At 57.0% G+C, this 61686-nt stretch overlaps 2 protein-coding genes and 1 long non-coding RNA gene across 5 annotated transcripts; 2 read left to right on the top strand and 1 right to left on the bottom strand.

Annotated features, from left to right (window-relative positions):
- The first annotated feature begins 12923 nt into the window (after window positions 1-12923).
- Window positions 12924-30051, top strand: LOC102451690 (sodium-dependent lysophosphatidylcholine symporter 1-like). Of its 3 annotated transcripts, XM_075900905.1 has the most exons (15): window positions 13719-14091; window positions 14132-14239; window positions 15080-15199; window positions 16040-16164; window positions 16668-16800; window positions 18130-18208; window positions 18741-18898; window positions 18996-19086; window positions 20139-20260; window positions 21736-21819; window positions 22226-22309; window positions 24440-24552; window positions 25634-25777; window positions 26147-26323; window positions 27266-30051. In XM_075900905.1, exons 2-15 carry the CDS (start codon window positions 14228-14230, stop codon window positions 27306-27308), a joined length of 1485 nt encoding a protein of 494 aa, XP_075757020.1. In that variant the 5' UTR covers window positions 13719-14091; window positions 14132-14227; the 3' UTR covers window positions 27309-30051. The 3 variants fall into 3 exon arrangements, with proteins under 3 accessions (XP_075757021.1, XP_075757019.1, XP_075757020.1); XM_075900904.1 differs by lacking the exons at window positions 13719-14091; window positions 14132-14239 and adding an exon at window positions 12928-13127; XM_075900906.1 differs by lacking the exons at window positions 13719-14091; window positions 14132-14239; window positions 25634-25777 and adding an exon at window positions 12924-13127.
- Window positions 30052-31495: 1444 nt separating this feature from the next.
- Window positions 31496-36458, bottom strand: LOC142818821 (uncharacterized). The gene is made up of 2 exons (XR_012896465.1): window positions 36270-36458; window positions 31496-31803 (listed from the first exon to the last, which is right to left on the bottom strand). It is a non-coding gene; the product is annotated as an uncharacterized LOC142818821 (long non-coding RNA).
- A 42-nt stretch (window positions 36459-36500) lies between these two features.
- Window positions 36501-56875, top strand: FKBP1A (FKBP prolyl isomerase 1A). The gene is made up of 5 exons (XM_075900909.1): window positions 36501-36649; window positions 36738-36785; window positions 52005-52117; window positions 54661-54822; window positions 55788-56875. The coding sequence occupies exons 1-4, from the start codon at window positions 36508-36510 to the stop codon at window positions 54787-54789; spliced, it is 432 nt and encodes a 143-aa protein (XP_075757024.1). The 5' UTR covers window positions 36501-36507; the 3' UTR covers window positions 54790-54822; window positions 55788-56875.
- Window positions 56876-61686: the final 4811 nt, after the last annotated feature.

Here is a 61686-nt window from a genome sequence, read left to right as displayed (position 1 = left end):
TTAAGCCCATTGCTTTCTTGTCCTATCTTCAGATATCAAGGAGAACAATTCCCCCCCCCCTTGTAACACCCTTTTAGATACCTGAAAACAGCTATCATGTCCCCTCTGTCTTCTCCTTTCCAAACTAAACAAGCCCAAATCTTTCAGTCTTCCCTCACAGGTCATGTTCTCTAGACCTTTCATCATTCTTGTTGCTCTTCTCTGGACCCTCTCCAATTTCTCCACATCTTTCTTGAAATGCGGTGCCCAGAACTGGACACAATACTCCAACTGAGGCCTAAGTAGCACAGAGTAGAGCGGAAGAATGACTTCTTGTGTCTTGCTCACAACGCACCTATTAATGCCTCCCAGAATCCTGTTTGCTTTTTTTTTTTGCAAAAATGTCACACTGCTGACTCATATTTAGTTTGTCCAGTTCATTTTGAATTCTGACCCTATCCTCCAAAGCAGTTGCAACCCCTCCCAGCTTGGTATCATCTGCAAACTTAATAAGTGTCCTCTCTATGCCAATATCTAAACCAGTGTTTCCCAATTGGTGCTCCGCAGAACGCTGGGGTTCCGCGGAGCAAAACGAGGGGTTCCGCGAGGAGCCGGCACTCCCCCACCCCCTCTGAAAAAGAGAGAGAGAGAGAGCTGGCTAGCCAGCAGAGGCATGGGCAGCGAGTTGTGTGGGCTTGTGGTACCCATGCTCCCGCAATATCTGGAGCTGGAGCTGGTCCCGACCCCGTGCGCGCGTCCTCCCAGCCCGGCCCCAGAGCGTCTCTCCCCCGGAACCGGACCCGTCCCTGCCATGTGCAACCTTCCCTGAGCTCCCCCTGGCTGGCTGCTGCTGCCCTGCGCAGCGCGCTCAAACCAGCAGGTGGAGAGACCCCCGGGCATGACATAATGTCACTGCCCGGGATTTTAAACTTGCTGGGCGCCGTGATGCACCGCATGGCTGAGTTGCGGCTTCGGAGTCCGGGGACAGAGCACAGACTCTGGCCCCACAAAGTGGAAGGAAGGGAAGGGGCTTGTGCAGAGGGAAAGGGGAAGGGCTGGGAGAGGAAGGTGCTTGTGCGGAGACGGAGGGGAAGGGGAAGGCACCAAAGGGACAGGGGTGGAGGAGAGACAAATGGCAGGGGGCCAAGCGCAGACAATAAGGAAAAGGGCAGGAGGAGAGGTGTCAGTGGGAGGGGGACAGGGTGATGCTGGGAGGGGAGAGGGGAAGGGCATTGGGGGCTAGAGGGGTGAGAGAAGGCTTGAAAGAAGGGGTGGGCATGAGGAAGGCTGGGATGGAGCAAGTCATGTGAGGGCAGAGGGGCATGAGGGGAACAGGGGCAGAGGGTGGTGAGGGGTGGGCATCAGGGAAAAATGGAGCAAAGGGGGCAGGGGAAGTGAGGGAAGGGGGAGGCACCAGGAGGGTGCAGGGGTAAGAGAAGGTGCAGGTGCCAGGGGATTCTGGGCAGACACCTGCCCAGTGGAGGGACCAGCACCAGAGGAGAGAGGCAGGGCAGGGGTGTAGAGGGAGGTGTTAGAAGAGGGATGAGAAGGGATAGCTCACATGATCAGAGTGGGGCTACTGGAGAAGCGGGCACAGGGGGGAGAGAAGGGCTGGTGGAGGGGGGCAGGTCGCAGGAGGGCTGAGGACAGTGAGAAGAGCAGGAGTCAGGACAGCAGAGGAAGGTGAGGAGTCGGGGGGCAGCAGGCACCAGGGAAAAGGTCGAGGTCTAAAAATATTTATTAATATCTTGGGTGGCACATCCAAACAAGCCACATGAACTCAATACTGGTGCACAACACAATTCATTTTGCTCATGTGAAGAAACTCTCAGGCTATGTCTACACTGGTGCTTTCTTGTGCAAGAACACATCCACTCTTCCATGTGCGAGCTGTGCTTTTGCACAAGAGCATCTATGGCAGTGTGGACACTCTCTTGCCCAAGAAAGTGCCGGTGGCCATTTTAGCCATAGGGCTTTCTTGCTCAAGAAATTCATGTTGCCTGTCTACACTGGACTCGTGCGCAAGAATAGTTGCACAAAAGGGCTTATTCCTGAGCGGGAGCATCGTAGTTCTTGTGCAAGAAGCCCTGATTTCATACTTGAGAACGTCAGTTTACTTGCACAAGAACACACGGCCAGTGTAGACAGGCAGCAAGTTTTGGCACAAGAGCGGCCGCTTTGGTGCAAGACCGTGCCAGTGTAGACACAGCCAAGGGGAGGGAGGAAGGCAGGGGCAGGGAATCAGCACTGGCTCAGCATGTCTACATGGTTTGGGGGAAGGTGCAGAGAAATTGAGCTCAGCTGGGTTGCAGAGTGGGGAGGTCTGGGGAGCTGGGCTGGGCGGTGGGGTGGGCTGGGGCTGTGTGTGTGTGTGTGTGTGTGTGTGTGTGTGTGTGTGTGTGTGTGTGTGTGTGTGTGTGTGTGTGTGTGTGTGTGTGTGTAGCAGCTCAGTTTGACTGCAGGAGGAGGGAGGTGCCAGGAACCGGGGCTAGACTCAAGGGGAGGGAGGGACAGGGAATCGGCTCTTAGCTCAGCAGTTTTGTGGGGCTTGGAGGAGGTGCAGGGAAACGGGGCTCAGCTGTGCTGTGGGGGAGGCATGCAGGGAACCAGTGCGGGGCTCAGCTGGGCTGAGGTGGATGGGGGAGGGCATACGGAACAGACGGGCAGCTCAGCTGGGCTGGGAGGGGCTGCAGGGAACTGGTGCTGCACTCCCTTGGATTGTGAGGGATGGTTTTGGGGGAAGTGCAGGGAACCAGCAGGGGTGGGCAGCTTAGTTCGGATGCAGGGGATAGAGGTGCAAAGAAGCCTAGTGGGGAAGGGGGGGGGGGAACCAGGAGCCCTGAAATGACCTTCCCTGGTCCAAAAATTCCTCATCTGGGACCAGTCATGTCTAGAGGGTGCCAGATCAGGGAGGTCCAACTCCTACCCAAGTCCCCTCCTCGCGCCCTCCCTCGTAGCCGGACACCCTACATCCAGCCTGCTTCTGCACCCTACCTACCACCCGGACCTTGTCCCCTTCTGCCCCCCAGCTCCCTCCCAGATCCTGCACCCCATCCCTATCCCGCTCCTTGGCAGCCCTGCCATCCACCCTAGCACTGCCCTGGCCCCAGCACCTTGCCTCACACCCCAGGACTCAGCACCGCCCTGGCCCCGGCCCCAGTCCTAGCACCCTGCCATCCACGCTAGCACCCAGCAGCACCCTTATCCCAGCACCCTGTCACCCACCCCAGTGCCCAGCAGGACCATGTCCCTGACCCCAGCACCCTGCCACCTGCCTGTCCCAGCACCTTGCCCCAGCACCCTGCCACCTGAGCCAGCATCCTTCCACCCAGCAGCACCCTCTCCGCAGCCCCAGCACCCACTAGCACTCTGTCCCCTACCCCCACCAGCATATTTGGGACCACATTAGTGAGGCTTGGGGGTTTTTGGAGGAGCTTTTTTTTGTTTTTTTGCATCTCACTTGTGTGGCCCCAACTGACTTTTCTGTGGGTCAGTGACCTTTGACTCAAAACAGGTTCCTCACCCCTCTCACATATAAAGACAGTGCTAAACCTTTTGTGTTTGACATAGTATTTTATTTCAAAATGAAGCCAGGCCAACAAGCCCCCAGTTGGGACCAAGCCCCCATTTCACTGCAGCATCATAACACTCCTGCACCACCTGACCCCAAATCTGAGCCTGTCATACACTGGAACCCTGTCCTGAGCCTCTTACATCCCCACACTCCTGCATCCCCACATCCTCAGTCTTCTGCCAGAACACTCCTCCACCAGCCACACATCACAAATCTGTGTCCTGAGCCCATCAGACTCACAAACTTCTTGCCCTGAGTCCCTCACATATCCAGCCCAAACTCCTGCACCCTCACATCCACAAGCCCTGGCTTGCTCAGCACCCCAACCTTCCACCTGAGCCCAACACTCCCCAGCCTGGAGCCCCCTCCCTGAGTCAACAGCCCCTTCTCCTGCATCCAAATTCCCTCCCAGAGCTTGTACTTCTCACCCCTTCCCACACCCAAATCCCTCATTCCCACCCCACACCTCACTCTCACTAGGTTGAGACAGGTATAAGGGCTGGGGAGGAGGCGAACAGAGCGGATGAGGCCTCACAGAAAGGAGATGGGGGGGAGTCTTGGGGAAGGAATGTGAATTTCATGAATTGGTGGGTCCCTCTCTCCTCCCCTTTTTTTTCCCTTGACAAACCTAGGGGTTCCTTGAAATTTTGAAAAGCTGAAAAGGGTTCCTCAGCCAAATAAAATTGGGAAACACTGATCTAAACCATTGATGAAGATATTGAACAGAACCAGTCCCAAAACAGACTCCTGCTGAACTCCCTTCCAGCATGGCAGTGAACCATTCATAACTACTCTGAGAACGGTTATCCAGCCAGTTATGTACCTGCCTTACAGTAGCCCCAGCTCGGTTGTAGTTGTACAGTTTATTGATGAGAAGACCATGCGAGACCATATGACATGCCTTACTATCTTGCACTTATTTGCCAGAGCAGAGTAGTGAAAATGTAGTTAGCCTGGATATGTATCTTCTGTAGCTGCTACTGTGACGCAGCAGGGCTGGCTGAATGGCCTGGAGAGCCAGTACGTAGCATGTTCCTGACTGAATCTTGTCTCCTTCAATAGACTGTATTAATAATAGAGAGAGGAGAATTAGCGAGGCTTATTGCTCTGTTGATAGGGAAGTTAAATATACACCAGAGTGGAGGAACGTGAAAGATAAAGCAGAAAGAGCCAGCAAATGCATCATGGTTCTTTCACGTGGGGTGGTGAGTTGCCTTGTTTAACCTACTATATCAGGACTGACTTGCTTCTCTCTGAACTACTCCTTGCAGGGGAGGGAGAGAATTCTCATCTCTGCAGCTGCCTGCTGTTGGGATGTCTGTTAGTTAGCACAGACATCCTTCTGGGGCCAAAAATACCTTTTTCTTGCACTTGGGTCAATTCAGTGGTCTGAGGTTGGGCTTCTCTTTGTGGGACTGCAGTTCGTGTTCTGCCATTTGTCTGTGTTCGTGTTCTGCCATTTGTCTGTGTGGGAGGCTAATCTGTGCCACAGTGATAAAACCAATGAGTCAGCGGCTTCCTTTCCTTTTAAAAACATCTTTCAGACACTCGGTTTGTATTTCTTATTAAAGTAACCACTTTCCTCTCTCCCGGCTCCCAGGCAGAGTGCTGCCTGCATTTCTTGTGCTTTAGACTGCACCCTGCACTTGGCAGAATCTCACTTCTCATGTTGGAATTTATACCTCTCGGTTTCTGCCTAGTTTTTTGTGTGTTTGTGATCGAGACAGCGGGGGCGTATTGGGAGGGAGGGATGGCGCTGCATGTAACTGGGAGGGTTAACCAAAGAGCCTCTTTCCATGTGTCCAGGAAGCTTGTACCTCCCCTCGAAGGTGCCGCTAGGGATATTAGATAGCGTGTCATTGAATAGCTGTGAAACCGCATCCAATCTTGGTGGTTATACAACTATTCGATAGTTCCTGGGCAGCCAGTGTGCTTCCAGCCCCACTCTGATAGCAGCAGCACAGGGCGTTAGGCAGGAGCTGGTCCATGAGGGGAGCCAGTTCAAAACACCAGTACCCCGTGCGGCCCGGATGCCTGGTGCCCTGTGTTCCTCCCTTTGATACACAGGTGGCAGCCGCCCCTGTCCATGGGGGGGGGGTCCAAGCTCCCCGCAGACGGGCTGCTGCCACAGACCAGCCTCTGACTGCAGGGAGCCCAGGCTACTGTGGACAGAGGCTGCTCCACGGCAGCTTCCCCTCCACCCTCCTCCACACTGCTGCCTCTGATAGGGGGAGGTGGCACCGTGGAGCTGGTCTTAGGGGTAACCAGCTCCCCCCAGCACCAACTCCTGCCTGCCCCCCCCCCCCCTCGTTACCTCTGTAGGAGGCAGCAAGGGAGGCAGTCGGGTCTACAGAGCCAGCCTGCATGGGGATCCTGCTTGAAAGCTGGCTCCCCGCGCATCTCGGCTCCAGCCTGTCCCCCTCCGCGCTGCTGCCTCTCTACAGTTACCTTTCAGCAGGGTGTGTTTTCTGTTCTCTTCAGCATGGAACCAGAAGGACTTTTCAAGGGTTTGATGATCAAGTAGCAGCTCGTCTCTTTTGTTCGGCAATAATCAGCCGTGTTTAGCTTAGGCGTGTGAAAATCTCCTGCTCGTTAAGACCCTAGCACAGCACAGCCCCAAGAACTAGACTCTGGCTTTCCTGGGGCTGCCTTCCTTATGTTTCTTATCTCTGTGCAGCATCACAAATGTAAACAGGCCATCAAAGCAATGCCCTTCCCACGATGCAATGGAATCTCTGTGGCTGGTGGCCTTTTGGCTCTTCTAAACTAGAGCTTCTTTATAAGCTTCACCTCCTGGATGCTGAATTCACACCCGCATTGCTCAGTTGCTGTAGAAAACCAGCTGGGGGTGAGTGCACGCATGCAGAGGGCCCGATCCAAAGTCCATTGAGGTCAGTGGAAAGAGTCCTCCTACCTGCCGCAGGTTTTGGATCGGGCCCTTTAAGCAAAAGCAGCATGTTTACACAAGTCGGCAGCCATGTGGATGTTCACAGGCCGGTGTGAAGGAAAACAATGCCCCCCCGCCCCCAACAGATACCCGCTGTTTCTAGTAGACAAGTGAAACCCCTCAAAATTAAGCTCCCAAATTTTAAACCCCTTAAACTACAAGGTAATTTTAAAACAAAGTCATTTCTCCTTCACTCTCTAGCACAGCCCCGAGTTCAGAACTCTGGGTTTCCCTTCTCCCCCTGGGCTCCTGTGCATGGCCTCTCCCCTCGCATCCAGTGATGAGCTGGGGGAAGAAAAGTCCAGGAACAGACTCTTCGTGTGAACATCCTTCCTCCCCCCGGAGGATGTGCAGCACGATCCAGCTGCTTTGCCAGAGGGACCGATTTTGGCTGGCGGCGGGTTACAACTCTCTGCAGCGTTGATTGCAAAGGAAATGAAACATCCCCTTGTCCGAGCAAAAGGCGGCAGAATTGTACCGAACCCGCCCGGATTGCGGGACTCACCCCCTGCTCCCAAAGCAGGGTCGGGGTGTCCGGTCCCAATGTCAGGGAGAGGGTGGGGCCAGGTGTCCTGACATAGCAGTGTGAGTTCACTGATTGGCTCCTGCCCACAGTTTAGGACAGAGCTGATTGGATTCCACTGAGAGCCCTGGTTTTCAGTGATGGCGGGTGTTGAAATCAGACACACATGGGTGCTGTGCCCGAGACCCTGGTGCTGGACAGAAGTGTTCCCACTCCTCGTTCCCGTGCCGGAGTGGAATGAATTTTGGGGTGTGCATCAGTGCGACATGTCACCTTCCTGTTGGCGGGGCGGGAGGGGGGCCAAGAGCCCCCAGCTCTCTGTGCTGTCACCACGCCCCGGGAACCACATGCTGGTGCAGGCTGTGCAGTCGCTTTCGCCGCAACGCTGTCCGGCTAAGCTGCGCGGCCTTCTCGCTAAGCCCCGCACAAGGGCTCAGAGCGGCAGAGATCTCTCCCCAGGCCCTAAAGCTGCCGCAGCCGGCAAAGAGGAAAGTCGCGCCCTTCCCTGCTGACCCCACCACCGAGGCAGAGGGATCCCCCCTCACTAGGGAGCTGCCCAGGTAAGTCCGAGCACCAACCCTACACCCTTCAGGGCCCGCCAGCCCTGAGCAACCTCCCGCCCCCCTCCCTATAAGCACCTCAAAGTACGATGTCACAGCATGGAGATGGTGGCAGCAGAGACGGCCAGCACCAGCCCGGCTGCAATGGGAGCTGCAGCAGGTGAGTTACGGCTTGGTTCCTCACCCCCTTACAAAGGCACCTCTGAACGCTGGCTCTTCGCTGAGCTGGCACGGCTGCCTTGGAGGGAGAGGGCTGTGGCGGCGTTGGCCTGTCACGCTGCAGGGTGAGACACTGAGGCAAAGGACGCCGCCCAGTCCGCGCTGGGGGTGATGGCTCCTAGTGAGAGGCCTCTGAATCGGAGTCTGGGTGTTTCCCCAAATTTAAAACTCGGCTCCTTTTCCTTTTTTGTTCAATTTTCTTTGCTAGACCCAGACTTGGAGCATGCCAGGTGGGAATTAAAGTGTCTTATAGGCGCCAGGGCTGCTGTGTAATTTTCTCGGAGAACTGGGTGGAGCCTCAAGCGGGTTCAGTCTTGTATTGCTCTAGACACCGGTTCCTGGACGTCTGGATGGAGAGCCCAGCAACCGACGCTTTTCAACTCCTCTCCTTTAGCGCCGCTTGGATCGGACTTTCAGCCCGGTGCATGCACAATGTGCTCATTTGTTTTCCGTCTTCCAGGCAGGGGTGCGGCAACCGTGCAAACCCCCCCAGAGTCGTCAATTGGAATTGAGATGCGCAATGGCGATAACTGGGGGCGTAAATCAGACCTGGAGTGGTGCTGGTACAACGGCAAAGAGCTGAGCCTTTCCCTTTACACCTTTCCCAAGCAGCTGGGTATCTTTACGCTGGTTTCTGCCCTTCAGTTTCCCTGAGGAAGGAAAACAAGTCTGAAGTTCTCCGGCGTATGCTAAGGGTTGAGTTCGGAATCAGCTAAGTAATGCATGTGTCAAAGCTTATGCTGGTAAGTCATTGATGTAAAAGACAATTACAGTGACTGAAAAGCATTAAATCGTTCTTGCAGCTGACGGAACGTGCTTTCTGTCATCTACAACGCAAGCTGCCCCTCGCCTGGCAGACACAGCACCTGCACTTGTATTTCCCTCCTCCACTAAGCAACACATTCATCACCCACATTCCATTAAGGATTCTGCTGCAGCTATGGGAAGAAATCGCAGCTTCCTATCTCTGGTGGGGCAAGGAGGAATGCGCCTTCCTGGGGCTGGCAGGTGTAATTTAGCTAAGGCTGCCACTGAGTTCGCTGCCAAGAAATTCGAGTTCCTGGACTCAAGATGTTTCGATTGTCAGGATTCCTCTGCAATAACCAGCCCCTCTACTTCGCTGCAACCTGAGCAAAGCTGCTTAATGAGCTCTCTGGAGCTCCTTCAATAGCGCATTCCTGAAGCATGAGCTGCCTTGAAACCTGTTGGAGAGCTACTTTTCTGTGGTCCCGAAACACTCTGCTTTGAAGGTGACGCATGGCACTTCTGTAGTGGGGGCAGGAAACTTGGTTTCTTTAAGGGTCTGTCGACACTGAGATTAGGTTGAAGTTGTTAAGGTCGATTTTCCAGCACACGAGGTGCATGTTCTCAGTGGGCTCATGAGGCCAACAAAGCATCCCCAGTAGCAGGGCTGCCTTTGACTGAACAGCAATGCACTGTGGGGTAGTTCCTGCTGCCCCTTTGCATTCTGGGGTAGGCTCCCAGTGCCTAAGGGGCCGAAAACATTGCTGCAGGTAGTTCTGGGAACATGTAGCCAACCTCTCGTCTCTCCCGGCTTGAAAGCAACGGCGAGCAATTTTTTCACACCCTCTTTTCCCTGGTTATCCGTCTAGATGCCATAGCAGGACGAACATGGATCCTGCTCTGCTTCAAACTCCTGTGGCAAGTATTGCAAACACCTCCCGCCTTGCCCGAGCAAGGAAGAATGTGGGGAGGCCATGACCACAAAACTGCATGAAACCGTTAAATGGAGCAATTGGCGTAGGCTGGCGACAGTTTGTCCCACTGACACAGTCGAGCGGTGATTCTGGTCCCATGAGACAGGCACAGCTGGGTGGGCCTGCATGCTTTGCAGCTAGGGGTCTATGCCCAATGGCTGCAAAACTTTCACATGCGTAAGGCCACTTTCACTGAGGGTCGTGAATTGTTCTCCCCAGCCTGCTGCACAGCAACACCAGAATGAGACCCGCTCTCATAGCTAAGACGTGAGTGGCAATAGCTTGCAACACCAGACAGCTACGGATAAGTCGGGAATCAATTTGGAGGGGGTAAATCTACGGCGGGGGTTGCTGTGATCCAAGTCGCCAGGGCAATCCACTGCCCTTCTGCTAGGAAGGGTAGTGACTCTGGGAAACATGGGGGGGGCTAGAGGTGGAACGCACGCCCCTATCTTGGCACCAGACTGCCCTTGCAAAGAACATAAACCGCAAGGGAGACTTCTCGCTGGTGTTGCAGGTGCTGGGGGATCACCAAGGCTGCTTCGCTGATACCAGCGTGGGATGGTCGGGAAAGGTGCATGACGTGCACATCTGCAGGAACTCCCTCCTCTTCAGAAAGCTGAGACCTGGACCTTGCTTCCCAGACTGGAAAATTACCAGTGGAGACAGCGAAATGTCAGTAGTGAACCTTGGAGACCCTGCCTACCTTGGCTCCAGTGGCTCGCGAAGCCGTACGCAGGAGGCCTTGACAGCAGTCAGGAGCAGTTTGACTCCAGGCTGAGCATGTGCAGAGTGGTAGGTGGAACGTGCTTTTGGCCGTCTGTTGACTCGGTTAGATCTCAGCAAAAGCAACATTCCTGTTGTTGTGGCTGTTTGCTGTGTGCTCCATAATATCTGTGCAAGTAAGGGGGGGGAGTTTCTGGTGGGGTGGGGGGTTGAGACAGATTACCCAGCTGCCATAGACCCGAGCAATAAGAAGAGCACATCCTAGGGCACTGTGGCTTTGAAACCCTACCCCTCCCCAGTGTCCTAGGGCCAGGAGGAGGGCAGGTGGGTTCAGCACAGGGTGCAGAGGGACTTGGTGCTCCAGATGCTTTTCCTGCACCTCTACCAGGTGCCTCAGCAGCTCTGTTTGCTCCCCTGTGAGAGTCAAGATCTCATTCGTGTTCCCTGCATGCTCCCCTCTCCTCTGCTACTCTGGGTGTGGAATCTGCAATATTGTTCTCCTCCATACATTGAATTGCACCCATCGGTGTATGTGGATTGCATTTGCTCATTAAACATCCCAGCCCGAGTATGGGTTTTTTTCCGTTCTGGTCTCTGATAGCTGAAGAGCTGGAGGACCTGGGTAACAGACTCGCTGTTGCAGCTGCATCGAGGGGGCAAAGGGGCAGATCCAAGATGCACTGTGGCATGCAGAAGCTAATCTCTTACCGTGAATGCAGCTCTGGGCACACAAAGGCAAGTGTTATGTACAAGGGCAAAGATCTCTTGTAAGCAGGTGCAAGATCCACAAGCCCTGCATGGAGCAGCTGCAGTCGATCTCCTGGCAAGCACGATAAGCCTCAGGTTGGGGTTCTTGCTCTTTTGCTTCCACTTTAACAGTGGCTGCAAAGTGCAATCCTTGGTTATGCAACCGGCTGCTTGTGTTTACGAGGGGCCCTCCAAAAGGGTGTGGGACAGCCAGGCGCGTGAGTTCTGCCTGCACAGGTTCCGCTCTCCACACAGCAGTGAGGTCCAGGATCTCCTGCATGCTCCATGCTGGCGCTCATGGGTGACCCTGGCCGTTAAGTCGGGCGTGTTGCTCAGGTGTGCTGCCTGCTCTGAGGTCTGCTGACCAAATGGGAGATGAAAGGCAAGTTTTCCTGGGGCTTCTCCTGTATGCCTCAGAGCAGCAGAGTTCACAGCCCTGCCCAGAGCGGTCATATTGTGGCACAGTACGACACTTCCCCAAGTTCAAAAGCTCGACTTCAACGGTGCTGCATCTGCACTGTCCTCAAGTCGACCGTGAAAGGTGGATTTTAGCGTGACTGCTCCGCGAGGAGGCATTCCGACATTGACTTGAACCATCCTTCAAGTTGTCGGCCTGGGCGTGGTGATATAGATTCATTGTTTATAGAGTTGACCCAAAACATCTAAGTTTGACCTAAACTCATAGTCCAGACAAGGCCTAAGACTGGGCCGGCTTCCGAGAAGCAGAAAGAGAGTCTGGTCTACTCTGAGGGTTTCCACAATGACAATGCGTAACAGCAAGAGTGCAGGTTCCCTTCCCCAAATGTCTCTGTAACAAACAGGCCGAACCCAGGGCAAACGGGTGACGGCTGCAGCAAGTTCTCCCTTGAACTCTTGCCATTCACAGGACACAGCCCCATGTGCAAGGGCTCCCTATACCTCTGAGTGCCAGCTGCTGCTCTGGATGACGAGGTGGATCACTCACCAAGTGCCCTTCTCCGTCCAGTCCCTCTGAGGTGCCTAGCATTGGCCTCGGAGAGATGGACGGCCCCAGTCTGGTTGGTCTTACGTTCGCTGCTTCGGGCAGCTGCCAGGCCTTCGTGCACAGCCTCGTTCAGCGCCCACAGCACCGAGAGCTCCCAGGAGTGGAATGGCAGAAGAAGTGGGTGGGGGTTTCTTAAAATTGCTGCCCCCGACACAGCCTGTCAAAGCAGAGCCTGGGTCTGCGTGACCACAAGCCACCTCTTCCCTACACTTGATGCGCGGTGACGTGACGTGGATGGGGCTACAGCAAAAGGCCCTGAAAGCATCGAAGTGGAGTAACAGCAAAGCTTTCTGCCACGGCGGGGAATCAGCCACGCGGCGATGGACAGAGCTGGGCGGCGGGATACCCGCAACGCAAACTCCCGTTTCCATGTGCGTAGGAACAGGAACCCTGCTCCCCCGAAACCCGAGTCAGATTCTGCTCTGTGCCTCCCCAGCGTGTGCGGGCAGGTCCCCCATGACGCCTTTGGGAAACCTGGTCCCGCCTGGCTGCTTGGGAGTCGCCGTCTGTCCTGCCAGCGCCGATTCTGCACCGAAGGCGCCGCGCTCCAGCATGGGCGGAGACAGAGTTGGCTGCGACTGCTTGGGCTCCGGTACCTGAGCGATGCTGGGTCCCCAGGCGGTCAGGGAAGGGGGGGAGCTGGGTCCCAGCTCCTCTCCCCAGATAGAGAGTGAAGGTGGGTCTGAGCTGCCTGGAGGGAAGAGCCAAGCCCAAGGAGCTGGCATGGCCGGTGAGGGGGGTTAATGCTGGGCAAGACCGAACCGTGGGGCGCAGGCTGTGACACATGAGCCAGCGCCCTGAAGGGCCGAGCCCCACAGCCCTGCCCGGGGGCAGCTCTCCGCGCTGCTGCTGCCCCCACCTGGTCGGCCGCGTCTCCCCAGAGCCCGCCAGGCTCCTCCCCGAGGCTATTTCAGTCGCAGCCTCTGCCCCGTGCGAGCAGCCCCGCGGCTGCCCTGGGGCCGGGACGTGTCGGCGGCGCTGTCCAGCCTGCGGCGCGTTCGGTTCCTGGGCTGGAGGAGCAGCGCGCTGGGCACCATGCGGCCAGCGAGCCAGGCGGACTCGGAGAGCCCCGCGGGGGGCGCCCATGCGGCGGGTTCGGGGCCCGCCCCGGTAAGTGTGGCCGGGCGGACCTGGGCGCGGGGGCCCAATGGCCGGGGGGCGCGGAGCGGGGGGGGGGGAGCATCGTTCAGCGGATCCGCTTGCGGCGCAAGGCACCGTGGACAGGTCTGCGCCCGGGAGATAAGCGGGAGAGGAACCGGTACAAAGCCCGGGACCGAGCGGGGCTCCCAGCGGAGCTGCCCCGGGGCGCACCCCGCTCGGCGGTCCCCTGCCCTGCGAGCCGCCCGCTGTAGCTTGGCTGGGACCCGGGGGGCGAACGTGGCTGTCGCCAAACAAAAGGGAACTTCGTTCCCCTCGGCTGCTCCGACAGCTCGAGTCAAGGGACCTGCGGCTCCTCCCCCGCCGAGTAGCGGCCCCCGCGCGAGTGTATTTAGCACCAGGGGCTCTCCCGGGCGGAACCCGCTTCCCCAGGGCGCTGCGCCCACGAACGCGCGCGGGACAGAGACTTGCGAGCGTCTGTGCGGGCCCCGGGACTTCTGGGGGTTTTAAGTTACAGACTAACCCCCCCCCCCCCACACACACACCTTCCCCTAAACGTCCCCCTCCCCTCCCGCTGTACAAGGCCGCGGGGCTGGATCCGTCCCGGGTCAGTGGGGATCAGGCTGCGCGAATTCGCACTTCGTGTTATCACGGAGCCTCAGCAGGAAAAGGCGGAGCCCGCCTCTTATCAGAGATTCACTGGCGCGTGGGCGAGCCCCCAGAAACGTCAGGACTCCGACGTCTTGGCCAATATGCACCGGGCGAGGGGAGAAAACTCAGCCCGAGGTCTGTCCACTGGAGAGCCCGGCCCCCGAGTGCCGAAGCAGCTGATCTCAGTGGCCAGCAGGGCCCCACCCTGGGAGGGGCAGGAACGGACGTTGCCTCAGCATCTCAGCCTTCCAGCAAAGCTGGGCGCCCCTCCCGGGAAAGTGTCCATAACGCGCCTCTCTCAGGAACGCGCGGAGATAGGGCGCAGGCCATGGATGCCAGCCCGAAGCAGCCGAGATAGGGCGCAGGCCATGGATGCCAGCCCGAAGCAGCCTGCGGCCGGAGCTTGGGCTGGCTGGGGTCACGTTCCCCGGGCTGGAAGGAACTAGGGATGTAGGCGACTAATGGACTATCCGGTAAGCAAAAGCTTATGGGATAGTGACAGGCTAGGGGCTAGTTACATCCCCCCTTGCTCCCTCTATCAGAAAGAGGAAGCAAGGGGGGGGGGGGAGCCGGCTTAAAAGCTGGTTCCCTCCAGCTTCTGGGCGGGGCCAGGGGCCCGGCGGCAGGTTCCACCTTTGAAATGTACAAGATTGAAACACCTCCTGGAGCTCAGCCAGTGGGGAGTCCCCTGCTGACCCTGGCTCCATGCCAGCACTTCCCCTTTGAAATGCACACGCGCCCTGCGGGGACTCTTGTACATTTTAAAGCTGGAACTCACTGCTGCGCCCCTGCCCCCGCCTAGGGGGCTGGAGTTGGGAGGGACCAGTTTATAAGCCAGCTCCCCCCAGCGCCCCTCCTTGTCTCTCCCCCCCCCCCTGCCTTTTTCTGATAGAGGCAAGAAGGGGAGGGGAAAAGCACCCACATGGAGCCCTGGGTCAGCTGGGGGCTCCTCTCTGGCCCCAGGCTCCACACAGCGTTTCAATCTTTGAAATGCACAAGAGCCCCTGCTGGGAAGGGCGAGTCCTTATTGACCAATCAAATAGTGGATGGAAATCCCATCATGGATTCAATGAATGGAAATGTAACAGCCCTAGAAGGAACAGGACCTCACGTCACCCCAGTCCCTGCGGCTGGCATCTGTCTGTGGAGTCCTCAGCCCAGATGCCTGCTGCCATTGCAGAGATCAAGGGTAGGGGAAGCAGAGGCTCTGGATGGGGCTGCGAGGGGTGGGCAGGCAGAAGGCAGGGTTGCTAATCTCTCCAGTGCATGTGTCAATTTGCAGCGCGGGGGGCTCATTAGTCTCTTGATTGCAGATGAAGCCAGCCCTGCCGTTCTACAGAAAGCTCTGTTACGCCATTGGGGGTATTCCCTACCACATGACAGGAAACGTCCTCGGGTTCTTCTTCCAGATCTTCCTCCTGGATGTTGTGCAGGTGAGCGGCCCTTGGTGGATGAACGCAGGGAGACGTGGTACAAGGGTGGGGGGGGCAGTCTGGGTGAATGGGTGTGGTGTAGTGGGGGTGCTGTCTGCTCTGTAACCCGGGGTCCCCCTGCGCTGTGATGCGAGATTCTCACTGACTCTCCCAAATGTGGATTAACCCAGACACCCAGGCTCAGCCTCCCAGGGGGAAAGACAAAGGGAGGAAAGTGGAGACCAGCATCTGGCTGGGGGCAGGGCCGGGGAGGGAGGCGATCGCTGGTTGGGAAGCATGGAGAGAAGAGGCTAAGCTGGGGCCTAAGGGTGATGGGCCCCCACCCTAGGGTCTGAGGCATCCTGGCCCTGGCCCCTGTAGCCACATCACATCTGTGCTGTGCTGGACCCTGGAGAAGCAATAAACTCCCTCTATTCTACTGGCTGGTGGGGTCGGTTCATGTTGCTATGGGGCTGCAGGAACGGGGAACCCCACCTGCATTGTCACAATGGGTCTTGTAGGTTGTTCTTGCAAAGATCTTGATGGTGCCCAAACCCCTATAGAAAACACCCTCCTCCCCCTCTCTCCTCCCCCCGCCCCCCCAAGTGCTACAATTGCATTGCAAGCCATGAACCCAAAGAGCTGCAGGAGGAGGGTGTGTCTCTGTCAACACGCTGGAGTCATCACGTTTCCACTGGCACACCCAGATCGGCCCGGCTCCATGTCTTTCCATTTCCGGAGCCCAGGCTAATAGCCAGGGGATACAGCCTGGAAATGTGCCCAGAGCTGTCAGCACCAAGCCTGTTAGTCTCAGCCGCTGGTGAGGAGCCTGCTCACTGTCCCGTGGTTTGTCTCTCCCAGCTGGATCCGTTCTACTCCTCCCTGATCCTTTTCCTCGGACGCGCCTGGGACGCAGTCACGGACCCTGCTGTTGGCTTCCTGGTCAGCAGGAGCCCCAGGAGGAAGCTTGGGAAGCTGATCCCATGGTGAGCGCCGGGGGCTGAGGCAGCAAGAGCGTTGGTTTGGCATCGGAGATTGGGCTCAGCATCCTTGAGGCCTGGGACCTAAAGCATCTGGCTGCACACTTAACATGGGCAGTTTGGAAAGGGGGGACCCACCTTGTAACTAGTGCAGATTCACTAGTCACGGTGGCCGGGGCTTTGACTCCCGGTGGGTCTCTCCGGTGTCACCTGGAGCCTTCCCATCGGCTAAGCTGGGGGAGGGTGGCAGCTCTCCCACCAAGTGGACAGCACAGTAAATACCTAGAGGATTACTGCCCTACCGCTTAACCTCCATATGGCTGGACCCCACCCCACGGATCCCACCGCTGGGTCAAGGCCTTGAAAGTTAGAGCAGGGGCTGGAATAAGCCTCCCCCCCCCGCCCTGGATGAGCGCTGGCCTGGCGAGCAGGGGAGCTTCTGCTACAGTGAGCCCGACTCTCGCTTTGCTCCAGTGCTTGTGTCGAATCAGCTGCACTTGCCCCTGCAGGATTGTCGCCTCCATGCCGTTTGGGGTGGTCTCCTACTGCCTGGTCTGGACCACGCCCTTCAACGCCGCCCCCGACTCCCTCAAGTTCCTTTGGTACCTGGCCACGTACTGCCTCTTCCAGACCAGCATGAGTGTAAGGACCGGCACCTGCAGCCGAGCCTTTCTAAACGGCTTGTCCCCTGCCTGGAGCGGAAACAAAGCCGGACATTTGCGCGCGCGTGTGTGTGTGTGTGTGTGAGAGAGAGAGAGAGAGAGAGAGAGAGAGAGCGAGCGCAGTCATGCCACAGGGTGGAATGGCACATTCTTCAAAATGGCACCTTGTGCAGGGTGGGTGACCCAGCAATGCGGGGGGGAGGCTGCCCCTGCCTGCAAGGACCAGAAACTCCAGTAGGCAGGGGGGGTGCCTGTGTGGCGTCCCAGAAGGAACCCACCCTCTAGGGCAGTGTTTCTCAACCAGTGGGATAAGGACCCTCAGGGGTACCTGAGAGAAGTCTGGGGGGTACGTCAACACAACTGAAATTTGGTGAAAAGTGAATTTTTGTTCTAAGTTTTACAGCGCTTGATTATTTTTGGACTTTTTACACCCAAAAATTTCATTGCCTGCCCAGCTACAATTAAGTTGTTTGAACAAATGTGTTGCAATGGTAGAAAAAATTGTGTGTGTCTGAAAACTGTAGGTCCTGGGGGTACAAATAAATATTTTTTCAAAGGGGGGTACTTATTTTTTTAAAAGGGTACTTTATAAAAAAGGTTGAGAAACACTGCTCATGGGGAGCTCACAGCTACTCCAGTGCCAGTCTCCCCCAGCAGGGGGTGCTGTAGGGAATGCTACCCCAGCGCTGGCAGTAGGCCGGGGTGGGCAATAAAATGGCAGAATTCCCCAGGGTTAGCTCCTAATGGTTCACTGCTGCTATATCTACTGGCATCTCCGCAGGCACAGGTGATTGCGGTTCCCATTGGTCACAAATTGCTGTTTCTGGCCAATGGGAGCTGCGGGAAATGGTGAGGACCAATGGGAGCTGCAATCGCCTGTACCTGCAGAGGCACTGGTAAATATAGCAGCAGTGAACCACTAGGGGGTCTGCTGTAGGCAGAGCTCACAGCACTGACCCCAGACTCTCCCAGCAGGGGGCGCTGCAGGGAAAGCCATAAGAGCGCCCAGCTGCTCTGGCCCCAGTTCTCCCAGCTGAGGGGACTGTAGGGGTAACTGGCGAGCTCACAGTTCTTCCCATCCCCACTGTTCCCAGCAGGGGGCGCTGTAGGGCCTGGTATCTGGTGAGCTGTATATTGAGGTGGGTGAGCCAAGCCAGTAGTTCTAGTTCTTCTGCCTGCTCTCCCTGGAGCTGATGTGTTCCCGAGGGGGGCAGGGCAGTGTCAGCCCCACGGGGGTGGGGCGGGAGAGGCAGGTGATCCCAGGAGCAGCAGCTGAGTGGTTTGGTGTCTGAGCTGTTTTTCTCCCCAGTGCTATCATGTGCCATTTACCTCCCTCACCATGTTCCTGGGAGGGAATCAGCAAGACCGGGACTCGGCCACGGCCTACAGTAAGTGTCTCTGCCCGGACGCAGGGTTCCTTCCATTACAGGCCTGTCAGTCCCCCCATTGCCTTGCTCCAGGACGGAGGGGCATTGTCTCCGAATCTGGGTTTGCCACAGGGTCATGCCAGGCGTGAAGTTGACCTGGAACCCTAGTTTCAGTAAGAACCTCCCTATTTGGGACACACGTTATTTCAGCTACCCAATAACCGGGCTGCAGCAGGGACCCGGAACACTGATGGCTCAGATCTCAGTCGCAGGGCACACGGTGTGGGATGTGGTTCTACTGAACACACACGGGCCTTGGGCCGGTGGCTGTCAAGAGTCTCCGTGTAGAACCCAAGTCCTGCAGTTCCAGAAATATAGGCCGGGCCCCCCGGAGCAAAGGGGGAAATGTTGCAGGAGGCAGGAATAGGAGATTTCTTACTCGCTTTGTGAGCAGCTGCCAGCGGCACATGCTGGCCTCCCATCTCCTAAAGCGGCCGGAGCACAGGCCACGAGGCTGACGGGCCCCTCTCCCGTTTGTCCCGGCCCTTGGCAGGAATGGGGATGGAGGTGTTCAGCACGCTGATCGGCTCCAGTATCCAGGGGCAGATCGTTGGCGGGTACCACGCCAGCATGATGAAAAACTGCAGCCTGCCAAATAGGACCCTGTACAACAGCACTTCCCCCGGGCTCACTGACTCCTTGGCTGAGACGGTAAGCACCTGCCCCTGCCCCCCCCCCCCCCCCCCCCCCGGGGCTCCCCACTGCTAGTGCCTGGGTTTTGACGGCAGCTCTGGTTCCTGTGTTCCAGCGCAGGGCGTACATGTTCACCTCTGTGATCCTGGGCGCTCTCTACTTCATGGCCTGCCTGGTCCTCGTCATCGGCGTGAAGGAGCAGCCCGGTAAGGTCACGCTCGCGATGCCTGGGACGGTGCCCTGTGGCCGTGGCGCTGGGGAGGGGGGTTCAAATCCTGGGGTAGGAGGAACCTGCTGGCTGATTCCCCTCCATTGTAGTGCACAGAACAAAATTCATATGGGGGGGACACGAGGGGTTGGGAGTGTGGGAGGGGGCTCAGGCCTGGAGCAGAGGGTTGGGGTGCAGGTGTGAGAGCGCTCTGGGGTGGAGCCAGTGTGAGGGGCTCAGGGCTGGGGCAGAGGGTTGGGGTGCAGGTGTGAGAGGGCTCTGGGGTGGAGCCAGGGTGAGGGGCTCAGGGCTGGGGCAGAGGGTTAGGGTCCCAGGGTGTGAGGGCTCCAGCTGGGTGTGCAGGCTCTAGGGTGGGGCCAGGGTGAGGAGTTTGGGTGAAGGAGGGAGGTGCAGTAGCTCCCCCATCTCTTCTTGCAGCTGCACTTGGGCTGGGCTGGGGAAGGCACCTCCCCCTGAAGTGGCTGTTCTGGGGCTGGGTTGGAGCCGGGGGAGGGCTGCCCTGGCTGCGGCAGATCTGGGAGCAGTGGCCCAGGGCTTCCCTGGCTGAGTCCCAAGTTCAGGCTGTCCCTCCCCTGGCAGGCTGGAGGCCGGGCTAGATTGGGGGTGGGGGACTTTGCTCCGGCTGCAGAAAGTCCCCTCTTTGGACAGGAGCTAAGCAGGCAGCTGCCCAGCCCTGTGGCCTACGGGGAATTTGGGGGCATGCTTCACGTGCTGCCTGCGACGCAGTGGGAGGGGGTGGCTTGTTGCTTTCCAGCCCCCTCCCCTCCTCATTGTCAGCTCCGAGGAGCCGCTCCCCTCCGTGGGGCTGCAGCCTCCAGCTCAGACAGGAGCGGGTGGGTGGGGGGAGCGAGATCTCCGTACGGCGAGGCCAGTCAGAACCCGTCAGGCTGGGAGCCTGGACTGAGTGCGGCGAGAGGCTCCGCCAGTCCTGGGGCTGCGTTCGTGGCTTAAACAGGCAGTGAGAGCCACTGTCCCCAGGGGGGAGGGCTGACAGAGCGGGACTAACTCGGTGTCTTCCCTCCCCGGCAGGGCCCCTCAGTCCCTTGGGAAAGGCCCAGCTGTCTTTCTGTGGTAGCCTGCGAATGGTGCTGGGACATCGGCCCTACATCTGGCTGCTGGGCGGCTTCCTCTTCATGTCCCTGGCCTTCCAGGTAGGCTTGCCCCACGCTGGCGGGGGGAGTGGGTGGCCCGTGGTGGGAGGAGCAGGTGGTTGTGTGGGCTGGTGGGGGGAGTGGGCGGCCCGTGGCGGGGGGAGCGGGCGGCCGTGTGGGCTGGTGGGGGGAGCGGGCGGCCCGTGGCGGGGGGAGCGGGCGGCCGTGCGGGCTGGCGGGGGGAGCGGGCGGCCGTGCGGGCTGGCGGGGGGAGCGGGCGGCCGTGCGGGCTGGCGGGGGGAGCGGGCGGCCGTGCGGGCTGGCGGGGGGAGCGGGCGGCCGTGCGGGCTGGCGGGGGGAGCGGGTGGCCGTGTGGGCTGGCGGGGGGAGCGGGCGGCCGTGTGGGCTGGCGGGAGGAGCGGGCGGCCGTGCGGGCTGGCGGGGGGAGCAGGCGGCCCATGGCGGGGGGAGCGGGTGGCCGTGTGGGCTGGCGGGGGGAGCGGGCGGCCGTGTGGGCTGGCGGGGGGAGCAGGCGGCCCATGGCGGGGGGAGCGGGCGGCCGTGTGGGCTGGCGGGGGGAGTGGGCGGCCGTGTGGGCTGGCAGGAGGAGAGTCCCTGGACCGAGCCCCTGGCTCTGCCTTTCCCAACCCTGCCCAGTGACGCGCCATGCGAGTGAGCTTGTGCCGCACCCCCCACAGTGGGACAGTTGTGATGAGAGCCTGGGGGAGGGGGAAGGCCAAGAGAGATCCTGTGCGGTGCCTTTAGCTCTCAGGCACAGGTTCGAATCCCAGGTCTGCAGCGACTGGAAGTTGTTCTCACTGGGTGGGCTCATGGGGAGCAGGCCTGAGGAGGAGGGTCTGTATCCCAGAAACCACCTCACCTGCCTCGCCAGCAGCCACAGCAGAAAGGCCACGGAGTGAATGGGCAGAGACTGGCCCCTCTTCCTGCGGCAGAGGGGGGGGAGGAAGGAAGGGAGGGAGAGGGGTGTGTGTGTGTGTGTGTGTGTGTGTGTGTGTGTGTGTGTGTGTGTGTGTGTGTGTGTGTGTGTGTGTGTGTGTGTGTGTGTGTGTGTGTGTGTGTGTGTGTGTGTGTGTGTGGCGCCACAACACGTGGGCAGCCGGTAGGAAGGCGCTTGCCCATGATGTGCCTGCTCTGAGCTGAGGGAGTCTGGATTTCCAGGGCGTCTGCCTGGCTCTTCTCAGCAGCACTGCAATGACAGGAGTTTTTACGGCTTGGAAATGCAATCAGCCGCGGGAGGCAGGTGGGCGAGGGCTGGCGCTCAGCAGTGCAGGCGTGGGAAGCCGGCGAGTGACTCACCGGCTCGGTGCTGCACGGGGTAGGTGGGTTCCAGATCCTGGGAAGGCGGACGGGGAGGCAGCAGCGCATGGGGGTGTGAGCGGGGGGGGGGGGGCAAACAGGCCTCTCTGGACAGATGGGGAGGAGCCGCAAAGCACCGCCTGACCCCTCAGCTTGCTACCCCACGGGCTCCTTGCGAGCCGGGGGGCTGAGCCCTGGGCTGTGTGTTCCCTTCCCAGATCGCACAGGGCAACTTTGCCTTTTTCTGCACACATGTGGCCGGGCTGGCCGGGAAGTTCCAGCACTTGGTGCTCATCATGGTGGTAAGTCTGTCCCTGCCCGGTGCCAATGGAGCTCTCACAGGGTAGTCGAGCGGCTGAACCCCCCCCCCCCCCGACTGGACCTGGCACAACACAGGTTCATCTGAAGCCCTCCGTCCCCTGGAGAGGGGTAGTGGTACCCAAGGCTGCTCTGACGCATTTCAGCATCTTTGCTGCCCGTGTCCCCTTCCCAGCAGCACTGAAATGACGGGCGCTTTTATGGCTTGGAAATTCACATGAATGAGCCCCCAGAGGCAGGTGGGGGAGGAAGGCGGCGAGTGACTCACCCGCTCAGTGCTGCCTGGGGCAGGTGGGTCCTGCGGTCCCTGGGAAAGGGGCTGGGGAGGCAGTGAGCGGACGTGTCCGGGGAAAGGCCCTGCAGTCTCCCTCTGGGCTCTGTCTCCCCTAGGTTGTGGCTTCCCTCTCCATCCCCTTCTGGCAGTGGTTCCTGCTGCGTTTTGGGAAAAAAACAGCTGTGCCTGTGGGCATGTCGGTGAGTGTCCGTCCTCCTCTGGCTTTAGCTAGATACTTGCACTGAAACCCGACAGCCCGCCTGCCCTGCACCCTCTTCTGTGAGAGGCTGGGGCTGGGCACCTCTCTCCCCCCCCCCCCCCCCGTCAGCCCTCCTGCTCCTGCCCTGGGTGAGGCTGGGACTGGAGTCCCTGAAAGCCGCTGTCCCGACCCGCGCGCCTCTCCCCTGCTGCACGTGGCGCCTGCCAGGGTAGGGTGAGCACGTCCCAAAGCTGCTCTCCTGCCCCGTTCCTTAGAGCGCCTCCTGCTGGCCAGGGCTAGCACTGGTGCCTTTGTGCGCCCCTTCTCCCTGGCACCACTCCCTCGAGTGCCTCCCACCGCCTCGCTGCGCACACAGGCAGGCAGTGCAGCTAACCCAGCAAACACTGCCCCATTCAGCCACCCCCAGAGCGCGGAGCTGGTGCTGCCCCTGCCCTCACCCCGGAGAGCTGCCTGAAAAGGTGCCGTGGAGCTGGAAGGCCCCAGTGTGATCTCCCAGGCTCAGCGCCGCACAAGCGGCACAGGGAGCAAACAGGACGTAGATGCTCAGCATGGAGCCGGCTGGCTGCTGTAAAACTGATCAGGCCCCAGCGTGGGCAGTGACCAGGACAGAGACGCCCCGTGCTGCCTGGACACCTGGCTGTTGGTTGGGTGCCCTGGGAACCCAGGGTGAGTGGGGGCGCTGACCACAGAAACCTCAGTTGGGAGCCACACAAAAGTGAGAAGCCAAAACCCACCCTCACTAACCGTGGCCCCCTAACTAGGAAGCAGAAAGACCCCCCACACACACACACACATTTCCATCACACAGCCAGTTTAGGGATGTCCGGGTGAGCAGATTTTGTGGGCCACCTAGGCTCTGGGGTGGGGCCAACAATGAAGGGTTCAGTGTGGGGGGGGGGGGGGGGAGAGGCTGCCGGGAAGCAGGCTTGGAGTGTGGGGTCTGGGCAGGAGGGAGGGGGCAGGAGTGGGCTGGGGGTGAGGGTCTGAGCAGGAGGGGAGTGCAGGAACCGCTTCCTTCCCTTGCCGGTGGGTTGGCGCTGGAGCTGGCTTGCCTGACTCTGGCCCATGAGGCTTGGGGCTTTCCCCCCTGCAGCGGGGAGCCCGGTGCTGGCAGTGCAGCCCTGAGGGAGATTATGGGGAAGGAGGGAGGGAGAGGCTGCAGGGTGGGAGCCCTGAGCATCAGGGGCCAGATCAAGCCAAGCTGGGGGCTGAATCTGGCCCACAGGCCTTAGGTTCCCCACCCCTGGCCTAGACCCTTCCTCCCTCAATTGATTAACCCTTCCTGATAGCCATGCCAGGGTAATCTGCCCCCACTTGCCAGATAAGGCCAGGGAGGTTAAGGAACACACTGTCTGGCGGGTTTGCTGAGGACACCCCAAACCTCACAAGATCAAGCCCTCAGGGCCTGAGTGTCCACACCTACAGCCAGAGTCCAGGGGCGCTGGGGGGCTCCCCTCGAGGGGCCATGGTTACACTTGGTTTCAGGTACCTGAGGATGCAGGCAGGCACTGCATGAGACTTTATAAAATCCCCCAGGCAGGTTAGGTGCCTAACTCCCATCGCCAGTCAGGGGAGTCAGGCGCCCACCCTGCTTATGTGCTTTTGTAACATCCCATTGGGGGGCCGATCTGCATCTTTAGGCACCTAAATCCCTTTGTGAATCTGGAGGTAGGGGACTCGCCCAAGGCCACTAAGTGAGACTGGCAGAGTCCAGTCGATCCCTGCCCCCTCCTCACCCTGACTTCTGCGGCGCTCCGCACTGTAGTAACGGGTGCAGCACAAGGCTCTCATCTGGGGAGCTCTGTAGAGCTCGCTGAGCTGCACAGAGCACAGGCAGGAGAGGCGCAGGCCCTGTCCCCAGAGAGGGGGCAGTGAAATGTCACAGACTCGGCCAATGTCCAAGCAATGCTGCAGCCACTTCTGGACTTGCCGGTCTCTTCAATGCAGGCAGCTCTGGTGGGAGAAGCGAGGCTCAGTCCACGGCAGGCGTCTGTAAGCAGAGGCGAGGTTTCCAGAGAGAGAGCAGGGCCCGTGGGCTCTGGGTGTGGGCAGCGAGGGCCACAGGCATGCCCAGAAAAAGAGCATCCGTGTTTTTTTCTGTCTGCTGTAGTTAATGATCCCTGCCCTCATCGTTATCACGGTAGTGAGCCACAGCTTCCTGGTCTTTGCTTTCATGGTGGTACTAGCAGGCTGCAGCACGGCTGTCCTCTACCTCTTACCCTGGTGAGTAGTGCAGTCCTCCAAGCCACGTACAGGGCTACTCAGGCCTGGATTAGGGATGTAAACGTAGAACCGTTTAAACGGTTAACCAATAAGCCTGGGATGAATAGTTACATGCAGGCCCCTGGGGAACTGACTGCCATCCCACGCTGCTGGCTCTGTATCAGAACCAGCAGCACAGGAGTGGCAGCCAGCTCCCTGGGTGCAAGGCTGCAGATGGGAGCTTGTGCATGCTGGGAGCCAGTTTGAAAGCTGGCTCCTGGTGTGCAGTAGCTCTCACAGAGCCAGCTGCCACCCTGTACTGCTGCCTTTGATACAGAGGCAGCAGAGCAGGGTGGCAGCCAGCTCCCCAGGAGGCTGGCAGGCAGGAATTGGTACGTGCCACGAGCCAGCTTAAAGCTGGCTTCTGGTGCATGCCGGCTCCTGGAGAGCTGGCTACCACCCCGTGCTGGAGATGTGTGTAACCAAGTAACAGCTGAGATTTTCAGCAGTTACATGGCTACCCAGTTACCCACTTTTTAACATCCCTAGCCTGGACAGTGAGGTTGCTAGGAAGAACACAGAATGAGAGACGGTAGGTTTGTTGAGAAGTACTACTGATAAAGGACTAGATATCTGTGTGTATCCCTGTGGCCAAACAAAAGACCAAAGTGGGATGGACCCCTTTGTTGTGCGAGTGGCATTAGACAGGGAGCTTTGTGTGTCACTGAGTCATCGTACAGCACTGGCGTTGCCTCAGTCTGCCAACCATGTTAACGCAAAGATAGCAGCAAGCAGTGTGGCCCCGCGTTCATTAAGCAAAACAGCCTCCAAGGCCCAATGTCCAGACTCATGCAATAGGTTGCATTCATCTGCAGGCCCAATTTGCACATGTGGGTAGAGCATCTACACAACTTAGGCGCTAAGTGCACACGCAGTCCTGAAAAGCCGGCTCCTGCTGTGTTTTCCCCCAATCCCAGTCCAAAGCTTGGCCAGTGCTGGAGGGCTGTAGTGTCGGAAGCCCAGCGATGGCTAGTAGGAGAGAACCAGCGAAGGCAGCGGCGTTGGGTCTCACGTGCACCTGTTCCGGGCTGTTCGTCCCCAGGTCCATGCTGCCAGATGCAGTGGATGATTTCAAGCTGAAGAACCCGAACTGTCTCAACCTGGAAGCTTTTTTCTACTCGTTCTATGTTTTCTTCAACAAGTTTGCAGGAGGACTCGCCTTGGGGATATCGACCATGAGTCTATAGTAGGCCTCTTCCTATTTATCGCTGGGTCCCCGGGTGCTCTCTGGGAGAGGCTGAAACAGGAACAGCTTGCCAGTGTTCCAAAAAGTTCCCCACAGCACCTCCTGTTGGGGGTGGCTGGAACTGCACTAGTTGGGAACTCACCATGGCCAGCCCTCCTATACCATTCCCCACAGCACCTCCTGCTCAGCAAACTTGGGAGTGACATCTCTGCTCCTTTCCAATTCTCTGCCGTGACTTGCAGGGACTGTGGGGAGTACGAGCTTTTCCACTGCCAGCACCCTGCCCAGGGCTCCTATTTTTAGCCGAAACGCAGGCCAGTGTTTCCATGGCTGAAACCTGGTGTTTTTGTCATTGTGCTTTCTCTTCAGTTTTGCAGGTTACAGCACCAGTGACTGCACACACAACCCCTTTGTCATCCTCACGCTGCAGATACTCATGGCCCCTGTCCCAATAACCCTGCTGCTCATTGCCCTGGTCATTTTCCACTTCTATCCCATCAATGAGGAGAGGAGGAAAGAGATGAGGGTGGAACTGGAGGAAGTGGGGTAAGTGCTGGGCTGTGTGGGGACAGCTGACTGGGTTGTACAGTTCTCAGGTCCGAGCCTCCACATTAGAACTGCCTAATGAACAGGGCACAGGCCTCCATCAGGAAGGAGAATTCTGCAGCCTGAGTCTCTTATAACCACTTCACAGTGGAATTCCACTCAGATCTCAATTCACACGAATGGCCAACAGCCAGCAAATACTTCAGGCCTTTTCCTAGTTAGGAAATCACTGGTTGCCTCTCCAACATCTCTCCCCGTTGAGTTCTGCTGCGGAGCCAGGATTTCTATCTTTATTTGGGCCAGTGTACACCACCGTGTACTTTGGTATCATTCACGTCCCTCTTGGGGTGGAACTAAGCCACTCCCCTGAGTGACGTAAGTTACACTGAACTCAGCGCTGAGGTGGACAGCGCTATACCAGGAGACAGCTATTGCCTGACAAGTAGAGAGCTCTCTGCCATCAGCACAGACCGTCTTCCCTAGACACACTGCAGCTGCGCCAATGCAGTGCTTCTAGTTTCATTCAGCGCACACGGCTGCCAGCTTGGGGCCACCTCGTGCTTCCAAAGAAGGCTGAATTGGGAGCTTTGGGAGGTATAACATGGCTGGCAAAGCAGCGATGGCTCTGTCAGATGGCTCCCCCCGCCCTGTGCTCTGAGCTGAGGATGACCAGCACACGCCCCCTTTGCTAGCAGGCAGGGCTGCTTCAGGAACAATTGGTGGCATGGGTCCTGAAATGTGTCTCAGCAGAGTGATTGTCTCCCTGCCACGCCCCTTGCTCCCGTTTGTCCCCGTGCCTAGGCCTTGGGAGAGAAAAGAATTTGCCAGGAAATAAATGCCTGGGTATGCAGTAGGACTGGGTCTGAGACCAAATACTGTCTGACCCCCTGCCAATGTGGTTTCTAAGATGGATTTCATATTTCTGTATATTCTTTTTGACAGTCATCGGGTAGAGGATGAAAGCCCAGGAGAAACTAAACTCTGAACCAATCTTGGGAAATTCACTTGGAAAGGATCCAGGATTTCTGCGTGGCTATGAAGATGTATCAGTGTAATGTAAAAGCTCAGCTGCCTGGTGTTGCTGATTTCATAGAATCATAGGACTGGAAGGGACCTCGAGAGATCATCGAGTCCAGACCCCCGCCCTCAAGGCAGGACCAAGCTCCGTCTACACCATCCCTGACAGATGTCTATCTAACCTGTTCTTAAATATCTCCAGAGAGGGAGATTCCACCACCTCCCTTGGCAATTTATTCCAATATTTGACCACCCTGACAGTTAGGAATTTTTTCCTAATGTCCAATCTAAACCTCCCTTGCTGCACTTTTCCCCATCACAAAGGACACAGCTGTGCTTTCTGCCTTTCCCTGCACGAGACGGGCCCTGGGGTGTTTCTGCAGGGAGGCCTGCGGAGCTGCTCTGACCCCCACAGCACTGCACTTTGCATGGTGTAGCTTTTGCTTTCCTGGCAGCTCCAGCACTCTGAAGACAGGACCAGTGAGTGGAGGAGATGTGGGACATGATCCGGGGAGCAAAGAAATTGTTTCTCTATGGAAGAGGAGAACTAAATTTTGGGGGAAATGCAACTTTTTTTAGGCAGGGCATATAGTACTAGGTCATCAGACTGGCAAGGTGATGTCTTCTCCTACATTGAACTAACTCACCCATCTCATTAGGAAAAAGCAATTGTCAGACCAGAACAGACAGATGGTCCAGCTCATCCAAGATCCTACCTCTGACAGTGGAATGGGCAGCGCTGGCTACTTCAGAGAAAGCCCTGACACACCGCCTTAGGGATCCTTACTGAGTAATTCTGTGCCTTTGAGGAGAGAGGGTTGTTTTGACCCCGAGTTATCAGTCCCAGCCTTGCAGCAGAAAGACTGAAGTCTGTCAGGTTCCTTGGTTCAGATGAGCAGGACAAGTGGTAAGAGCTTGGGGTCCCAGAACTGAAGTCAGGGATCAGAGTCAAGCCAAGGGTCTAACCCAGTCATGTCAAACATGGGCCCGATCACATTTTTCTGCAGCCCACGACTACAATTTTATAAAGGATCTAAGTGCGGCCCACCAGCTGCTCTGTGCACATGCCCCAGTGCCTGCTCACGGCCAGCCACTCTGTGCCCATGCCTCAGTGCCTGGAGACATCCTGGGAGGAGGAGACTGATTCCAGCATCATGAACAGCTCTTGGGGATCACTAGCTGGCCATGCTCCTCCTCCCATTCCACCACCATGCTGTCCTCCAGGCAGGATTCCATGGTCATACTTGGGAAGCTGGCTAGGCCCAAACCAGAATCACTTTCAGCTGCTTGTAGAAGCAGCATCTGTGAGGTGCTGCACCAGACCATCCACTCACCTCCTTCGCCTTGTGGTAGGACTGCCTCAATTCCATGGTTTTCACTCAGCACTGCTGGGCATCCCGGGAACAGCCTTTAGCCACGAGACAGCTTGCAATCTTTGCATAAATGTCCACATTCCTCTTGCTGGTTCGGAGCTCAGAGAAAATGGATTGATTTCCTCATGCCTAGATGAGGTTCAAAATTTGGACACTCCACACTGGAACATTGGGCTCAGGTGGAAGGTTGAGGTGCTTAGCAAGCCACAGTCTTGTGGATGTGAGGGTGCAGGAGTTTGGGCTGGATAAGTGAGGGGCTCAGGGCAAGGAGCTTGTGAGTCTGATGGGCTCAGGACACAGATTTGTGATGTGTAGATGGTGCAGGAGTGTTGTGGCAGAAGACTGAGGATGTGGGGATGCAGGAGTTTGGGGATGTAAGAGGCTCAGGACAGGGGGTTCCAGTGTATGGCAGGCTCAGATTTGGGGTCAGGTGGTGCAGGAGTGTTATGGGGGCTTGGCCCAAATTGGGGGCTTGTTGGCCAGGCTTCATTTTGAAATAAAATACTATGTCAAACACAAAAGATTTTAGCATTGTCTTTATATATGAGAGGGACAGGAAACCTCTTTTGAGTCAAGGGTCACTGACCCACAGAAAAGTCAGTTGGGGCCACACAAGTGAGATACAAAAAAAACCCCTCCAAAACCCCCAAGCCTCACTAATGTTGTTCCAACTGTGCTGGTGGGGGCAGGGGACAGGATGCTAGTGAGTGCTGGGGCTGGGAGAGGATGCTGCTGGGTGCTGGGGTGGGTGGCAGGATACTGGCACAGGTGGCCAGGTGCTGGGGCAGGTAGCAGGGTCCTGGGGTCAGGGACATGGTCCTGCTGGGCACTGGGGTGGGTGACAGGGTACTGGGACAAGGAACAGAGTGCTGCTGGGTCCTGGGGTGGGTGTCAGAGTGCTGGGGCCAGGGACAGGATGCTGCTGAGTGCTAGGGTGGATGGCAGGGTACTGGGGCCAGGGCACTCATGGGGGGGGGGTCTGGACAGGGGCAGCTGGGTCCAGTACCCTACTTTCGCTTTGTGGAACCCCAGGGTTGCATGGAGCACCAATTGGGAAACACTGTTCTAGGGAAAGATGCCAAAATTCAAGTGCAGAAATTTAAAACAGAAGCATATGCCCCAAAGGAGACATATGCACAATGCACAACCTCTAATATCACTATTTCAAAAGCCTACCATCGCCCCCTGCAGTAGGTTTGTTAGCAGGCAGTTCAGGTAGTTATCAATCAGGTGAATTTCTCTGTAAAAGTAGTGGCAGGAACAGACTACCTGCAATAGTTTTTTCTTAGGGGTTTTTCTCAGGGGCGGCGCTGCAGGACCAACACGGCAGCACCTGAGCTGCTCTGCCCCACGGCTTCCCCAAGTCCACCGCTGCTGAAACTGACAAGCGGCGGACTTGGAGAAACGGTGGGCAGAGCAGCTGGGGTGCTGCTGGGTTGGTCCCACAGTGCCGCCCCTCACCTCCATGCTCAGTGCTCGGCAACACCCCAGCTACTCTGCTCCGCAGCTTCCCCAAGTCCGCCGCTCGTCTATTTCAGCAGCGGCAGCTGCGCGGAGCAGGGGGGTGAGGTGCGGCACTGCAGGACCAACCCGGTAGCACCCCAGCTGCTCTGCTCTGAGCCTCTTCCCCAAGTCCGCCACTGGTCAGTTTCAGCAGTGGACTTGGGGAAGTGGCACGGAGCAGCTCCAATTGTCCAGCTGGCCGGAGCACTTCTGGGTTCCAGTTGGTGCCGGGCTATCGGGAGTGCCGGACCACTGGATGCTGGACAATTGGAGTTTTACTGTACAAGGTCTGCTCTATGCCTGCCATGTGCAGGAGTTTCATTCACTCAATGAAACAGATGAATTGCACTTTTAATGACAGTTTCTAGAACAGCTCTACAAAATCAGCATCTTGTACAACCTTCAGTGTGCCACAAGCCGCCCACTGCACAAAGATCAAGGGTAGGGTCTGGCCCTTCTGTAGTGACTGAACTTTCAGTAAATAAAACTGAATTGCATTTAGTATAATGCATTAGCTGGTTATTTTTCAAGCTAGTGCTATTTCTGTCTTTTCTTTAAGCCAGAAGGTCTCAACCCCAGGTGGCCTAATCAGCATACAGCTACAACACACGTGACATCCTCAAGACTATGTAGCTAGTATCTATATTATGAGCACACAGCCCATATAACACAGAGAGAGCTGTATTTGAGGGCCACAATGGTAATCAGGTTGAGAACCTCTGCTTTAAATATTTGAGCTTGCAGCTACCCAATCTGCACACACAATGCCAGTATTTGTACAAATTAGCCCCCAGTTTTGAAATCTCTTTAAAATTCCAGATTTTCAAATAAAGTAGCATCCTGAGGCTTAAGAGTTAACCACATTTTCCGATGAATGGGGAAGATCCCATATCTGAGCTGTTAGCAGGATGTCTGCAGACAGCCTGGCAGGAAGGCAACATTATATCAATTAAACACAGAGCACATTTACTTTGTCATGAGGGCCAAAAATGTAACTAAGGAGGAAGGCCTGGTCTGGGTTTTTATTTTGCTTCCCATTCAACATTGTTGTCTATGTATTTTGATGGCCTCTGTGTGCCAAGAAATGAAACATTAGTTTTCAGGAAAAAAGTCACATTACGTTTGGCAAGAACTTTGTTCAGATTCATTTGCAATTGCTACTTTGTACCATCTGGGCTGGGAAGTAGGTGTATTGGGCTGTACCATCCTTCCAGGTGGATCTGTATCTGTAGATTTGTGTTTTCTGATGTCTGTAATTTCAACTGCTTTTTAAAAATGATAACCTCAAAGGCAGATTTTATTTAAATATTAAACCCACCAAACATTGTTTTCTCCCCTTGGTGTTTCTTGCTTTGCAAGCAACAGAAGACCGCCATTCACAGCTCTTCCTGGGGAATCGTTCAAAGTGAATCGGCTCATTTTGCAGATTGTATCATTTCACCATGAAGTGAGGTATTAGAATCTGAGCTGACTCCTCATTCTGCTGACTGCTGTGTGCAGACCGCACCGGAGTGTGACCAAGACTGACCACTGAGGTCTTCCAGCTCATCTCTCAGGCAGCCCTTGCTGTGCACCCTTAAGGAAGTTCTGTCAAAGAGATCATAGCAACCGTGTAGGCATTTCCCCTTTAGAGTCCACTGACCAGAAAGGAGTAAGATGAGAACACCAGGCTCAAGGGGGATTTGAATCTGGATCATCAGAGGTGACTGACTAACCCACCAAGCCTTCCACAACAGTCAGTGGGGAACCACAGATCTAATTTAGCTCTTCATTTTCTTCTGGGCTGTGTATCTTGAACCAGTATTTTCTAACATAACCCTGTGGTGGAATGTACATACCTTCACGTGCAGTCTGAAAGGGCAGGGCTGGAGGGTGAAGGGGCATACTTGAAACTGGCCCCAGCTACAGCAATAGAGAGGCTTGTGTCTCAAATGGCAGAGCTCTCACTAGGGCTGTGTCTACACTGGCATGAATTTCCGGAAATGCTTAAAACGGAATACTATTCCGTTTTCAGTTTTTCCGGAAAAGGAGCATCCACATTGGCAGGCTGCTTTTCCGGAAAAGCCCTTTTTCCGGAAAAGCATCTGTGGCCAATGTAGACGCGCTTTTCCGGAAAATAGCCCTGATCGCCATTTTCGCGATCGGGGCTTTTTTCCGGAAAAGACTACTGGGCTGTCTACACTGGCCCTTTTCCGGAACAGTGTTCCGGAATAAGGACTTATGCCCGAGTGGGAGCAGAATAGTTTTTCCGGAATAGCGGCTGATTTTGTACAGTAGAGCATCGTTGCTTTTCCGGAAATTCAAGGGCCAGTGTAGACAGCTCGCAGCTTATTCCGGAAAAGTGGCTGATTTTCCAGAATAAGTGGCCCAGTGTAGACACAGCCTAGGGGTAAGATGTTTCTCCTGAAAGCATGGCAGAGATACTGACAGGCTACGTCTACACTGGCCCCTTTTCCGGAAGGGGCATGTAAATTTCACCAGTCGTCGTAGGGAAATCCGCGGGGGATTTAAATATCCCCCGCGGCATTTAAATAAAAATGTCCGCCGCTTTTTTCCGGCTTTTAAAAAAGCCGGAAAAGAGCGTCTACACTGGCCCCGATCCTCCGGAAAAAGCGCCCTTTTCCGGAGGCTCTTATTCTTACTTTGAAGTAAGAATAAGAGCCTCCGGAAAAGGGCGCTTTTTCCGGAGGATCGGGGCCAGTGTAGATGCTCTTTTCCGGCTTTTTTAAAAGCCGGAAAAAAGCGGCGGACATTTTTATTTAAATGCCGCGGGGGATATTTAAATCCCCCGCGGATTTCCCTACGACGACTGGTGAAATTTACATGCCCCTTCCGGAAAAGGGGCCAGTGTAGACGTAGCCACAGTGTTTGGGCAGAAGATCCAAGAAAGTACAGGAACCCCTTTGTTAGAGCTTAGGCTGTATGTGGGCAAGGATAACTGGGCAAAGCCATTTTCCTGAGGCTCACTGTTTGAGCAAGCTGGAAGAAACCAGTTCTGTTATTTCTAGGAGGCACTAAACATCTTTGCTGTGTCCCACCAGGGTTGACGGGTCACAGAGAGCTTCTGAGGTAAGTGACTGAGTAGTCTACTGTGAGACCAGATCGGTGCTGAAAGCCCCTGAGGAAGCATGGGGGTAATTACTAGCTGGAACTATTGACAAGCTTTCAGCTTCACTTCTTCCAGTACACAGTGTGGGAAACTAGGGCTGTGAGCAGATGCCATTTTAATTTTCTAAGGACATGATTTCCATGGTACATTGGTGGCATCAATGCTCTTTGCCAGGCAGTTTAACAACACACTGCTCCTGATGCTATTACATGAGAATCTTACCTACTACTACCGATCATATCTTGTGTAATAGGTCATCTCTACCTTTGCGTGCTTAGGGCTATACTGAGGAAGAGGTTCAACCGACTGGGCAAAATATGAGTGACTTAACTGCTGTTAAAAGGATTGAGTGAGTTAGCTCTATTCCAGGTCCACGAGGGAGGAAGGCTCATTGTGTGGACCAGTCCTATTCTGCAGGTTACTTCTAGGACCTCTTTGTGGCATGGGTTCCCCAGCTGAAAATAGTAACACCTCATACCTCATTGGGAAGTTGGGCAGCTAAAGTAACTAAAGCTTGTAATAGAAATGTAGCCGTGTTAGTCTGATGTAGCTGAAGCAAAATGCAGGATAGTGCTACATAGTCCTGCATTTTGCTAAAGCTTGTAATGTGTTCATATGCTCAAGTGATGAGCCTCATGAAAATACTTATAAACAAGCAAAGCTGGATCTTCCCTTCCTGTGAATGTGAGGAAGATGAGCATTACAGATTTCCAGAACTGATTGCTGCAGTCCTCAGACATAACAATAATCAGCAATGAGACAAGAGTGCTCCTTCCCATTTCCATCTTAGGTGTGGGCTGACCACCTTTCCTCTGCTGTCACCAGTGTGGGGGAGACCTCACTCTGGCAAATAACAGAATGGCGAGTGTGTGAATCAAAATGAAATATTTCTAGTTAAGCACAAAGCACACCAGAAATGTTGGCATTTGAATACTCAGATCCTTTAGAAAGCAAGACAATGAAGTGCAATTAAAATCTTGTATCCCAGCCTCTTACCTATAATGTCATGCATCTAGTCTCACATTTTAATACCACTTGCTGAAAGTGTTTAGTTTTTTTAATACTCGCTCTTCCCAGTCCATGAAACATCCCTGCTCCCAAAAGTCAAATTCATCCACTTCAGATGAGGAAATAAGATCTCTTAAGAGAAGCAACCCTCTTCAAGGGAAAGTTGCACCTGTGTCTCTAAGCAATTTTGGATAAAATAGATGCTCATGTTATGGGGGGAAGCACCGCTGGATGTAAAGTTCAAAATCTGAGAGCTTGTTTGCATGTACAAACCTGCAGCAGTGATGGGGCCATTATAGTGCTTTAGTGAAGAAGCTACTATGTCTCCTGTGGTTAACCCATCCAGGAAACCCTTACTGTTCCGCATCCACTGCAAATGGCAAAAATCACAAATACTGGGAGCTGTAGCTCCTGGCTCTGCAGTAAGCTCCCCATGGCTTCCAAACTCACCATAGGGACCATGAGCTGTGGGGTGCTCCCTGAAGTTCATGTCTCCCCTCTCTCTAAGGAAAGGACAGGAGCCCTATGAATACATGGAACTGCAAATAGTGATTCCGTGAATCATGAGGGTCTCCTGTAGTGGTGTGTACAACCAGGAGTTAAGTCAGTATAGGGTGATCAGATATGCAGAGATTAGGGGCTTTGTCTTAGGACATGTCTGTACTAGGCAGCTTTTAGAGTAGGGGTATGAAGAGTTAATTTAACCCTTAATGGATGAAGCTACTGGTTCAAGTTAACTGGTGGGGGCTGGAGCAGCTCCCCAGGGGTGGGAGGAGGGTGCCGTGGAGCAGCCTTTGCTGCGAGGGCTGTTTGTGTTCCAGCCCAGCAGTAGGGAGGGGGCTGCTCCCACCAGGCTGGAGCAATCCCACACTCCCTTTATCTGGTTAACCAATAAAACAGGATATTACGTCCCGATTTTAGAGACAAGGCTGTGGACACAGGCCACTGGCTACAATCAGTGTCTGAATGCTTTTTGTTGCCCCTTTGGTCTACCCACCTGCCGGGGTCTGGTCTGGCCTTGCCCCCCTCCCCACACCTGCACCCCCCCCTCATGCCAAGTCTGGGTCGTTTCAAGTAAGGATGTTAAGTATGGAGTAAATGACCAATGGAGCACTGGATACAATTTGTATCACGTAGGCCAGTGGTTACCAAACTTTTCAGCATCACGCCCCCTTTTTGATTTTCGAAAAACCCTCATTGCCCCCCCCCAACAGCAAAACTTGAGGGCTACATCTACACTGGCATGATTTTCTGGAAATGTTTTTAACGGACAAGTTTTCCGTTAAAAGCATTTTCAGAAAAGAGCGTCTAGATTGGCAGGACGCTTTTCCGCAAAAGCACTTTTTGTGGAAAAGCGTCCGTGACCGATCTAGAGGCGCTTTTCTGCAAAAAAGCCCCGATCGCCATTTTCACCATCGGGGCTTTTTTGCGCAAAATAAATCCGGGCTGTCTACACTGGCCCTTTGGCACAAAAGGACTTTTCCCCGAAGGGAGCAGCACGGTATTCCCGCAAGACGCGCTGATTTCAGACAGCAGGGAGTCAGCGCTTCTGCGGAAATTCAAGCGGCCAGTGTAGACAGCTGGCAAGCTTTCCAGAAAAGAGGCTGATTTTCCGGGAAAACTGGCCAGTCTAGACACAGCCAAGGGGGGGGGGGGAGGGGGAGGAACAGACCGGGGCAGCCAAAATTGACGGGGGGGGGAGGGGGCTGGGTTGCCTCACGCCCCCCCCCCCGGAATTTCTTCACGCCCCCCCCCCCGGAATTTCTTCACGCCCCCCCGTTGGGGACCCCCGGCCGAGGCGATCAGTCAGTCCCGGCTCCCGCCCCGCCCCGTGGAGAGGCTGCGGGGGGGGGGGGGAACCACCCCGCCCCCCAAGTGCCCCTCAGAGGGGGCGGCCCAGGCCGAGAACTAAGCCCCCCCCCGGCGGCCGCCTCACCTGCGCGCTCCCGGAGTCGCGGGGCGGCTGTTGCCCCGGCCCCAGCCGCTGGGAGACGCTCCCGGCGCAGGCGAGGCCCGAGGGTCCCCATGGCAACCGTGCCCCGGCGCGCGCCGTGGGGCCAAGATGGCGGCGGGGCCGGGCCGCGCGCCGGGCGGGGGGAGGGTCCCAGCCAAGATGGCGGCCGCCGCCTCCGCGCAGGGCGGGGCCTCTCTAGGCGGCGCGGCGGGCGGGCTCTATGGCGGCGGCGGCGTGCGGGCCGGGCTGGGGCCGCGCGTGCGCACTCGCTCCCCTCCTGCTCGCTGCTCCGGAGGCTGCTGAGCGCGGCGGCGGCGGCATCGGGATGGGTGTGCACGTGGAGACCATCGCCCCCGGGGACGGTGAGCGGCGCCCGCGACCCCCGCCCCCCCCGGGGCTCCCCGCCCCCCGGCCGGCCCCGGCGCTCACGGTCTCTCTGTCTCCCCGCAGGGCGGACCTTCCCCAAGCGCGGCCAGACCTGCGTGGTGCACTACACGGGTGAGTCCCCGCCGGGGGGGGCTGTGCCGGCTGGGGAGGGGGGAGATATCGGGGGGGGGCTGTGCCGGCTGGGAGGGGGGAGAGATATGGGGGGGGGGGGCTGTGCCGGCTGGGAGGGGGGAGAGATATGGGGGGGGGGGCTGTGCCGGCTGGGAGGGGGGAGAGATATGGGGGGGGGGCTGTGCCGGCTGGGAGGGGGGAGAGATATGGGGGGGGGGCTGTGCCGGCTGGGAGGGGGGAGAGATATCGGGGGGGGGCTGTGCCGGCTGGGGGGGGGGAGATATCGGGGGGGGGCTGTGCCGGCTGGGGAGATATCGGGGGGGGGGCTGTGCCGGCTGGGGAGGGGGGAGATATCGGGGGGGGGGGCTGTGCCGGCTGGGGAGGGGGGAGATATCGGGGGGGGGGCTGTGCCGGCTGGGAGGGGGGGGAGATATCGGGGGGGGAGCTGTGCCGGCTGGGAGGGGGGAGAGATATCGGGGGGGGGGGGCTGTGCCGGCTGGGAGGGGGGAGAGATATCGGGGGGGGGGCTGTGCCGGCTGGGAGGGGGGAGAGATATCGGGGGGGGGGCTGTGCCGGCTGGGAGGGGGGAGAGATATCGGGGGGGGGGGGGGGGCTGTGCCTGCTGGGAGGTTGTGTCTGGTGGGGGTGTGTGAAGATGAGAGGGCTGTGCTGGCTGGGAGAGGAAGATCGTGGGGGAGGGAAGATCGTTGGGGAGGGGGAGGCTGTCGGGGGGGGGATGTGGGGAGGAGGCTGCACCAGGTGTGTGGGGGGAAGATTGTGTGGGGTGGGGGAGGCTGTACCAGGTGGGCGGAAGAAGATTGTTTGGGGGGGGACATTTTGCGGGAGGCGGAGTTGTGGGGAGGAGGCTGTGCTGGGTGTGTGGGGGGGTCTTGGATAGGAATATGCCGCATGAGGGGGCTGTGTACCGTGTGGCTGGGGACATCTCGGGGGAAGGGATGCCTGGTGGGGGCAGGGGCCTGTGCACCCTATGGATGGGCAGATTTCTGGGATGGGGCAGTGCCAGGTGGGGCCTCAGTTCTGTGCAGTGGGGTGGAGGGTCTCCAAGCCTTTGATGGAGCTGTTTGTGAGGGAGCTGCTGTTTGATGGGCCATTGGGTCATCTCCCAGGAGTAAGGAGGGGAGAAGGGATGGGGAGGTCACTAGAATGGACAGACTTAGCAGACAGCTTATTGCTCAGCTTTTGGACCCTGGCAACAAAGAGGCAAGGCGCAGAAGGAGCCCCCCTCGGTGCTGAGACCACCCTGCCAGAGCTGGGAGGAAACACTCCCTCACCTGGATACGTGGTTTAGGGGTGACTATTCACTGCAGCAGTGGGAGGATCACCTGCTTTGTGGCCCCCAGTCCAGGTAGTCTCAGGCAGGCTGTGTGATTTGAAAGCTCCTTTGCACACAGGATTCTGCTAGGTGTCTTTTCACCTTGGTCTTTGCTGTGTCTCGTCTGATGGGGTCTCCGGAGACGAACGAGTTTAGCACCCCCAAGTCTGGGTGTATAGGTCAAATAGGAGGGGCTACCCTGCAGTGTCTGGACGCCTGCCTTTGGATCTGTGGTCTAGTAGGTGACTTGCCCTGTCATCCATCCCTAACGCCTCCGGTGTTCTACCCTTTTCAGTCCAGAAGTCCGTTCCCTTTGTTGGCGGAAAAGGGATAAGTGTGTGAGGTAGCTTTGTGGAGTTATGCTGTGTGCTGTGGGGTCCGTTTGCAGGACTGGCGTCAGGAACCTGATTGTAATAGGATTCCAGCTTTTGTGGAGGCAGGGTTTTAACGCGGTTGGCATCTTGGTGCTGTCCAAGACTTCAGCCACACAAAAAGGGGAAGGTCGTGGAACAGGGTTAGAAGTGGATCCCGTGACACAATTGTATCAGCAGAGAATACAAGTGCGGGGTTGGCGGTGTTTCCTTTACACAAGTCGGGGGCAGGTCTCTCTCTTGCACGGTCCTTTCCGTGGAGGTGCTGTTCATTCTGGGCTCTGCTCAGGTTATTCATTCCCTCTCGCACTAAATTCTTGCCTTAACCCAGCTGTAACATCTGACCAGCAATACAATTAAAACAGTGCAGAAGGATTGGGCTCGCTCCTCCTTGGTTCAGTAATGTCCGAACAGACTCATTTTTCTCCACATCCACACGCCCGGAAGGGAACAAGGTTGTGTCATGGCACATGTTCTTGTTCCTAGCCAGGCCTCATTCCTTGCCTGCTATCTTTTAGTGCTTTCCATGATGCAACATTCTGCATCTGCTGAGACAAGCAAACGGCCGGTTTGGTCCTCATGGGCCAGATCTTTGCCCATCTGCTTTGAAGCCTGTGGTATAAAATGCCGTGCTTAATTCGCGGATCCCCTCTGTACCTGTAAAGAGGGGCAGTGGGAGATGCCAGGTGTCATGTCCTCCTTTGTCCTGGCACACTGAATATAGGACTCCCAGCTCACGGCAGTCGGGGTGGTGGTTCTAAGGCTTGTCTAAGCGGGGGAGGGGGAACCTTTTTTGGGGTCGGGAGCCACTGGCCCCCAGAAAAATCAGGGGTGCACATTAGTGAGAAGCAAAAATCCCCAGACCCTCACTGACAGGGCCACCGACTGAGAAAAAGACCCTCCCCACATTCCCCTTGCACACCAGAGCCTGGTGGGGTGGGGGCGAGGGGTAGGTGAGTTGATTTTGTGTGCTCCAGCCCTGTGGAGGGGCTGAATCGCCAGCATAGGCTTCACAGTGCTGGTGGGGAGGGAGCCCTGAGCTTTGGGGGCCAGATCCAGGCAAGCCGGGGGCCACATCCAGCCCCCGGGCCTTAGGTTCCCCACCCCTAGTCTAAGGCACATATTTCTAGAGCGCTGCCTTCAATACGGATGGGTCCAATTCTGCTCTGCCTCCTGTCCCAAGGAAGGAGGGGAGGTGGCAGTCACCTGGGACTGCTGCTATTTGAAGAAGAGCCGTTATTAGGTTGGGGTGAGGCGCACCTGGTCCATCTCCCTCCCCCGAGCTGTGCCCCTTACAGCTCTGCCCCATGGTTGTGATGGTGGGGAGGGGAAGGGTTCAGGCTAGGGTGAGACTAGACCTCAGGGCTTGCTGCTGCAGGGCTGTTGAATGGCTCGACAGCCAGACCATCTGCTTCTCTTTCCTTCCCCACTCCCCGTTGAATCAGGGGTAGGAAATGGGGCTGCCTCGTTTCCTCTGCCAGTGGAAGAACAAAGGGACAACTGGCAGGCAGTCAGGTGGTTCTTGGGGGGCCAGCGTTGTTGCCGGCCTGCCCTCCAAACTCCCAGCCGCCTGCCCGCTCCCATCCCTGTTACTGGCCGTTCGTGGCTTTGAGGCAGCGCAAATGCTTCTCCTTGGGACCCCTTCGTAACTCCTCCCCACTGATTGATTCAGGGGGAGTTGTCCTGAGCGTTTCCTTCCCCTCCCACTGCAGGCTCTCAGGCTGCTTTCTAAGCAGCCGCCTCTCTTCAGCGCCCCCCTCCCACTTCCTCTGTGTATGTTCTAATGGCCCCCGAGACAGGCTGGTGAGTGCATGCGCCTGGGGGCTGAATTTTGTGGTTCCTTCTGGGTCACACCCCCCACCTTCCTTGCGAGAACGCCGCTCTGCAGGGAGAACCCTGGGGCTGCTGAACCCCTGGGGCCGTGCCAGCAAAACTCTCCAATCTGCGCAGTGGCTGTTGGCGGTAATATCCCCTCCCGGTCCATGTCAAGAGCAGGGTGTGTCAAGGTCTGCTGTGCAGATTGGAGAGGGGAATTGTGTCCTAAATCCAACTTTTAGCATGCCCAGCTCAACTCCCCTGTCCTCCTCGCCATTCAGGAACATTCCTGGAATCTAGAACAGCACAAATGAGCATTTTAATTTGGAGCACGTTGCACGCTGTCCCCCAAAGGTACCTTAAAGGGCATCGATATGGGATTAATCCCCAAATCAGAATTGTCTGCAGTGCAAACAGCTTCTATTCTTGGCAGTGAAGGAATTTCCGGTCCCAAGGCTGCATACTTTAAATGCTGCTTTCTGTCAGGGCTCGCGATTGCTATATGGTAACGCGGGTCTTCTTTAATTCAGCTTCATTAAGTTATAGTTTGAGACATTTGATTAGAAACTTATTTTGTGTCAAATATTGTCTGTTTCTGAAAGCATGATTTTGATAGAATTAAATAGGGATCTTTGAGGCCAGCCTATTTGATAGTATCAGTTTACCTGTTATCTCGTATTTGCGAAGCTAGAGAAGCTCAGGGTCGTGTGCGTGGATGTGACTAGCAAGAGCAAAGCAACTTAGCTTAGCTGGATGCAGGGTGGATCGATTTAAATCACGGTGATTTAAATCATTGATTTAAACAATCGTTTAAATCACCAACACAATCGATTTAAATCAGGTTTCCCACTAATACTGCTTCGCATATTTCTTCAAACAGTGGTGCAAATCTGATTACTAAAACATGTTAATTTACAGCATCCAAAGGGCAGACAGTAGAGATGTTGAAATGCGGGTAATTGTGCAAACGTGTAACCGCTGAAGAACTTGGAGATTACATGGTTGGACCCACCCACAGCTGGCTCTCCGGGAGCGGGTGTGCTCCAGGAGCCAGCTTTTAAGCCAGTTCCCGGCAGGGAGCTCGCTGGCAACCCAGTGCTGCTGCGTCTAATAAAGAGGCAGCAGCGTGGGGTGGCAGCCTGCTCCCCAGGAGCAGGGCAGGAGCCTGCGTGTAACCATGAATGTTTATCAGTTCAGAGTTTACACGGTTATATGTTCACACCCCTAGTATATCTTGTGTAACTTTTGTAGATAACTTGATTTTTATTCACTTAGGAAATAGCACATAATACTCATTGCCTTATCGAGCTGCAGATGCAGCAGCAGCTCTTTAGGAATGGTAAGAACTAAATCATACACAAACACAATAGCACTTACAAACCAAATCTTAAACCTTACATAAATGTTTCACATTTGCAGTTGAAGCAGTCTCTTGAGTTGCCGGCTGATGCCTGTCCTTAAGCTCTTTTAAAAAAAAACAATTTCAGATGCTATTAACACTGACTGACAAGTCCTCAGAACACAAAATGTGCAGTGTCCTTAAAACTTCTGTAGCTAGCTCTCATCATCCCCATTCCCACTGTCATTTTGATGCCGCCCTGATTCCAAGTTACCAGAAAAGCTCAGAGTGACTGTGTTTAGAGGGCATTTAATTTGGGAGTAAGCCCCATTGAAAACAAGGATAGGATGGGGTTCCTTGGGGGAAAGCGGAGTTCTGTTGAAGTAAAAGAGGGAACAGATTTATGGCATTACCATGATGGTCTGTGACCACGTTCGAAAATAAGAGGCACATATCATGTAATATACAATGACACTCAGTGGCAACTGGTAAGTCTAGATTTCTCTTACTGCAGCTTTCTGTACAGTATGCTTGGGGGATAGATACCTAGTTAACTAATTAAATATTCCATAAAGATTAGCTCATTTTTTCTATTGTCCAACATAGCAAATAGCTTGGGAGTTTACTTGTTAAGTCACACTTACGCTAAGAGGCATATAGAGAGTTTTGAAGGATTATGCCTTGCAAAACTGATCCATATTGTTCTTCAGACATGGCTGCATTTTTTTCTCCCAATAAGCAATTTTCCTTTTGTTTCATTCTTGCTCTGCTTACACTTGGACACATTTTCCTTTTTTACCCAGGGAACAAATTTTATTCCTAGATGGCTTCTGGTGTAAGAAAGGACCCTATCACGTTTTTTCTGTGGCAAAAGTGTAGGGGAATATAAGAAGCTGTGTCTTCCCTTTTCTTTTCCAGTCCACTCCTGTGTTCCTTTCTATGCTGCCTCCATCCTTTCCTGTATGTTGTGTCTCTGTCTTTGGACAATGTCTTAACTAACTTTGCCATGCCTGGCCCAGTGCACCACCACCTAAGCACAGAACAAAACCAGTCCTATCCAGCCTGTGTCTGTCTTTGCACAGGCTTCTCAGCAGACTAACTGAAATTGAAAGCCTGGAACTTTGAAGGAGTAAGAGCTGGCTGTTAGGCTGGACAGATGAGAGCCATTCATTCATTTTTATGAGACTGTACGTGTAGGAATAGCATGTATGTGATAAGATTTCATTGTAACTGTTATTTTTAAATTAGAACTGTAGTATTGATTTTTAAAAATGTCATTTAAATAAAAAGATTTTTTAATTTTTTTATTTAAAAAATCATCAATTTTTTAATCCACCCTGGCACACCACAGCACTCCTGTTTCTCTCTTCTCTTGTTTCATTTTAACACCTCTGCTTCTCCCAATGCAGTCGTATTACATTTGCCAGCAGTCTGTAGAGGAGAAGTCTCTCTCGGCCACTGCTTTGTAAGGATGCGTTCAGGACACGCTCTACCTGTTTGTTAGCAGTCGAACACATGCGCTGCATGTGAGGGGTGGTCATGGGCTCTGGTCCCCAGGGAGGCTGACTCAGCACTTCCTCAGATATTCTATTTTATAAAATCAGAAAGAGACTAGATCGACGTCCACGGAGCCGGGTGGCTCTAATCCACAGAGTCTGTATCTGTGGGCCAGCGTGGTAGTGTTCCTCTGAGCATCCCTCCTGAGGTACCTTGAGCCAGTGCCGCTGGGACCACCTCTAGCAGGAGCAAGATGCTCTTGGCTGAATGTGTCCATTTTGGTTTTCGCCCTAGACACCCGTCTACCAGGAACTAGACTTGGAGCCAGCTCATGTAGGTTATTGATCAAAATCAGCCGCTCTCCGGTAGGGTGATCAGTACTGCACCTGCCTTGAGCAGGATCACCCTGCCCCGTTTTTAATTAGACTCATGAGCCTCAGCACAGTGTCAGGTAAACCAGGTAGAAGAATGAGACTAAAGCGCCTAAGAAACCGTGCTGGGCCCACCAGTCCTGTGCGTGGAATGGGAAGCTGCCTCCCAGCTGGGCTAAGGCGCCCGGCTGGATAAAACCCATTTGGGTTTTCAAAAAAGCCTTTGATGACGTCTTACAAAAGGCTATTAAGGGAACTAAGTGGAGGGCAAAGTTCTCAGGGATTGGAAGCGGGTTAAGAGAAATCGTGGGACTGAATAGCCGCTTGTGAACGTGGAAGTAGGTTAATTGGGAGGAGCCCGCAGGCCACGGGCGAGGGCTGCTTGCTAATGATCGGGGGAGGGGGAGCAGGATGGGGCAGTGCACTGAGGCTGCAGTTATTTTGCTCTGTGATGACTGGAGCGGATATTGAGGAGCCGCAGAAAGCGCTGACAAAGGTGGGAGATCGGGTCGCGGGAGGGGAGCGTTCGCACCGCGCTTGTCATTGTGGTGTCTGGCTGGCGGTGGCAAGCCGAGGGAGTTCCTGTTTGCCGAGGGGCGCTGGGTGAGGTCCGGAAGGTGAAGTTGAGTGGAGGCACGAGCAGGATGTCGGACCCTGGAAAGATGAGCGGAGGGGGCAGGGAGCCGTAGGTGCGACTGTGCTCAGCTCAGCGTGCACAGTCTGCAGAGACGGGGGGTGAGGCTGCGCCATGTTCCCGGGCCGTTGGCGGCAGCCTTGCCTGGAATACCGTAGCCAGGTCTGGTCACCCCTGTCTCTACAGCGTACGGCAGAAACGAGAAAAGGTCGAGAGAAGGGGGGGAGATGTGGGAAAGATTCTGTGGGAGGAGTCTAGAAAAAAGTTGGGTCTCATACTCCCGGCTCATGGGCCATCCCTAGCTGAGGGCGGGGTACAGTCCAGCCGGGGGAGGGGCTGTCAGTTGCTGCTCCCCGAACCCGTCCCCTTCCTCCCATCGCCCTGCCCTTTCCCCCCCATGGCCCCATCCACCCAGGGACTCAGCCTCAGGGTTTGCAGGAGGGGGTGGCAGCAGCACTTGGGGGCCCCCCCCCACTCCCCATGGGCTGCAGGAGCCGTGGGGAAGTGGAGCACAGGAGAGCAAGTGCACCTCCGAGTGTGCTTCGCTTCCCCGCGGTTCCTGCCCCCACGGGGAATGGGGGGAGGCGACCGCTGCTGCTGCACCACGCCAGGTAACTCCCGAGGCTGTCCCCTCAGGGACAGGGTGCCATGGGGGGAGAGGGCAGGGGAATGGTAATGTACAGTCCCCTCCCCCAACCCTGCGAGACTCCCAGGCCGGAGTGTGCAACTGCTCTGCCCAGGGAGGGCCCACAGCCGTGTTCCTGCTCATTTTTTTCCATCCATGGGTGGAATAAATTTGTTCTGTGCACCAAGACATGTGCAGATGTGCACCACCAGTAGAAAGGCATGCTGCTGGCCGTGAGTGCTCTGCTAATCAGCCGGGCAGCACCTGAATTAGGGCTGTTAGATATTGTTTCTCTCCTGGGCACGTAATTGAATAGTTGAGTAACCTCATGAATTCTTATCGGTTAGTTGACTATTCTGTAGTCGCTGGGGGCGGGGCCGGCAGCCAGTGCGCTCCAGCCTAACGCCCAAGGAGTATCAGAGGCAGCAGTGCGGGGAGCAGGTGTGAGCTGGTCTGCGAGGAAGACAGTTTAAAAACCATCTCCCGTCGCAAACCAGCCACCTGTCGCCTTGCGCTGCTGCCTCTGATACCCGCTGACATCTCTAACCCAGATTTCTCCTGGGTGGCCGCCCGAGCGCTCAGCTTACAGGGAACCCTGCCCTAAGGGCTGGGAGTCTGAGCCCCCTGCCTTGGAGAGAGGTTAATATAGTGGCGTCCCTCAATTAACAGCACCTGGCTGACCTCGTGAGGCGTCTGTTTGGATTGATTGGGAGGTTGGAGTCTGGCTACTCACGGGGCAGTGCCTGGCACTGATCCCCGATTGGGGCGTTGTGGTGCCGCCATCAGTACAATCCGTGGTAGTCTGCGGTCAAGATGCGATGTCTCTCCTGGGCACGTTACTACACGCTTGTGTGTTTGGGGGCTTTACGCCTTCCTTTAGCATCTGGCATTGCTCTCTGGCTGGCTGCTGACCTCTGCTCTCTGCTGGGCCCAGTCTCTCAGCTGACCTGGAGTCGGAAGCCTTCCTGCGCCCTTCCCCGACATTAGGGAACGCACTGGCCTGAGGGCAGGGCCTGCCGTGGAGCTTTCAGATGACATGGGCAGCAGAGCACATTCTGTCCCTACCTCCCCCAGAAGCAGAGCTAGTGTGGGGGTGTTCTCTGCCTTCCAGCCCGTTTCTCATAGCCCCTTCTCCCGGGAGGGCTCTGTCTACCTCCAGGCTGCTCTTCCATGTAGGGGATGGAGGAACCTCAGCCCTGAAGCGGCTGGCTCAGCCGGAGAGCAGGTGGATTTCGGGTTGTCCTGCTGGTCGGGAGGGCAGGGTGCTGTCCAAGGGCGTTTTAGCTGGCTTGCGTGTTGCATCTCGGGTAGGGATGTAACATTGTGATTGTGGCTAATCGAATAGTTGATGCAATTGACATCGGCTATTCGAGTAGTCGATAAGGGCGCTCCTGCCGTTGAAGTGTAGCAACGGGCCGAGGGCTGTTGCTACACTTTCAGAGGCGAAAACGCTGCAGGAGCATGGGGCCAGCAGGGGACTCAAGCTGTCCCCCACTGGCCCTGTGCTCCCGGTGGCTTTTCAAAGTGGCAGCACCGCATGGAGCCTGGCATCAATGGGGGGAGTTTCCAGCTGACCCCTGGTTCAAAGCAGCAGACCCCGGGCTCCGCGTGGCGCTGCCGCTTTGAAACACTACGTGCAGCCCAGACCATCTGGGGACTCTCAGTTGTCCCTGGGCTGCCCTCAGCGTTTCAAAGTGGCAGCGCCGTATGGAGCACGGGCGCTGGCTCTTTCTGATAGAGGCAGCAAGCGGGCGGGGAGCGACTGGTTAACTAGTCGTCTAGTTGTTCACATCCCTAATCTCGGGCGGCTGGAGCAGAGAGGAGCAGGGACCTGCCAAGTGCGTTGTCGGCACTTGGGAAGCGGCGCCAGGCGCTGCTCGGCTCAGGCTGTGCTCCGGGTGGCTGGCGTGGGAGGCAGGTTGCTTTCTGGATGGCGTGCTGTGCAGTGCTAAGGCTGTGCCTTCTCTTCAGCACCACGCAGCAAACCTCACCCTGTCTGGGAGCCTGACGCTCCCTCTTGACCCGGCTTTGCCCTCAGCACTTTGTGCCGTTACCCCGGAGCCCGGGCCTCCCCAGAGAAGCTGGAATGAGACTCCCCGTCCTTACCCTGAACGTCCTTAATGGTGCAGGACCTGCCTGCCTTGCCCCGGCCACCCAGCCGCATTTGGCCCAGGGAGGTGCCTGTGCTGGAGCTGCTGGTGGATCTGTTCTCACGGCACCCTCTGCTCTGGCACGGGCCCTGGCTGTTGAGTGGCAGGGCATCCCAGGCTCTGAGAGAGGCACTGGCTGCTGCTGTTGGCCTGGGGTTGTTTCTAACGGCGCATTAGCCTCTTGGCAAGGGGCTGAATGGGAAACATCAAGGCTGGAGCCCGGAAAACTTGCTCCAGGAGCGAATGCGGAAGGCACAGGAGGTGGAGCTCTTGCCAGTGGGGCTGGGAGGCAGCAGCCCAGCGGACTGCCTGGCCCTGGCTCCACCCTCAGCTCCATCTTCACTCCTGGGGTTTCCGGCAGGGTGCTTTCCTGCTTGGGAGCTCCCTTTCCGCCTCCGCTTGGCTGGTGTCTTGGTGCTTCGCCTCTAGCCGCTGGAGGGGCAGGGTCTGGGATCCCCGAGCGACCAGAGAAAAGCGGGAGCGGCCTTCGCTGCTCCGGGTGGTTCTCCACTCGGCATGACACCAGGACCTGCTGGAACCTTCCCGGTGAGCCGCAGCACAGGAGTGACTTGACTGACAGTTTCACAGCTGCCCCGAGGGTTCCGAAGCGCATCTGGGAAACTGAGGCCAGCATCCTGTTAATTTCCCTCTGCCCCTGGCACAAGTGGGAGCAGAGGCGCCTGCGCCAGGCGTTTACAGACTCGAGAAAACCCTGTGTCAGGACATCTTTGAGAGTGAAGCTCCTAGGGCCTGGGGCCACGTTTCCCTGTGTCCGTGCACTGCCTGCTGCAGCAGGGTCCTGATCCCAACCAGGGTCTCTTACATGAGGTTACATTTTGCAAGTAGCTGGATGCACTGGTGCCCCTTCTCCCCACAGGCATTGGCCAGGCCAGGCGGGGCAGGAAGCTGTTCGCTGGTGTGTGAGCCCTGCCCACAAATGCTTATCGGATAGTCAACAGGCTAGTCAACTAGTCGCTTCCCCCCACCCCTCTGCTGTCTCTATCAGAAAGAGGCAGGAGGGGGTACTTCAAAGTGGCAGCGTGAGGCCAGACCCCAGCTCCATGTGTTGCTGCCACTTTGAAACACCGCAGGCTGTCTGGGGCCAGCTAGGGTGTCCCGAGGCTGCACGCGGCATTTCAAAGGGAGCAGTGCCAAGTGGAGCCCAAGATCAGCTGGGGACTCCCCTGCTGATCCCGGGCTCCGTGCGGCGCTGCTGCTTTGAAACGTTGCATGGACCCTGACGCTGGGCTCCCTGCAGCGTTTCAAAGCGGCAGCGCCACGTGGAGCCCAGGGTCAGTGGGGAGTCCCCAGCTGACCTCGGGCTCCACCTGGCACTTTGGCATTTGAAGTGTAGCAGCAGCCCTAGGGGTTGTTGCTACACCCCAAAGGTGGAGGCGCCCATATTGACTAATCGACTATTTGATTATTCAGTGACTCGCAATTGAACATCCCTCGTGAGCGAATAGTCTCTTGCTTCACTCCCTTGCAAATTGCATCGGGCTTGTCTGCTGATGTGCTGCCTGACGCTGGCCTCGGACCCCCCACGCCACCGCCACAAGCTGTCGGGGAGAAGAAATCGGTGACTCGTGCGCCGTCCCTGGCGCTGTAAGCATCAAGCTCGGGTGCTGAGAGCTAAAACGAGGCTGCAGAGCTGCAGGGGAGGGGAAAGGAATAACCAGCCGCCTCTTTGGCATGCACTCCCACCCCGAATAGAAGGGTAATTGGGAGAGGAAAGGGGACCTCCTTCGGGGGTCAGCGAGAGGGACGGTTTGCTCGTTCCCTCCCTCTTTGTGCCTTGACTGCAGCCCCGGGCAGCATTATGTTCTTGGTACAGAACACAGTGGGGGTGGGGAGAACAGTGAAGCCCTGACCGGGCTGTGTAACTGCCAGGCTCCTGCCCCCTGCTTTGGCATCTGCCTCAGGCGTGTGTGGCTCAAACGGGGGGGGGGCGAGGTGCAGCAGACAGCGGCAGGCGCGAGACGGCGGCGCGCAAGAGGGATCGGATCCCTGATCGAAGCAAGCAGTAACCGCCCGCTCGCTGTCCGGGGACTGCGACTTGGCTTGGCTATCCCGGTGTTGGCTCTCCCGAACGTAAAGTCTTGGCGCTGCTTTCCGAGCCTTGGGCGCGTTCCCTGCATTTGCAACCCCCTGGTGCTTATTCCCGTGAACGCACACAACTCCAGGAAGCACATGGCTGCACGGACGCAGGCTGACGCGCTGGCCGGCGACCCGAAGGGAGCAGGGCCACGCCGGGTGATCTCGGCTCACGGCAGCGAGCTCTGTGATACAGAGCGAGGCTCTGAGCTCGTCTTAGCCTGGCAGCTCCCAGCGCCGGCTCTGTACTCACAAACAGCCCCATTAGCGGCAGGCTCGCCTACACGCTCGCTGGGGGAGCTGCACGGGAGCGAGTCGTGCGGGGGCTGGGCGGGCCGTGCTTTGTGTGTTCCGCCGTTGTCAGGCGGCGGTAATTGCGGCGCCCTGCGAGGCACTCGGGAAAGGGTCTGTGCTGGCGCGCACAATAACACTCTGCAGCCGGTTGGTAAACGGGAGCCGCGCAGGGCGGCAGCAGCTGGGGCAGGCAGGCTGGGAAGCGCGGGGCAGATTGCACCGGGCAGCCCTGGCTGGGGAATCCGTTAGCCTTGCAAATGGGCTTTGAGTCTTTTAGGCTCCGCATTGCTGGGGAGCTATTGGGCCTCTGGGAAAGGCCGTGTCTCATGCCTCCGCTGCGCAGGAAAGCCGGCTGGCTGGGGAACCGGGATCCCTCTCAGCAAGGGCGGCGTTCTCAGCCCTGCCTTGTTTGGCCCTGGCCAGTCTGACGGCCGCTTTGAGCGAGATCCCTCCCCTAGTGATCTATCAAGGTGCACCTCATCTCGGGGGCAGTGGTTAGGGGGAGGTTCTGTGCTGCTGGGCTGGTGCATTCGCACGCCGAGGAGCCACGAACCTGTGTCCATCCCCTTCCTGCCATTATATTCCTCTAGAGGCAGAGCTACCCGGGCCCATATCCTTGGCCTTCCCGCCCACTTCCCCTTTGGTTGTGGCTTGACACTCTGGCTGCTGTGACAGTGACTTGGAGCTGGTGTGATTTGGCGTTCTCGCCAGGCACACGGTGTGTTTTGTCCGCTTGCCCGCGGGCGGGGACTCGTGTCTGCCCCGATTCGGGGGAATCGCTCGGGTCCCTTCCCTGCAGGACTAGACAAGGGATCTGTTTTCCCAAGAGTAAAACAGCATCCATTGGGGAAAGCAGATACTTGTTCTAGCAGAACCGGGCGAAAGAGGCGGGTGGGGATTGTAGTTAATCATTACACTCCTGGTTACTTTTCAGCCTGTTTGCAGTAGTTAACCAGACCAGTCTGGTTCCCCTTCCCCCTCTTGATTTCTCGGTGGCCTGCTGTTAGCCGGATCTAGGGCTCCCGTAGAAAGGAGACTTGTCCCTGGGTAGAGCAGCTGGGTCGTGGGGCCCTTTGGTTCTGCGTATAGACCTGCTGCATCGCCCTGCTTGGGGGTAGTGAGCACAACTATTTCCTGTGCACCTCGAGCTCCTGCGTCTGTGGCTTTTCTAGGGAACGCCCAGCTTGGTGGGGTCCCTGCTAAGCTCCCCTTGATGCCGGGGCATCCGGCTGCGTGCGGGGGAGCGGGGGAATGTGGGTGGAGGGCAAAGCCATTCCAAGGGGGCGCTGACCCCGTGAGGAGACCCGGCGGGGCAGAGCTCTCTTGTGATGTGGCATGTTCCCCAGAGGGCTCAGTCCAGCCCTGGCCGTCGGTGTGGGGGACTTGGGCAGGGGAGAAGCTCTGCTGCTCGTATAAGGCAGTGAGAGCTGCCAGGTTTCCCCAAGAAGGTCACGGACACGCCGCGGAGCAAAGGGGAGGCAGTGCCTCCTTGGCGTGCCTTCAGGAGCTATGTTTAGCCTGTTAACCGTGCTCTCTCCAGAGAACCGACACGCTCACGGGACCGAGGGCTCCCTTCGAGGTTCCTCTAGCCCAGCGATGGGCAGCCAAGACCAGGGAGCGGCCCTCTTTCTGCGCGGTGGGCTGCATGACCAGTGGCAGGCAACCCACGGCTCACTGGGGCTCCACCTGCGGCCCGTGCACCCCCGCTCTGCCCCCTTTTCCCACGCCCCTCTCGCGCACTGGAGCCCCGTGTGTGCCTGCCCCTCCCGGAGCGGGAACAGCTGATTCGAGGATGGAAGCGAGGGGGGAGAAGCGGGGAGGGAGTGGGAGGAGCAGGAACTGGCCCCAGTGTGAGGGAGGGGGCAGAAAAGGGGGGCACGGGCCGTAGGTGGAACCCCACCGGGTGGCACAACATGGCCCTGCCTCTGGCTCCAGTCTGGAGGTTCTTCTGCAGGCCGATCCAGCAGGCCTGGATCATGAGGGCTGGGCTGCGCGCTTCCCTTCTCCCAGCCAGGTGGGGGAGGCGCCCCGATGCGACAGCTTCCAGCGGCAGCCCGGCGTCGGTGTGGGCTGCTCAGCGAACGCCCTGACGTCTCCCCCTCGGCGGGGCGGGGCCGGTCGCGCAGAAGCCAGGAGTCCTGTCGTTCGCTGCACAGCGGCCGTCTGCTCGGCATGCCTGGTTGGCATGGCAATTGCGGGTTGCAGATCTGTGGGCAGGAGCGAGCGGAGAGATTTCCCAGGGCTGCCAAAGCCCAACGGGGGTGGCGGGGGGTTGACTTTGTGCAGAGCCAGGCTGCAAGGCTGGTGCAATCTGCTGGGCACGGTGCTCGCCCCGCCCCAAGGAGTACCAGGAGATGGATGGATTCTGCTCCCCCCGCCGACCTTGTTCCCATCTTCCTCCCCGAGGCTGGGGGGAGGCCTGCTGTGTGGGGAAGGGACCTGACCCGGGAGGGGGTGATACGTTCCCCTGTCCTGTCTGAATGGTGGTTCTCTCCCCAGCCCCAGCTGCTCCCCTTGCATTGCTAACGGGCCATCTAGAGAAGACGCCCCAGGGAGGGCAGATAACTGACCCCTGCTGGAAGCCCCTGGTGGCCAGCGCCCTGCCTGTTCCCCGCGGATGCTCAGACGGCCCCGGGGCTGATGGGCCGCGGGGTCTCTTCCGGGCTGCGTGCTTGACGGCGCGCCTCTCCTTTCAGGTATGCTGGAGGACGGGAAGAAGTTCGATTCCTCCCGCGACAGGAACAAGCCATTCAAGTTTGTGATGGGCAAGCAGGAGGTGATCCGCGGCTGGGAAGAAGGCGTCGCGCAGGTGGGTGGCTGCTGCCCTCGGTCTCCCGCGGGGGCGGGGTGGCGATGAGCCGCGGGGGAAGAGACGCGTGCTTGCGGCATGTGCGGCTCCCTTCTTTCCCCCTCCCGAGCCGGGATTTGAAACGTGGGAGGAAATGTCACCTTCTGCCTCCCGCCTCCTGGATCCGATGAGCTCAGCGGGGTGTGGGCCGACCAAGCCTTTCATGGGGATGCCTGCAATGTGTCAGGGGCTCAATCGGCGTCCCCTCCCTGCTGGATCTGCCCCCCGGGTGCCCGGCACAGTGCTGGTGAGACGCTGCCACCTCCCAGACTGCCCCTCGTGCTTGGGAACAGCTCCCTGTAATCATCTGCACCCCCAAATCATCGTCCCCCACCCGATCTTGCCTTAAAACTCTCCTTTGCTGGGCTGCCTACACAAAACGGGGCAGTGCCTGGCCATTGGGGTGCTCGGACTACCCTGTCATGCTAGCCTGTCTTCCGGGCTCCCCGTATGCCTGGATCCATCTGGTGTCTCAGCTTATGCGTTGTCAGCTCTGCGGGGCCAGGGTCGCCTTTCTGGCCTGTTTGCACAGTGCCTAGGGCAGTGAGTGGCTGAGGCTGCTAGATACCGTGTCCCTAGGAACAGAGTCGGAGGCAGAGTACACGCTAATGTCCTGGCCAAACCCCACATTGGGTTCCGGGGCTCTGCCCCCGGGGGACCCTGCAGTTTCAGCTGAACGTGGCTCCTCGCTTCCTGGCGTTCCTGGCTGTGCAGGGCTCACGTTTTGCCTCGTGTGGAGCGGCCCCTGCAGTACACAGAGCGGGCCCATATTGCGAGGTCTGGGCTGTGCGCTCCCCTTCTCCAGCTCACGTGAAAGGCCTCTCCAGCTCCACACCCTCTCCCGAGTGCACCGTGTTAACCGGGGTTAAAAATAAGCCGCGAGCGTGTCTCCTGTGCTTTCCTCTTGCGGCTGCTCTTCCCACTTCCTGTTTTCTACTCCACACCGGCTTCCTGTTGCATTCCCCTGTGTCCGCGCCCTTGGCCCTTGCACCTGGTTCAGGGGGCGCGGCTCCCGTTTGCCTCCATTTCGCTGTCTCTCGGGGATGGGGGGGGTCTGCCCCGTTCCTTTGTCACCTCCTCCCGCCCCGTGTTTGCTCTCTCTGCTGCTCTCTTTTCTCCGCCGGGCTGGGCCAGCCCACGCAGCCAGAAGGATGGTGTTTTCTCAGGCACCAAAGAGACTTAGGCACCAAACTCCCCTTGACTTTGACGGGCAGCTGGGTGCCCGACTCACTTGGGTGCACTGGAAAATCCCACCCAGGCTCCCCTCCCTTTCCCTGTGACTGGGGAGGAATGTTCCAGGACATCTAAGCCAAGTCACAGATCCCTCCCTCCCCCAACTCTCGGCTTCATGCCAGGCTGTGCGGCATCGCGGGTGGGACGCGGCGCTGTCGCAGCCCCTGATGGGGCATTCAGCAAGCTCATTAGTTAGTTGCCGTTGTCCACGTGGCGCATTTGGGAGTCCCCATCTCTGACTGGCATCCCCCGGCCCCTGAGCAGAGCCAACAGCCGTCACGCTGGCTGGGTCGGGAATGGGGAGCTCGGGGCGCGTCTCGGCTCTGCAGGAGGGCGGAGCCTGGGCTGGACGTGCGCGCTCTGAGGCAGCCGGGTCCGTGGCCAAGCGGAGAATGGCGCATCGGCCCCGTCTCCTTTGGGGGGAAGAGGAGGGCCTGGAAGCAAGTCGAAATGGACCCCTAGAGCGGAGGGGAGGGGGGGCTGCTGACTCACAGAAAAATCAGTCGGGGGCCACGCACAAGTGAGAAGCAAAAAAACCCCAAACTGATGTGGCCTGACTGAGAAGGAGAAAGCCCCTCCCCACATTCCCTGCACACCAGGGCCTAGGCCGGCCCAGGCTAGTAGATTTTGAGCGCCCCATCCCCACAGGAGAACCGTGGCGGGGGGAGGAAGAGACTAAAAACCAGCGCAGGCTCCCGAATGCTGAGGGGGAGCCCCAAGCCTTGGGGGCTGGCTCCAGGCCAACCGGGGATGGCACCCGGGCCTTGGGGCCCCCAGCCCTGTCCTAGATCCAAGATGGAATCGGAGCACGAGCCAGAGCCGCACGAGTTCTCCTCCCCCCTTGTCTTCAGGAGCAGCCCGAGGAGGTGGCGGGGCTGCGTTGCCAGGGCTAATTCTATCAGTGCCCCTCGGGCCAGGCAGCCAGAGTCGTGCACAGGAGTTTGTCGGGGCACAAAGCCCAAACAACAGGCAGCCGCTGCCACAAAGAGCTTACAGCCAGCGTGTAAGGCAGGACAACGGACCGGTACAGGAGCCAGTGAGAGCTTGCCAGCATGACGGGGAGCAGTCTGAGCTCACGAGCAGCCTCGCCCCAGTCTCTGTTCTACTGACTGTTCCCTGCCGGCCGACTCCTCAATTGGATGGGTGGATGCCCGTGTGCTGGCATCGGGTGCGGCCGGGGGGCTAGGCCGTGCTTTGCACTCCCGAGGCGCCTTTGTGGGGCTGGGGGTGGGGTAGCGTTCTTCCGACCCCGTTCTGTCTCTTTCCCCCAGATGAGCGTCGGGCAGAGAGCAAAGATGATCATCTCCCCAGACTACGCTTACGGCTCGACCGGCCACCCCGGCATCATCCCCCCAAACGCCACGCTCATTTTTGATGTGGAGCTTATCAGATTGGAATGACAGGAGGCCCCTTCCTCAACTCCCTGTTCTTGGGTAGGTGAAGGCCTGGAACGGCCGGGTGACCGTAAGTGGGCAAAGCCACTGGAACTCGGGATGTTAAATGTCACTTTATCGAATTGTTAGTTAATCTCATGAATTCTTATTCTGTAGTCCCCAGGGGCGTGGCCGGCAGCCAGTGCGCTCCGCCCCCGCCCCCGCCCCCGAGGAGTCCCTTGCCTTTCCATGCTGCTGCCTCTGATACAGAGGCAGCAGTGCGGGGTGCCAGGCAGGAGCAGGTCCGCAAGGGGAGGCAGCTTAAAAACCAGCCCCCCTCGTGGATGGGCTGACTGTCGCCCCGCGCTGCTGCCTCTGATAAAGAGGCAGCAGCGCAAGGTGGCAGCAGGCTCTGTCCGGGGATGGGAACTGAGCTTCCAGACCTGGCACAAGCCGGAACTGAGCTGGGCTGCTGGCTCCTAATACGCTTTAAATGCAGAACTGCAGCGGGGACTGAGCCGGGCTGCTGCCAGCCTGCTGAAAAAATTACTGGGGGGGTGGGAATATGTGTAGTCTATAGCATTAGCGGATGAGCTTTTGTTTCTCGGTTCGACTGCACTGTCGCATTCCTAACTGGAACCATGATCTGCAACTGGTTCTGCTTGCCCTGGAGGAGGGGGAGTAGCCATCGGTGGGGAGTGTCTGGAGAGGAGGGGGTGGTGGTGCCGGTTCCGGGGCTTAAGGAGAGCGGACTGGCTGCTTGTGGGGAGGGATTGGGATGTCTCGAGGTGCAGCAGGGCAGAGGCCTGCTCCTAATGCAGGTGGTGCTGGGGGGGGGTTGTTGAAAAATTGGAACGTACCTCAGAACGTACCTGCTCTGCTAATAACCGGGCTGGGATGGTTTTGTCCCCGTCCGCCCCCCCCGCCCCTTTCTCACAGAGGAGAGACCCTCCCGGGTCTTGGACTCGGAGACGGGCTCCCTCTGCAGCCCCCTTTAATGCCACGCCTCGTCTTCTCCCCCCCAGGTTTGGCACATGGAGGAATCCAGAAATCTCAGCTTCAAGAAAAATGCACATGACTTTGTATGGAGCTTTTCCTGATATTCCACTACACTCATTGTATAACCATCTGCCCTGATTGAATGTGTCCGATCACTCAGCTTTGCTTCTGAACCTTCCTCCTGGCCTTGCGGTTTTAGGTCTCTGCCACTTCCCTGCCATAAACCTCCCCTTTTGGGGGTCACATTCTTAATCTTATTTTTGTTCTGAGGATACTTTCAGTTGTGTATGATCAAGCATTTACGAGTAAGTACGTACACTGAGGGGTTAACCTTAGCTAGGACTTGTTTGAACAAAGAAAACCTGTTACTTGTGTGGATGCAAATATCTATTGTATAGTAAAAAAAGCAAACAAACGCAAATGGCTGCTGCTCCGAAAGCCCTAGTCGATTGAGGAGCTGTCCAAGGCGGATTGGCCCAGGAAAGCAGAGTAGGTCTAGGCTAATGCATTTGTCCCCTTGCCAGAAACCGGGCTCCTGGGAGTGACTGACTTCCCCCTCCCTTCTGCCTTGTGGAAGGGCAGTTTAATGCAGGGGAGCCGCCCCAGCCGTGTTTTGACTTAGGTGGCGGGGGGGCTGCCGTTACAGCTGCTCCCCCCCACGACCCGTTGATTGTTCCATCTCTCGGTTGTTTGCTCTTGGATTACAAGGATCTTTCTCTTTAGCCATCAAAGCTCCGTAGCTACCGAAATTCAAGAACTCGGATTGAACTTTTTAAATTGAAGGTGCTGTTTAGGGGGTGGGTGGGTGGGGGGAGGCTACAAAGAGAAACCAACCCCACCAAAGAACACTCCAACCCCGGTCGTCGTCAGGACGACTTAGCCCTGAGGGTCCTCTTCCCACAACTTGATGCTGGTCATCACGGCTCGCAGCAGTCTCCCGTAGGACGCACCGCGCCCGCTCCCCCTCCCCCCCCCGATGTCATTTCCACGCGCCTGCCTCTGCCCTGTGTAGTGATTTGGTAAGAGAAAATCAACTCCGTCGCTTCCTCCTCCACCCCGTGAAAGGATCGTGTTTTATTATTGCAATAAAATGCTTTATGCCGGCTTTTCTCAACACTTGTGTCTCACAGGTTTGTCGCTTTGGCCTTCGCCCGGCTGGCTACCGGCGTGCCGCCACGGAAGCAGCTGTCGTTGGGTGGGGAGCAGCGGGGCTCCCGGCTGTGCCAGCTCTCTCCGGAGCCCGGCATTTCAATGCGGCAGGTCAGCCCTTTAAGGCCAGGGAGTCTGAGAGCTTCTCTTCCAGCTATTCGACTCCTTGAGAGCGAGTGGCAGGGCGCCAGGCCTAAGCACACGTAATTGCATTACCGTAAAGCCATTAAAAGCATCACCTTCCGGGCAGAGCGCATGAATTGCCTTCGCCTAAGCACTAGCCCTGCTCCAGGTAGGGAGAGTTCCTATGTCCTGGGAGGCTGAGCCCGGGTTTTATACTGAGGGCTGCGCCCAGGGCTTAGCGTTCCACTTCTCTGCGCTGTTCAGGGCCCCTGGATCGGCCAGGGAGCGAGCCCTGTTTGTGCACAGAGGGCAGGGCTGGAGCAAGGACTCCCGAGGCCTTTTGGATTTCTAGCTGACTACTGAGAGCAGCAGAGGAGTGCAGCCTGGAGCCGGGAAAGCAGAGAGCCGCAGGGGACTCTGCCCAGCTGCTGGGAATTAGATCTCCCACAGTCCGCATGTCACCCTGCGAAATATGTGAAGCCCCAAAGACCTAACAAGGGGCGTGTCCCTTTCTCTCTGCCCCTCCGTCCCCTTTGCTTCACCACCTGCTTACCCGGGCTCCCCTCCTAACCCTCGATCACTTTCCTCTGTGCCGGGCAGTGACTCCAGCCAGACTGGTCACTTTCCCTGCCTGTGCCAAGTGGGAGCAGAAGGCAATTGAAATTGCTTCATGCACAAATGGATGAGAACGTCCATGCGTTGGGTGGCTGGGAGCAGAGACCCTGCTGAACCAGTCCAGAGGGCTGACTCGGCAACCGGGGTACATACGAGGAAACCTGAGGCTGCCGTTTGAGGATGTCCGAGACCCCAACAGCGAGGTTTTTCTCTTGGAAGGAGATCGAGGTTATGCCTGGAACGTGGGGTTTGTGGCTTTTGGTGGCAGAAGCTGCTCAGGGCCCTTCTCTCCCTGCAAGTCCATTTGCCTGATCAAAAGCATATCTCCGCCTCGCCGATATCGTGACAGCTGGGCTTTGCTCGCATCCTGCTGAGTTCCTTTCCTGCTTGCTCCATGTTCTTGGCTTTGATTTTATTTTGGTCCCAGGGCTGGGATGGAACCTTGAGCTGTGAACATGAGGGGAAAACCTTTTGCTACTAAGCGAGAGATGGTATAATTTCCAGCACCCTAGTTAAACAAAAACCTGGGGCTTTTTTTTGTGCCAAGTGTGTTTGATCCAAATGAAGTTTGTTTTCTGGGCTTGCCTCCCTGGCCATCCTGCTATTTGCTTTCACGGGGAAAAGCCACACTGCTCAGTTTTGGTTCAAAACAAGCCAGCCGTGTTGGGGTCTGTCAGTTGCGACTGGAAAAAATCCAGCCACTGTCCAAAAGCCCCTGCGCTGGCTGCCAGTCTCACAAACAGCACCCCTGGACTCCTGAGACTGGCGATCCGTGGCACATGCTGGGCTCCTTGTGATGGTGCCAGAGACCTCTGCTATTTTGTCTGTTTCAATAACACACTGGTTGCGCAAAGCGGGCACAGCACATGATCCAGAGTTGACTTCTTTGATTGTAGCAAAAGCTTCCCTGGGGAGCTTATTCCAGGAAAGGGCAGAAGAGTCGAAATTACTAAAAAGCTTCATGTTGCAAATACTCCCCCCCTCCCCCCTTTTCTGGTTTTAAATCGTTCCTGCCTGCTTTCTGTCCGGGCTCTCTGTGACCCTGTTGTGCACTAGGAGAGCTTTTGGGTAAGATCAGTGGGTGAGCTGACAGTTACTTCACGAGGCTTTGCATGAGAGGGAAGGGGAGACATGCAGTCTCTAGTATAAAGGAGCAGGAGGAAGTGTCTATATTTTAAGCTGAGGCTGTGCATTTACATCTAAATAGAATTCTGCATTTTAAGGCTCTTAGTGGGGCTAAGGTGCAAATGAAACCAGGAAGAACCAAATCTCGGCTTTCCCTCTTCCCCAAATTAACCAGCAAGTGGACGATCTTTGGATTTTATACCAGACTAGGCTGATTCTGCGCCAGGACCGGTGTTGCTGAGTGTTTCCTGTAAGCTGTGCATTTGCGTGGCCACTCAGGAAAGAATCAAAGGCTGCCCAAGTAATTAGCAGAACACCCACAGTTCAGTTTTTTGTTGCTACTGGTGGTGCACGTTCGCCAAAAAAATTATTCCTGACACGGGGAAAAATCCGCACGTGGAAAAGATTTGAAGGAACGTGTTACGGTCCTGTCCCCTTCACGTGCAGCGTGAGAGTTTGCCCACCGCTTCTCTGCACTGAGCTGGTCTCTCACTAGTGGAACTGCATTGTATTCTAGGCACGACCGTTTGTGGGACCTCAGCAATAACAACCGAGCTTATTTTCTTCTGTGGTTTCAAAAACCGTAACAGTTGACACCTTCTCAAGCTCCGTCACAGGGGGAAATGGGCAGGCAGCTTCTGACAGCTTTACTCAGAGCAGGGGGATGGCGATCTAGAGCAGTGAATGTAAAGCTGCTCGATTCGATCTCGCACTCTGCTCTCGTCGCAAAAGAGGCCTGTTCACCTACAGCCAGTGTGCTGTGGCAGTGTCTTTGACAGGCCCCTGAGTGGAGCAGTGTTTTGCCACCCGCCGGGCAGGATCCAGCCACAGGGAGCTATTGAGTAACTGCTACTTTTCAGTCCGCGCACAGTCAACCTGCGGAACTCCTCGCCAGAGGATGTGGTGAAGCCTGGCACTTTAACAGGGTTCAAAAAAGAGCTAGCTAGGGTCATGGAGGTAGGTCCATCAATGGCTATTAGCCAAGGTGGGTAGGAATTGTGACCCTAGGCTGGCTGGAAACGGGTGACAGGCAAGGGTTCACATGAGGATCATCTGTTGCGTTCCTTCCCTCTGTGGCACCTGGCATTGGCCACTGTTGGTAGACAGGCCACTGGGCTAGATGGGCCTTTTATCTGACCCAGTCTGGCTGCTCTTTTGCCCTTTGAGGGTGGTACTGCGCGGAGAAGGGGGTGGCGGCAGCGCGGTGCAGCGGAGAATGGCCTTGCAGCGCAACAGGCTGAGTTGCTGAAGGCCATGTGAGTAAGCAGTGGCACAGCTGAGCACAGACGTGAGCTTTCCTGGACCCCAGCCTCCTCCCCTCTGTTACTGAGCCCAGGGGCTGAGTCCCTTCATCTGCCAGTAGGTCTGTGCCTTGCCTCTAGAAACTGCCACAATTTCCAAGTGCCGGTGATTCACAGCTCGCGGGGGTGGGGAGTTCATGCTTCAAAACAGCGTATGACTCACACCTCCCTCTCCTCGCTCGACTGCAGCAATGATGGGAGCCCTGCTCGGCTCACCTGGAAACCTCTGCCCTTCGCACCTATCCCCACCCCCGGCTGTGCAAAGGCCGGAGCCTGAACAGGGAATACAGACAACCAAGTGGGGGCAGTTTTGCTTGCAGGCTCCATCGCTGCCTTTGACAATCCTGCCTGACACTCCAGTGCCACCGTGCTCTGAGCTGAGCCGCGTTGGCCTGGGCCGCGGCAGGGACCCTGCCACCAGGAAGGATGTGGTGTCACCAGCGCCGCTTGGTTGCCCAGGATGGCCTGGTCAAGCCCTGGTCACATCTCCACAGCCTCCGGGCGAGAAACCTGCCTGCTGCTGCTCTGCTAGGTGGGCGCTTGAGGCACATTCCAGAAACCATGCTGTCTAGGCCTTGCTTAAGCGGTTAACCCACGCCTGGCGGAGCTGAGCCGAGCAGTCTGGCTGTAGGTGGGGATTCTGCCTTCTGGGGGGGGGGGGTTATTCTGAGACAAACCGGCTCATTTTCAGCCATAAAAAAGGTATTTCCTCCTAGATTGGATCAAGCCCAGGCCTCCTGGGATGCTCCCGCCCTGCCCGCGCCGTTCGTGGCTCCGAACCCCACACGTGGGCTGCAGGTGGCAGGGCTCACGGGCACCCAGGGGAGCTGTTGCTTCAGTGAGCACCGGCGAGCAAGGCAGGTGATAAGTCCACAAACCAGACCCCCGGGCCCTATTCGCTGGGCAGCCCTTCCAGCCAGGTGTGGAGGGCTCCCCGCCGGACGCTGGCAGTCGCTGTGTCCAGCCTGCATGCGCCAAGCCGTGAGTTTTCCGCCCGGCCACCGCCTGCTTGTGTCCCCTTCCCGCCCTGCCATTTTGGCCCCCTCCCCGCCCCCGTTTATGTGATGCATGATGAGTCACCGGGCGGGGAATCTCGCACGTGTTTGCCCTTTGGGCAAGAGACCCCCCCCCCCTTTTGCCTCCATGTACCGGCGTCGTGAACATAACCCGCTTGTCTTCCAGTGGGATCGCCAGTGGCTCCTGGGGTTCGCAGCCCCCGTGCCTAGCAACAGTTGCCAGGCAGGCCACGGGACGCCATGCTAAGCCCGCGGTGACTGGGCTGTCTCAGCCCACGGGCCCTTCCGCCCACGGAGCCCAGGCAGTGGAACAGGCCGCAGCACGGGGCAAAGGACGGCCCACGGTCCCATCGGGGAGCTGTGGCCAGGGGCTGTGCTCAGAGGGCGAGCATGGGGCTGGCTCTGGGTGTAAGCAAAGCGGCTCAGAGGCCAGGCACCGTCCCACTGCTGTTCTTGTGCGTGTCTCAGCCAGCAGCCGTCACGCTGCGCTGGGGGAAACCAGCTTCCCCCATCCCCGGCGCCCGCTCAGCCTGCTCCCTGTGCTCTCGTTCCCAGCCTCCATGTCTCTGCAGCATCCACAAACAGCCCCGATTGGC

This window comes from Pelodiscus sinensis, chromosome 18 (genome assembly GCF_049634645.1).
Source record: "Pelodiscus sinensis isolate JC-2024 chromosome 18, ASM4963464v1, whole genome shotgun sequence".
Taxonomy (NCBI): Eukaryota; Metazoa; Chordata; order Testudines; family Trionychidae; genus Pelodiscus; species Pelodiscus sinensis.
This window is presented reverse-complemented; position numbering and strand designations above follow the sequence as displayed.

Coding starts and splice junctions, on each gene's coding strand:
- LOC102451690 (XM_075900904.1), top strand. CDS start 13,053: ATGCGGCCAGCGAGCCAGGCGGACTCGGAGAGCCCCGCGGGGGGCGCC. Junction 16,801..18,129: donor TCTTCCAGACCAGCATGAGT/GTAAGGACCGGC, acceptor TTTTCTCCCCAG/TGCTATCATGTGCCATTTAC. Junction 18,209..18,740: donor GGACTCGGCCACGGCCTACA/GTAAGTGTCTCT, acceptor GGCCCTTGGCAG/GAATGGGGATGGAGGTGTTC.
- FKBP1A (XM_075900909.1), top strand. CDS start 36,508: ATGGCGGCGGCGGCGTGCGGGCCGGGCTGGGGCCGCGCGTGCGCACTC. Junction 36,650..36,737: donor GACCATCGCCCCCGGGGACG/GTGAGCGGCGCC, acceptor GTCTCCCCGCAG/GGCGGACCTTCCCCAAGCGC. Junction 36,786..52,004: donor CTGCGTGGTGCACTACACGG/GTGAGTCCCCGC, acceptor CTCTCCTTTCAG/GTATGCTGGAGGACGGGAAG.